The sequence below is a fragment of the Schistocerca piceifrons genome, chromosome 2 (genome assembly GCF_021461385.2).
Source record: "Schistocerca piceifrons isolate TAMUIC-IGC-003096 chromosome 2, iqSchPice1.1, whole genome shotgun sequence".
In the NCBI taxonomy this organism is placed as follows: Eukaryota; Metazoa; Arthropoda; class Insecta; order Orthoptera; family Acrididae; genus Schistocerca; species Schistocerca piceifrons.
This window is the reverse complement of record NC_060139.1, coordinates 945,711-1,017,079: the sequence shown is the minus strand read 5'-3', so window position 1 is coordinate 1,017,079 and position 71,369 is coordinate 945,711. Positions and strand designations below refer to the sequence as shown.

The window sequence follows — 71,369 nt, the reverse complement described above, 5'->3', positions numbered from 1 at the left end:
TTGCCACTATTTAAGTTCCAACATACGTATTACGCCCGGAGTTACGTCGTTTCTATCAAGAATTTCTGTAATCGGTCAAAAACCTACTCAGATGAACTGCAAACGAAGTCTGTGACAAGCACCAGACGTTACCTTTCTTATAATATCAACCACCTAAAATGTAGAAAGGTGTAACTGTCGATCAAAAATTCCTTTGTAGCACTTTTGTGTTCTTTTTAAGTTGTTAATACGTACTTAATCTGAACGGTTGGGGTAAAATTAGCTAATACCCCATCCTTCCCCTTTTCTTTCTCTCCACAAACACTATTTACGTTATGGGACTGTTGATACTTCGAAACGAAGAAAAAATTGTTTAACCAAGTTAAACTTCAGACAGTACACATAATTTTAATATCTATAATACTGCACTGTCGTATAGCCAGACTGATAAGATTACTCTGCAGGTAAACTCATAAAATGTTCCAAAGGCTAACAGGGAACACACACATCACGGCTTCGCTACGAATGAATCTTCGGAAATGGACTTACGTGTCTGCCACAGTCACGTCTCAACAGGCCGCACTTGCCCAACGGACTGCAGACCTAACTGTGACTTATGGAGTGGGACCACCTTGTGCCCAGTTAACCAATTCTTCGCCGATTTCCTCTATATTAAGACTTATAATTGAAAATTATTATTTACGTTCAGAAAGTAAGGAGGGCAGTTTAGGAATTACAGGGATCACTGCGGTAGTAAGGTTTACAGTCACCGAACAGACATACTAGCGTATTTTTTGTAGATAAAACATTTGTGTTTGTACGATTTTCACGTGGTGTGGGTAACGTCTTCAGACATTTATAGTACCAAACATTCTACTTCACTCTGAGAGTGAGATAATAGTGAAAAGTAGCAGATGTAACTTTTTATACCTAATATTGTGCTCGTTAGAACTAGAACCTGCGTGACAGTAACTTTTGTATTTAGCAGTAACTGCCACTAAAAATAAATAGATCGGCCTATAGACGCAAGAGCTTCACAACTTGAAAAAATATCAGTCACTTCCCGTTCTAAATAATGTCATTGCTCTTTGACATTTCCGAAAGACGGTTATACTTTACAACCCCGCCGGCCGAGGTGGCCGAGCGGTTCTAGGCGTTCAGTTCGGAACCCAGCGACTGCTACGGTCGCAGGTTCGAATCCTGCTTCGGGCATGGATGTGTATGTTGTCCTTAGGTTAGTTAGCTTTAAGTAGTTCTAAGTTCTAGGGAACTGATGATCACAGCTGTGAAGTCCCATAGTGCTCAGAGCCATTTGAACCATTTCTGAACCTACGACCCTAGATAGTAAAATCGCGCAAAATAGCGTAGCATTTTCTCTTGTAGACTAGAACAGAGAGTCCCTTTAAGTGAAAATCAAGTTGAACAATTAGTATTCCTCTGTTTTCCTTACAAAAAACCATTGTCGCGATAAATCGTTTTCTGAGCTTCGTGGAGACCTTGGAAACTGATAGTGTTGGAAACGCAAGGCACCTTACAGAAACAAGATGTCAATACAGTTTTTTATGTTTATACAATAGTGCTGGTTCCCTATTACCATGTACTCGTAATGAAGATTAGTGTTTAAGATTTCATCGTCGACAAGAATATGAGAAACCAAGCCCAAGTCAGATAGACCATGAAAGGCGAAGATTATGTCCTTTCCAAAGGAACCATCCATCCGATATCCACCATAAACGATTCAGGTACAGCTACATCAGGATATATAAATTGAAATGGCCACATGGAGATTTGATTTTCGATACTTCGACATGAGAGTGTACTGCTTCAGCATTGCAGAACCCGTTCCGGCATTAGGTGTTATCATGAAAACTTACGTAGAAAACTGAAAGGTGCCTGATAATCGCCTCTTTCACATCGAAAAATGATATTTTACTTTCTGTGAAAAGTAGTATTTATTTTAGTACTATGTTTGAGATCTTGCACTAACCAATTCCCATATATATCGATACAGGCACTTTCGCAAACCCTTTACTAAGTCACTGCATCAGTATTAAGTCTTTGGCATGTCTGTTGGCACTCAGCCATTAGCACTCGCTGGCGGTTTGCAAGCTATGTGGCTCCTTCGTTCTAACCGGGTTTACCATTACAGTACGATACTTTTGAGTGCTACGTCTAGTCTGGTTCCGGTCGTAAGTTGGACAGCTTCTTTCGATGTCACATTCTATTCTGATGAACTCAGCTTTGGGTGTTGTTGAAGAGCCATTACTACGAACAAGGCGTCTGGTGAGGTCAATCCAGTTTGTATTCAGTGCTGAAGTAAAGATTTCCATGCGAAGCAAGCTGGCGTTTTCTACTAGTAACGTTCCGCGCGCTAGTATTCGGTCGTGTGTTTACGCGCAGTGGAAAAGGTCCGATGAAGTCATAATTGTTTGCAACCTGGCTACTGCATCATTTCATTCCGAACCGTCTTAAATTTTTCGATGGTAAATTTTCATGAAGCTTAAGATAACTGTTTCTACTGAAGATTCTGGATTACATTTACGGTGAAGTTATCCAGGTTTGTAAGGAGAAATACCAGTTGGATTATCATTACGAAGTTACAAACTGTGCTAGATGTTATAAGGTCAGTATAATGAGAGACGTAGCCAAAATTGGTCAAAAATGTTAAAAAACATTATTGCCACCAGATAGTTCTGTAAGATGTTAGAAATATTGTCTCCAATTTTCACAGATTAATTCGAACTACAAATGATAAAAAAGCAGTCTTGTTTCAATCACTGCGAAGCGCCACGCCCACTTTTCTTGACTACACTCTTCTTGTTTGCCATGTTTTACTGCTTCCTGCTGGCATAAAAGCATCGGAAGAGTATACAACGCTGTGGATCTTCTTACGTCGTGTTATCTTTGCCTTCCGCTAGATATCTTTGGCAGATGTGGTGCTGAAATGTAAACATTTCAATTCTGCTGATATTGCGAGAATTACGACTGTGTTCAAACTTTTTTTGTATGATTTACCGTTTAAAATGCCAAGATATAGCGGTAAAGTGTTTAAGAAAGTGGTTAAAGCTCGCCATTTACATGTGAATAAACAGTTTCTACAACTGAGTCAGCCGGCCGGGGTGGTCAAACGGTTAAAGGCGCTACAGTCTGGAACCGCTCGACCGCTACGGTCGCAGGTTCGAATCCTGCCTCGGGCATGGATTTGTACGATGTCCTTAGGTTAGTTGGGTTTAAGTAGTTCTAAATTCTAGGGGACTGATGACCTTAGAAGTTAAGTCCCATAGTGTTCAGAGCCATTTGAGCCAGCCAACTGAGTCAACATAATTCAGCGGAAGATAATTGTGAAGGCTAAGACGACGAGCAGTTCACAGAACAAACTTGGAACTGGTGTAGAGTTTCAGTCCACTAAAGACGAAGTGAATAGTGATTTTACGATAATTGATTTAGAAATTGTGTGTTCCTTTATTAGAATTTGGGTGCATGTAGTAACTGTGGCAGTAAATCTTTAAGATTGTATGTCACGAATGACAGTGATGGTATTGTGTGTAATATGCACTTGTTTTTTGACAGCCGTGAAACTGACATTCAATTCAGAACATCAGCTGCTAAGAATTTGGTGTATGAAGCCAGCATAAGATTCTGGTATGGGTTGAGATGTGTTGGTGTTGGAAGGGAAGGTAGCAGTTTGTCTTGTGCAATAATGAATATGTTATCTGCGTCTGCCTCGATACTCAACGCTAGACAATCATCTTCTGAACGCCTTGGAAACAGAATGCAATAGCAGTATGTCAGTAGCAGTGAAAGAGGCAGTTTTATCTAACAAAGACATTCAGACAGAAGTAAATGACCCTTTGCCTTCTACAGATGTATGTGTTTCATGTGACAGCAAATGGATGAAAAGGGGCCATACCTCGCTACATGGTGTTTCATCATTTGACACAGGAAAAGTGTTGGATTTGCAGGTGATGTCCAAATATTGCTCTATTTGCTGACAGAGGAAGACGTTAGACAATAAGGAAGAAGACAGATACAAGGGCAAATAAAACATAAAATAATTTGCAAGCAAGAATTGTGATGGTTCTTGTGGCGGCATGGAGCCATCAGGAATGAAATTAATATTTCATCGGAGCGAAATGAGGCATGGAGTTAGATATGTGAAATATCGTGGTGATGGAGACTCGAGGGCTTTCAAATGTGTTGTAGAGAGCAAGGCACATAGAAATGGATGCAACGTTGAAACTTTAGAGTGTGTGGGGCATATTCAGAAGAGGATGACCGGGAGACTTGTGAAACTGAAATGAGAATAAAAATGTGTAAAACTCAAAGATGGATAGCCACTGGGTGGGCCACAACCCCTGACTGACAAAGAGATCCACAATTTGCAAATATATTACGGCAAAGCAATGAGGCAAATCACTGGCGATTTGAAGGCAATGCAGAAGGCGGTGTGGGCAATATTTTTTCACAAGTTGCCAACTGAGTAGAAGCCAGTACATAATTGGTTGATACATTCTGGTGCAAATATAGGCTGGCAAAAGCAGAAAACAAAACCTATTCAAGTAACACAGTCTTCCGGAAGCAGTCTCAAACAACATAAAGCCAACATCCAGTTTCTAGCTCATCCATACTTGTTAAAGAAATGTACCAATGGTGGAATACAAAACCCGAATGAAAGCTTCAACAGTCTCATTTGGAAGAGATGCCCAAAAACAACGTTTAGCTCATCTACTATTGTTAAAATTGCCACATATGTTGCATGTCTGGCGTTTAGTGACGGTAACATTGGAAGAATAAGGACCCTTACTGGACTAGGATTTGTTGCAAAGTTGCTTCACCTAGAAGCTATTGAAGAAGATACATAGTGCGCGTTTTGCACGTTCTGATCTGTCTGTGAAGGATATAGCCAAAAGGGCAAGCCAGGAACATCAAACAAAAAGGAAACAGGCACACGAAGAGCAAGGAAACCGAATGTATGGTTATGGTCAGCATTAAGGTGCTGGTTTATGATGTAAATCATTATAAAATCTTTTACATGCATTTCCCAGAACTTTCATTTTCAGTGAGTAAGGAACATTTTCCCCTGAACCATTGGAGATAGAAAACTGAAATTTTCTGCAGACTTTGTTCATAGTATAACGCAGCTTGCTGTGGTACAAGTGTTTTTCTGTCAAAATTATTTACTTTTCTCTGAAACGGAAATTGCTTTGTTTCATAAGCATAATTTTTTTAAATAAACTGTAAGAGCTCTGAAACTGATATTAAAAAACTGTTCCACATGTTTGCTTTTCTGATTAGTAAGAATTACCTACCACTGTATGAAAGTTGTAAGTCAAGTAATTTTTGTGAAAATGTTCCTTGTGTGACAGCATGTGTTCCGAAAATTTCCAACAATGCCAATGTAGCCCATAACATAATTACCTCACGTGCAAAAATTGGTTGTCCTATCTTTCAGACACCAAAAACTGTGTTAGATTATGTGAACGCGTCCATTTTGTCCTACGTCCTCCCTAAACCAGTGATACAATATCTTGCGAGCTTATGTGGTATTATGGCGAATCGACAATTATCTGTGATATCACATTTCACGCTAATTACTATTGAGAGAGGCCCACGCTGAGGGTCAAAAATACAAAGGATCAAAAATTGTTTGTGATATCACATAGCATACAAAGTACATATGAGATCATTATTATTTTCAGCCATAAATAATTACCTATGTAATCGCCCCACGCTGGGCACTCAAATTTAGTGAATTGAGAATTCTTCTCTGTTTTCTGCGATGAGATTACATGAAAGTGACTCATGAGATTATCCCACGTTGGAAGCTAACAACTGACATCATTAATTAAATGAAATCAAACAGAAAAGATTATGAGGTTAGGTAATTGAAAAGCGAATGAAACAGACTGTTTAGATGAGTGCGTTTATTTCAGTAACTTTTTCACACAAAACAGAAATTACAAAAGTCAGCGCCGATTTGACTGGGCGAGGAGACGACTGTTATTAATGGGAAAGAAAGGGGAAAAGTCATCTCAACATTCTTCGTGGTCATTCGTGGTGTCCTCTTACTTCCGCCCTGTCTCACTGACTGTCTTCTTCACTGCTCGTCCATCTCTCAGCTTAACGACTCCTCAAGCATTTTCCACGTCTCGGCAGCACCATGGGCAGACTAAATTTACAGTGCCGCCGAATGACTGATCGCCGTTGCATGACCACTCCTCTCCACCCAGGGCGAAAATTTCCTGTCTTCCGTGGAATGGTATGAGAGTCGGGAACTGGCGTCTTTCCCACGATTTCACGGCCAAGGCAGTTCCCAGCGTTAGCCGCTCGTTGTTTCGATGTTTTCTGCATACTTACGTTGTTCCTGACGCACCCACACAACACTTCCTTGTAACGGCTCTCTCTGCATGAGTCCTGGACAGTCTTAAATTTGTATTTCGTCTGAGAACCTGCTGGCGTTCGCGGTTATAATGGAACATCCTTACTGTCCAGAAAACTTTTTTTATCAGGCTTATTTCTTTCTCTGTTCTTAAGTTGCACACGCCTCCCTGTGCGAATTCTTGACGCTTTTGCGTCTGCAGGGCTCCTGGGATTGTCGCCACGTACTTTCCTTCTAAGGCAGGTAAAATGGCTGACGCCAGGGCAGAAAAATTAACATGCCTTCATGTACCTATTCTTGACGCTGTTTTTCCCTCCCGTTGCAGGAGTTCATCAATTTTTCTGCACGCTTCTCATTGTCCGCCAGGCTCTTCGCAAGGTGTCCAATCTTAAGCGAGGCGAGGGCATCCCCCCACCTACCGTTGTGTAGTTGCAGAGTGACTCCAGTGTCGGCGTCTTGGGCGTTCGCCACACGGGGTTTGGTCGGCTTTCTCCTGGGCTGCTGTCGGTGTGTCGGCGAAGGTGGTCTATGGTGAGCTATCACAGAGTACTTGCCTTATTTAAATGTGGCACGGCAATGAGCCGCCATCTGGAGCTCAAATACGCCATTCACAGCCAGTTTATAAGTCCTACTTAACTGCAGAGTAGGCACTGAGAATCATAAATAATAATCCACAGGAGCGCATACATGCTAATTGGATTTCTGAATAAAGTAAGACCATGTATGACGTGTTGTTGGACGTTGAAATGAGACTTGGGATTGCCTTGCTTCACAGTTCTACTACGCTAATATGTCTCATAGAAATTTGACCACTTATTAAACGATCCTCCAGTCTGAATCCATACGGGTACACACCCTACCAGGAGAGAGCCCCATTGCACAAACGGACGCCATAAGCGGAGAGCTTACACTGATATTGAAAATAATCTGTTGCTTTTATGAAACTATTTATTCTCCTAATGAACACTAGTGGACCTTTAAACCAGCAACTTATTAACTCGGTATATTTAAATCAATAAGTACCAGTGAAAGTGAAAGGAGGAAATGCTTCCTGCATAGGCCTAGAACTAGGGAAAGGAGTAAGACGAGGGTGCTGGCTGTGTTTCACCCTTGTCAGTCTATACTTAGACTGCCCGTTAGATGACAGGAGAGTAAACACTGGAGGAAGAATAACATGGTGTTTGACGTTTGCAGGCTACATGATCCTCCTAGTAAAAGGTAAATGAGAATTACAAGGCATAGTGGATACCTTTGACTCTAACTTAGGAAAGATTTATGGAAAGAAAATCAATAAAAATAATGGCACTAGGATAAAATAAAGAGGTAAAGAGGATTCTGAGCAGAAAAGTATTAGAACATGTGCAGAGCTTTAAATATCTGGGAAGCAAGATAGAAATCGTCTGGAAGAGTAGCACGGAAATTATAAACAGAATAGCAATGGCGAGAGAGCCGTTTAAAGAACAGGAAAATTTGCTGCAGCAATATGGACAAAGATTTGAGTGAAAGACCAATAAAATGTTTCCTATGGACTGTGCTCCTGTATGGTTCTAAGATATGGACCGCTGAGGGAGGAAACAGAGCAACGTTGGAGGCTTCTGAAATGTGGACATGGAGGAAGGTGGAAAGAGTACGATGGATGGATTCAGTGAAAAACAAAGATGTAGTATGAAGATTGGGAGAGCAAAGACAATTACTGGGTGTAATAAACAGAAGGAAACGGGAATGAAAATATATTAAGAAAGAAGGAGGGTCCTATAAAAAACAGTCTTACAAGGAAAGCGGACACGACGGAGGAAGCGGTTTCAGATCCTGGATGGCAGCACGTGCAGCGAAGTTAAAAAGAAAGCAACGTATTACAGGAAATGGGAGACACAGAGGACCTACTTACATAGCAGAATACGGCTGGTTATCATATACAATATTTCGAAATGCAGGTCCATTCTCTCCGTGGCACTGAATTTATATAAGTGTGCTGTGTGTGACTGTTTTCCTTGTATATTCAAATCAAATAGCGTTGCTAACATTGTTCTAGTGGGCCTTAAATATTTATATTTTATTTTTGATTGAGATATTAGAGCTTATTTATCACTACCTGCAATAACAGTAGTAAGTTCCTTTCAAACACACAGCAAGCTTACGATGTATGCATAATTATAAAGTAACAATAAGCGTTTACTTAATATGAACCCTCAGGTGGATTATGTAAGTCGTTTATAGTGTGGATTCACATCGCCACGGCGTCTTCAATGGACGGAGATAAGAAACGCATGTTTTCTGTGACTGTACGCGTTGCCACAAGCCGGATCTCCCGTATCTCGATATCTTTGAGGAAGGTCCGGCAATACAAAGTTTTACTGTTCTCACACCCTGCGCTTTATCTCAAGTATTTTCCAGTCACATGGAGCGCAAAACGGATTACTGCGTAGGCGATACTTCGTAGCTCTACGGCAGACGTTCTTATCTTCCCTCATTACCAAAATCGATTGTACTGTGAATGATCCGTTACGCAGTTCTCTACCTGCGCTTGCTATAATGGTAGAAAAACTATATGATACCCAAGTAAATAAAATTTGTAGTGGATGAGTAATTCTATATGTACGAGTAAATGAAGTGCCAGGGTAATTGATGAAGAAGTTCAAAACAGTTTTGATTCTTTTAGTGAAAAGAGGGACAATAGCAACAAGGAAGTAAAGCCCATCTACATTAATTTACGTCTGTAGAGAGATTTTCTGGGTTGGAGGATATACATAGAATAGAAACCTGTTGTGACTTTGTTGAAGGAACCACTTGGACAGCCTCCTGAAATGAATTAGACATTCAGTGGAAAACCAAAGTAAGAATGGTAGAGCTGATTCATGAAAGTGGAGGAGGTGGGCCTCAGGATCAAATACCTGTTGTCATGAGTGGGAGAAGTAGGTCATTTTTAGAAAAAATCCAGACAGCAAGTACCCCTGCCTAAAAAGTATTTCAGGCAGTCTGAAATATTCTGAAATAATCACTTACAAGAGAGATTCTAATACGCCAAATGACACACATATTACATGTCGTAGAGAAAAAGAAACTATTGAAAAATGTGGCATGGATCACATCACAGTAATACGAATCCTTCATGAAAACATACAATAAATAAAAAATAAAATACAGAAATTAGGAGATCAGCTCCAAACTTTCAGTTGTGCAGTAGTTTTTGTTACTGAGCAGAGGTGTAGAGACACAGAAATCCAACATACAGTAGCATCACTGTAAGAAATGACAGACTCCTACGGTAGGACTACTTCAAAGGGTGAATGGCATCCATTTATATCGTAAAAGCGACACAGTTGGAAACAGGACTTGACCTTAGAACAGTAAGTGAAGATAAAATTTGAAATATCAGCTACTGAATTTACAGTGCTTGACATCACCAAGAATTCAATTATTTCGTGTGTGTATCGATCACCCAGATAAATGCCAAGTAAAGAATCAACAAAATTTTGCGTGGAAACATAAACACAAATACCATAAATAAAACTAGTACATCCTCATAAATATTCTTCAGGTTTTGGCATGTCTCTGTTGGTCAATAGCGTGAAAAGAGTTACTACAATTTCTGCATCGTAATTCGACGATATGGCCACAGATACGTGTCGACATGACAAAGTGTGGTGTCGCGGTAGACGATCTTGGACTGTCCAGCCTTTCTGCCAAGTAATAACAGTAAAATCGGGTACCGAAAAAATCCCCAAATAGGTGGTCTACAAACGACATTTATCAGAAATCAAAATACAGGATTTCTCAAGAGAACTAGCAAACCAAACTTGGTAAGTAGTGTGCAGAGAAACCAATGTAGATGCGAAATTCTCTAAATTCTCAACATTATTTAAAATGAACTTTGAAAAAGACATTTCCAGAAGCACCTGCATCAGTACCTATAATCAGTGTCAACAAATGGATAACAGTGGGTAGCTTCCAAAGGCTTCAGTTCTTCAGTTCCAAGACAAAGAGTCGTAATGAGCTAGAGTTCTTAAATTTCTGTCGGAGCTACAGAAATATTAATCAGAAAGACGATTAATTCCTCCTAAAAGTCGTTTAAGAAAAAAATAATATACAGTGTGGAGAATAACTACAACTTAGCGTGAGAAGTCACTAAAAACGAAACAGGGAGAGATGAACAAAGGCAAAACTACATGCTAGTAAAATGGAGGACAAAGTAATAATTGGTCCACGCCACCTAGAAAAGTATGTGAAATAGCATTTTTGAAGCACTGCCAAGATCTATAGAAAAAATTCAGAGAAAACTATTAGTCAGTTTCTCTGTTGTCACCATTCTCAAAAATAATAGAATCAGTTGTGACAGATAGAACAACAAATACTTGAATAAATACAAACTTCTAAGTAAATCACAGTTTGATTTTCGAGTGGTAGAAACATAGAACCAGCCATAGTAGAATTAAGAAAGTGGCACTTGATGCTCTTCATAAAGATGAGTGTGTCACAGGCATATTTTTAGATCTTTCTAAAGCTCTGAAGCTTTTGATATTGTTGAAGATAAGAATAGAAATTTTCGAAATGTGGTGCTACAGAAGAATGCTGAAGAGTAGATGGGTAGATCACGTAACTAATGAGGAGGTATTGAATAGAATTGTGGAGAAGAGAAGTTTGTGGCACAACTTGACAAGAAGAAGGGACCAGTTGGTAGGACATGTTCTGAGGTATCAAGAGATCACAAATTTAGCATTGGAGGGCAGCGTGGAGGGTAAAAATCGTAGAGGGAGACCAAGAGATGAATACAGTAAGCAGATTCAGAAGGGTGTAGGTTGCAGTAAGTACTGGGAGATGGAGAAGCTTGCACAGGATAGAGTGGCATGGAGAGCTGCATCAAACCAGTCTCAGGACTGAAGACCACAACAACAACAACAAGATTTTTCTAAATACACTGGAAGCATTAGGAAGAAGAGACATAACTGACAGACCTAACAGATAGGGCACAAAGAACTGGGATAACACATTCCTCAAATACGCTAAAACCTCTAGTGAAACACTTATCGAAACCATTATACATTAATATATCAGTCCCTCAGTGTAGCACGTTAGGGTCATGCTGTTCCTGTTATATATCAATGATTTTCCAATAGTGTTAGTCTCGGGGAAAAAATCTCTTTGCTGATGATAGCTGTATTACAGTATCTGACAAAACGGAAGGACTTCTTGCAGAAAAAAAAAAGATAATATACTCAAGGTAGTTTGCAGTTTGTCAGTATGGAATAAAGTGTCATGTAACGTGAAGAAAAAAATGCCTTGAGTTTCAATTTGAAGATGGAAAATGACACAGTTAAATTAAATGTGGTTGGCACCTCTATAGAATGCACAACAAACACAAAATTCTAGGACCGAATATTGATTCTCGTTGAAATGGCACGGACACACAAGATTCTTGCAAAGAGAGTATCATCAGCATGCTATGACTTTAGAGTACTGTCATCAGTGTCTAACAGCCAGTGTCTGGTACTTACTACTGACATATACACTCAGTTCTTAGCTATAGAATACGGAATTCTTAATGGGGAACAAATACATAAAATGTGAACAAAGTTTTCAAACTACAACGAAGAGCCATAAGAATAATAAACAAAAATAGTAGTCGAGGTCATTGTAAAGTTCTTCTCGAAACATTGGGGATCTTAAGTATACTATGTGAGTACATTTACCATTCAGCTGTATACATCAAAAATAATATTGATAATTACAAACAACTCAGTTCATGAGCATGGAAGAGAGCAGGACTGAACGAAGAAAAAATAATGGAAAAACTACAAACAGAATTTTCTACCAAGGAATAAAGCTCTACGAGCAATTTCCGAAGGAGGTTAAAGAGATTGCTAAAAAACTAATAAAAATTGCACAAAAAGTACGTGTTAGGCAATTCATCTATAAATTTTGAGGACTGTGTAGATAAAACAGAATAGAGATTTGGTAAAAAATGAACACATACAAATAATAATGATAATAAAACAAATCAGTTAAAATAGCAGCATGGCACTATGTTTTTTCTCTAATTTTTTTCTTTTCTGTGAAAGCATACTCCCAAAGCTATGCAATGCATAATACCTTATCCTCTTTCTGAGCTCAAATCTCACTCGTTATAGAGGGATGGCGACTCAGTTTTTCAGGCTAGGAAATGGGAAGCTGTGGTACACAAAATGGAAACCACACATCGTTCGTGCAGTTCTGTGTGTGTGTGTGTGTGTGCTATGAAAGAATTTGTGTATAGTGTGTGCAGTAATTGGGAGTGAGAAACGAATGAACAGTGTGGCAATAGCTTTTTACATTATTGGATAACGTTTTTGTAAGAGAGTATAGAACACTACTTTTAAACCAGATGAGGTTGCAGTGTTCTAAACAGACTGGCCTTATATTCGGGAGGGTGGGGACTTCATTCAACCATTTAGTTTACATTTATGTACTTGGTGTCGCTAAATTAGTTCAGGAAAATGCCGGGGTAGTTCCTGCTATAAGGCCACTGCCGACTTGCCTGTCCCATTCTTGTCACCCTACACCTTTAAGTATATAAATGCCTATATGTACGAGTAAGTTACTTTTGTTGGCTTTACAGCGTAGTCCCAAGGCATGTCCAACACCCTTGCATAAGCGATCTACAGATGAACAAAACTACTACTACTATTAATAATATAACTACTGCACAGCCAGCAGTTCCAACTAAGCTTCTCGCGATTAGGAATCTAGTATCCTAATATCTCGTTCCGTGTTACTTTCTACACAATTAAACTATTGTAATTGCAACACATGCAGAGGAGAAAAAAACTGTATATGTTCAACTCCGAGAGCTTCATCGCAAATTTAATTTATTTAACGCGACATGAGTACTAAAGTATTAAGCAAGAATCGTAACAGACCAAACTGTTCAACAAAAATGTTTTCAGCAGTATTAGAGACAATTTAATCAGGTAACATGACGAATGGATAGAGAGGGAAATAGTCTAGTTTATATACGCCTGTAGCTTACAAGTGCCACCGCCTATAACGTATATATTGAGGTGGCGCAATGGTAGCACAGTGGAATCACATTTAGTTCAGTGGTTCAGTTTTAGGTTTTCCGTGGGTTTTCTATTGCTGCTTAAGGGGAACATTGGTATGATTCCTTTGAAAGGGTCGTAGGCGACTTTCTTCCCCAGTCCGAGCATGTGCTCCTTCTATAATGACTTTGTTGGTGGCGGGCATCAAAGCATAATCCTTCTTATAGGTTGACTCTTACACGGAAGATTACAGCAAACCATCCACTTTTTACAATGCTATTTATTTATTTAAGCAGCGTCGTTACCGCTTCAAAAATGATTCAAATGGCTCTGAGCGCTATGGAACACAACTGAGGTCATCAGTCCCCTGGAACTTAGAACTACGTAAACCTCAGAACATCACACACATCCATGCCCGAGGCAGGATTCGAACCTGCGACCGTAGCGGTCGTTACCGGTTTCGAACCGATAGGTTCATCTTCAGACGGCTGCTTCACGTTTTACATTACATTTCGTGTTTTCTGTCCCCACCTGACGAAGCTTCCTATTGGGTGGTGATGCCCTACAACCAAAACAAGATGTGAGACAACGTCTTTTTAATTGTAATTGTGCCTCACGACGATTTTAAGTGATGTAAACAAGTTGTTATTATTAACTGGAAGATGTTACGGTTACTTACAATGAAGAATCTGCGCCATTGGAACGTAATGGCGAGGATTGTTCATTGTAAGTAACCATTTAATAATAAAAATTCGTTTACATCTCTTAAAATCGTCGTGAGGCACAATTACAATTAAAAAGACGTTGTCTCACATCTTGTTTTGGTTGTAGGGCATCACCACCCAAAGGAAGATTCGTCAAGTGGGGAAACAAAACACGAAATGTAATGTAAAACATTAACTAGCCGTTAAAGATAATATTTTTGACTGCTACGTTAGAAGCTAAGTTACCTTCTTTTGGCTGCTTCAGCGATTGAATTTTGTAGAATATAGAAGCAGGATTTTGGAGGTTATCCTTAGTTTTACAACCTACTTTTCATTTATTTGATGAAATATTGCCTCAACGCATTGCACTACAGACTCATGTTAAATTATACAATTTCTTTTTGCGTTCGTGACCACTGTGAATGTGTAACCAAATGTAGCTTTACTGTCTATTTTGAAAGGTATATTTCTGCATCTTCATTTTCTGCCATTGTGCGTAAATTATAGTTTTTGTTGTAGAAATGATAATAATTTGTGGTTATTAATAATTGTGGAGATGAAATGTATTGAAATTTAGGGGGTTAAAGTCGTTTTGGGAGATATTTTCAGTGTTTACTGTTTGGTTTTCAGAGTTATCTCTCTTACTCGTGTATCGTAGCATCAACTGAAATATGAAATATAGTCGTAATGATTTGTGCAATTTTACTGACTCAGGTCACATGTTTGTATTTAACATAGTTTAGGCTGAGAGTAAGCCAAGTTGGGATGCACTTTCGTTTGCAGTGGTCTCTTAGAATTTGTAAACATATGAGTCATAGTCATGAAGTTGAAACTTCCTAGCAGATTAAAACTATATGTGAGACCAGGGCTCGAAGCTGGGAATTTTGCTCCGATAATTCAGTGGATAGAGTACTTGCTCGCAAAAGTTCAGCGGCTCGCGGCCCGGCCCGGCACACAGTTTTAATCTGATAGGAAGTTTCATACCAGAGTGGAAATTCATTCTGGGAAAGTCCCCTAGCCTGGGGCTAACCATGTATCCAAAACATACTTTCTTCCAGGAATGCTAGTCCTGCAAGGTGTTCAGATTATCTTCTGTGAAGTGTGGAAGGTAGGAGATGAGGTGCTGATAGGAGTAAAGCTATGAGATCGGGCCGTCAGTCGCACTTGGATAGCTCCATTGGTAGACCACGTGCTCGCATGACGGCAAAGGTCCCAGGTTCGGGTCCCGGTCAGGGGTACAGTTTCAATCACCCACGAAGTTCCAAATGAGCACACGCTGCCCTGCAGACTCAAACTTCGTACTGGAGTCACAAATTACCAATCGTCACTTCGAAATAAAAGGACTGCAGGCATGTCCCTGAGTACAAAGGTAAAAGTAATTAACTAAATTTACGTTTTCGAGATGATAACTGAAACTGTATGACTACTCCCTCGAAGCACATGATGTAACTGGTCTGACAGACCGTTGTGGGCTACCTATTTGACGTTTACTGCGGCCATATTTAACTAAATGTGCCTGCCTAAGTGCAGATGGTTCCTGTTGTAAATTTTGCAACAGTCAGCGTGCAAAGATCTCTTGGATGTGTCTCCACTGCAAAATTTAACGCCCATGCAAAAAAAAAAATCATAAACATTGGCACACAGCTACGTCTTTCTTTGAATTTATGGAGGCTCTGCCGCCTAAAAAAAAGAAATAACTTTAATCTGGTTCCATTGTCTCAGAATCTTCGTACAAGAATGACTAACGTCGACATTTGCCGTGAATTTATGCCTCTTAAATGATAGATTTTTGGCTACCGTCCAAAACGTACGTCAGATGTCGGCCATGATCAAGCTGTGGCTGCAATTTTGACGTTGTTGTCTGCATTGTCTGTCACTGCAGATAGAAATACAGAGTTGTTTGATGACGCCTTTTGAAAAGTTCAAACGTAAGCACCATTTTGTGTCACTATATGACATGTACACTCTTTTGTTCTATATCCAAAGTGATTCCCTGTCATAACCCAGCCGCATATTAACCGGGAGAATAATGGCTGCCTGTATTTCTATGTAGAAGCCCTGATGTTGTTGTGGTGGTCTTCAGTCCTGAGACTGGTTTGATGCAGCTCTCCATGCTACTCTATCCTGTGCAAGCTTCTTCATCTCCCAGTACCTACTGCAACCTACATCCTTCTGAATCTGCTTAGTGTATTCATCTCTTGGTCTCCCTCTACGATTTTTACCCTCCACGCTGCCCTCCAATACTAAATTGCTGATCCCTTAATGCCTCAGTACATGTCCTACCAACCGATTCGTTTTTCTAGTCAAGTTGTGCCACAAACTCAATTTCTCCCCAATTCTATTCAATACCTCCTCATTAGTTATGTGATCTACCCATCTAATCTTCAACATTCTCATGTAGCACCACATTTCGAAAGCTTCTATTCTCTTCTTGTCCAAACTATTTATCGTCCATGTTTCACTTCCATAAATGGCTACACTCCATACAAATACTTTCAGAAACGACTTCCTGACACTTAAATCTACACTCGATTGATTGGCGACTCCATGGAGTGTCCTGTGCACCACGACCATATAATGGGTATACTTGGAAGGAGAGACAGCATTGGTCGTATTTTTTGTTTTATTAAACGCAAAATCGATTTTCGGTCGCTGAGTGACCATCTTCAGTGCTGTAATACATGCCTACCAATTTAAATTATGTATTACAGCACTGAAGATGGTCACTCAGCGACCGAAAATCGATTTTGCGTTTAATAAAACAAAAAATACGACCAATGCTGTCTCTCCTTCCATCTATACTCGATGTTAACAAAATTTCTCTTCTTCAGAAACGCTTTCCTTGCCATTGCCAGTCTACATTTTATATCCTCTCTATTTCTACCTGCCGGCTCGTGTGGCCGAGCGGTTGTAGGCGCTTCAGTCTGGAACCGCGCGACCGCTACGGTCGGAGGTTCGAATCCTGCCTCGGGCATGGATGTGTGTGATGTCCTGAGGTTAGTTAGTCTGAAGTAGGTCTAAGTTCTAGGGGACTGATGACCTCAGATGTTAAGTCCCATAGTGTTCATAGCCATTTGAATTTTACTTCGACCATCATTAGTTATTTTGCTCCCCAAACAGCAAAACTCATTTACTACTTTAAGTGTCTCATTTTGTAATCTAATCACCCGACTTAATTCGACTACTTTCCATTATCCTCGTTTTGCTTTTGCTGATGTTCATCTTATATCCTCCTTTCAAGACACTATCCATTCCGTTCAACTGCTCTTCCAAGTTCTTTGCTTTCTCTGACAGAATTGCAATCTAATCGGCGAACCTCACAGTTTATATTTCTTCTTCATGGATTTTAATACCTACTCCGAATTTTTCTTTCGTTTCCTTTACTGCTTGCTCAATATACAGATTGAATAATATAAGGGGCAGGCTACAACCCTGTCTCACTCCCTTCCCAACCACTGCTTCCCTTTCATGGCCCTCGACTCTTATAACTGCCATTTGGTTTCTGTACAAATTGTAAATACCCTTTCGCTCCCTGTATTTTACACCTGCCACCTTCAGAATTTGAAAGAGAGTATGCCAGTCAACATTGTTGAAAGCTTTCTCTAAGTCTACAAATGCTAGAAACGTAGGTTTGCCTTTTCTTGATCTAGCTTCTAAGATAAGTCGTTGGGTTAGTATTGCCTCACGTGTTCCAATATTTCTACGGAATCCAAACTGATGTTCCCCGAGGTCGGCTTCTACCAGTTTTTCCATTCGTCTGTAAAGAATTCACGTTAGTATTTTGCAGCCGTGACTTATTAAACTGATAGTTCGGTAATTGTCACATCTGTCAACACCTGCTTTCTTTGGGACTGGAATTATTATATTCTTCTTGAAGTCTGAGACGACCTAATCTCTCATTATTCCTATGACCCATACACGAAATATACGATGGTGGCAGCAAAGTGGTCGCAAAGTCTTCGATAAATGCAGAATCTCTATTTAGGATTTCGGGAGAACTGTCACCTTCCTTCCAAGGATTTCCACCGCACTCGCATTACAAAGATTGACGGTTCAAATACGTGTCAGCCCACCGATATGTAGATTTTCCATGATTTCCCTAAAACGCTCAAGGCGAAGGCCAGGAAGGATTTCTTTAAAGGGGCACCGCGAATTTCTTCCTCATCCTTGAAACATTCCGTGGGTGTATGTGATGTGGTAGTGTCTGTGTTCTTCGGAAGTGCGATGCAATGTTCGTTCGGACACGCATGCAGGGCACTATAGCGACTACTGCCGTTATGAAATTCAGAAAATGCATTCGCATTTGCGAATATGGAGATCCATCAACTGTATAACAGAATGACAACAGTGAAAATTTCCACCCGACCGGGTCTCGACCCCCCCCCCCCCCCACCTCCCGCTATGCTTATTACAAACGGTCCGCTACCAGTTGTCTTTTATCTCATTTTGGTCGTTATTTTTCGTTGCATTTGTCCGGAACGGACGTCTCACGACACCTGTGCAGACTCATCGTTGTTCCGTTCACTCAGTTTTATTATTACAAAGAGCAGCTAAACCTGTGAGCGGACACGCTGAGCTACCGTGCCGGCGTCATCAGAACGCTATCGAAGCACAACTCACAGCCACACCCAAACCTCCACATATCATCAAGCATGTGTCTACAGCCTGCACTTGTACATTCAAAATGTACGTGTATTTCCCTACATGGAAGACATGTGTGCATGTCCGAGTGAACTTTGCACCGTACCTCTGGACAACATAGGCACTGCAGTATCGTATTTGTTCACCGACACCGGGCTGGCGACTTTCAGTTACAATGTGTCCCCTGTACGGGAATATACTCAATTAACGTACGGGTACAGGTGCTAGACACGTGTTTGACGACATACGGAAGCTCTGGACTGGTCGTAAGCCGTGCTCGAGTAGCCTTACGGCGCCAACTCGCGATAATCCAGAATTCCCAGTTCGAGTCCCGGAACGGCACAAATTTTCACTCCTATCATCCTACTATACAGCTGAAGTTGTCTGTATCCACCAATTCGAATACATGTCATGTATTCCGAGCGTGCGCTTCCCCTCTTATGACCACGATGACGATGGGACGTTGAATTTTCCTTGCTTCCAAAGAGTCCCATTTAAGTTCGATAAGCATTTCTGTTACACATTCAAATAGGCTGTTGCGGTGTTAGCAGGGCGTATCTCAAAGTCGTTAGATGTTTGTTGTCGCAGCTATCCGATAAGGAGTTCAAAAGCTGGGTCGATTCTCTACAGTTGATCGCACTAGCATCCTTCATTTCCCAGAAACTCATCTTAATAAATCTAAATACACAGTTATCACATTCTCTAAGTACCTAAACGATGTTCCGTGTTGAAGACGTCTATTACTGTTTGGATATTGCTGCTTTCTTCCTGCCGGCCGAAGTGGCCATGCGGTTAAAGGCGCTGCAGTCTGGAACCGCAAGACCGCTACGGTCGCAGGTTCGAATCCTGGCTCGGACATGGATGTTTGTGATGTCCTTAGGTTAGTTAGGTTTAACTAGTTTTAAGTTCTAGGGGACTAATGACCTCAGCAGTTGAGTCCCATAGTGCTCAGAGCCATTTGAACCATTTTGCTTTCTTCCTCTTTGGTACTGCACTGTCACGCAGTAAATACCCAACAGTTCGTAGAAACCAACATCACTCATATATCAGTAATGTTAGGAAGATTCAAACGAATGAGAGGCAATAAAACTCTAGACATTCGTCGTGGAAGTCATATATGATATTAACTTATGCACTCTGTGCACAGTGTTTTATTTGCTATTTGTCTGCTTCATTAGGGTTGCCATATGGGACCTCGTCGGGAAACTCTGAGATGGGTGCTTATAAGAGATGTAAAAGGTTTATGTAATATAACTACTTTCTATTGGAACACAATTACATGGAACTTGTTGCAACAGAAGCAGTTGGTACACCATATTTTTCAGGAGATTTCACCTTTTTCAGCAAGTCAGTCTTCCCTTTACAGTGTTTATAAAACGCCATGAAAGTCAGCTTGTATTTATATTCGCATTGTGAGATTGATTTCACAGTCCCTAGCAGCAGTCGATTTATTTCATCAGCCCACTGGGCCAACATCAGCGAAAATACTCTTTCCACGTTGGCGACGAGTGCAGAAATAGGAAACGAAAACTTGCATAGTTTCAGCGGTCGGCATTTGAGTTCAGGATTTTCGGTTTCCTTAAGAAAGTAAATCGTCTTTCTTTCACGCAGTGTTTAGACTTCTTTTCTTCCGAGCCACGCTTAGTGTCCAAAAGGCTCTTCAGGTACATATATTCTGAAAACAATTTTCACCTGAATCTTCACACCATTTTCAGTAAGGTTTATGATAGTGTTTTCAGTCATCACCCACTCTGCAGTTTCAGACAGCGTCATCCAATCAAATACTTGATATGTTGTAAAAGAAATACAGTAATCAATCCTATGGTGTATAAAGCCATTGACTCTTCCTCAAATTTCTAAATAAAATAAATTATTTATTGGTTAAGTTTCTCATTCTTTAATTTGTTCAGATTCGTTTTTGTTTGCATGCCAATAAAACTGGCAGTTTTCCTTTCATTCAGATACCTTTGAGTGTCGACTACTATGTTGCGTATTTCAGTTATCGAGACTTCATTCTTCTCCACGCTTTTCATATATGCTTTCAAACATAGATAAGTCTGACTGCACGAACATGAAGTTAATTTCACTGATCGCACCACTGTACAAAATCTGAAATTATTTCAGGTGACCTGCTTCGGCGTCAAAAAATTGTTTTAATGGAATCCAAAGCTTAAGGATTCTCTCAAGTGCGGGGATTTAAGACAGCCATCTTGTTTTTGAGTGAGATGAAGAGCCTGTGTTACCTCCACGAGTCACTGAGATAAAAAAGCTACATATGTCACACAACTCTTCCGATGCGTACGTCCTTTCTTGAAAATAGACCTCTGTTTTGTGAAATCATCCGAAAAGTGACACTTTCTCTGTACATCCTTAGGTATTTTCGTAAGCGATGATAAGTTTGTTAGACGGTAAACAGTCGTCAATAATAATTTAGTCATCGAAGTACACGTCACTATTCAGTTCCCGCCATATACACCCGCAGTAAACACTTCAGACATTACTCACTTGCACTCGTTGTTCGTATTACGTTTAGATATAATCGTCTTATCAGATCGCTATTGAACTGAGAACTGCGCGATTCTTCCTCGTGGCGCTCCTTAAATAGTTCCAGCTGGAGAAGTACTTTCTCGAATCACAGCTCTGGATTCGGAGGGTGCTGGCACTGACGATACAGGTGAAACGTCCCTTTGAAAAATTATACATGACTGTGCTTAAACTGACACACAATATTTTTTTAGCGCAACGCAATCTGACTTTCAGTAATCCCTATAAGAGAATGGCCCTGACTAAATTAACCTATACATTTCACAAATCACTTACCTCATAAAAATCTTCGTTACTCAAACTACTGCCAGCTAAATAAAAGATTCAAGCTACGGAAGGCACTAACTACTGATAGGCATAGTTAGCGAATGAAGGATTTTAATAGAGAACAAACAATGTATTTACCTTAATAGTCATAATATATAGAGCAGTTCATGACATCCATTCTTACAAATGTACTGTTTCTGATGGACACACCTCCAGATTATCCATTCTCAAAAATCCGCCATCTCACTTCCCCACATCCACCACTGCTGGCGGCTCACCTCCAACTGCGCAACGCTACGCGCCGTTAACAGCCAACAGCCCAACACTACAATAGCCAATATTACAACAATGCCACCCAGCCACAGACTTCACACAGCACAGCCAGTGATTTTCATACAGAGCACTAGATGGCGGTGGCGTTACCGATATAAGAACCTAAACAGCCTACTTACACAAGATATGCAACATCTGTGGATGACCGTGTCAACATAAACTTGTTGACATAAATAAAACTAACTGAGGCTGCATTCACATTTTACACTAACGGACGGTGTTACTCGAGGACTTGAGCTAAGCTCGTAGCCATATTTTGAAAAATCGGGACAAAATTGGGTCTGAAACTGCTGTGAAATCCAGACCAATTGCTGTTTATAGGCGTCGATAAATATCAACGGGGACAGCTGAAAATGCCTGCTCCGACCGGGACTCGAATCAGGGATCTTCCGCTTACATGGCAGACGCTCTATCCGACATTTTTTTTTTATCTCTTTTTGTTCTTTACAGTTAGTTGCATTTGTTCGGGGTGGACGTCCCATGACACCTATTCAGGTTCATCGTTCATCTGTTCACTCAGTGTTTTTGTTACACAGAGCAGCTAAACCTCTCACTGAACGCACTGTGCTACCGTGCCGGCTGAACTGAGCCATCGGGGACCACAGAGGGTATTGCGTGTGCAGGGGATTATCTCTGGCGTGTCCGAAAGAACACATACCATGCGTGATGTTGCAGCACTCGAAGAATGAAATTACAATGAAATCCAGACCATTAGCTGTTTACAGCCGTTGATAAATATCAACGGGGACAGTTGAAAATGTGTGCCCCGATCGGGACTCGAACCCGGGATGTCTTCGACGGCTCAGTTGGATAGAGCATTTGCCATATAAGCAGGAGATCCCAGGTTCGAGTGCCGGTCGGAGCACACATGTCCGAAAGAACGGATACATTCATTTAAATTGGGTCTTGTCGGGACAAGAAGATCCATAAACGGTGATGGTCCCGACGTATCATGACGGATGGCAACCCTATGCTAGGTGTGATAACAAGTTGGGATTAACGTATGGACACCCACGCTGTTCCTTAGACACTTCACATGAACGTACAGCCCGCCGCCCGCTCTGTGTTCCATGCTGCAAGTTTGCGCTACGCGCGATTATAACCGTCCTGTGACGTCACTCCCTCCCCTCTCCGAGGCCCCCACCCCACCCCACCAAGCGGCCGGCCGCAGGCGAGGCTCGATATATCAACAGACGCTGGAAACCGCACGTTGACTCTCATGCAGAGATAGTGAAGGTGAGTGTTCATTTCTATTCGATACTGCGCTGTTAGTATTCGCTATTATTTGTGTTGTAGTAACTCGTAGTTTAAAGTGCGAATTCTATGCTGTGAGTGTACTTCGTTGTCAAGGACATAGAACTGTAAACACTTGCCACTCTCTGCATTCTCTTGTAACATAGTCGGCTATTGGAAATAAGAACACAACAATTAAAACCAAGGATAGGAACAGTCCAAGATACTATTACATCTTTATCATGACTTCAGCGTATAACAGCATATTTTAAGATTTAACAACTAATCACTAAACTCCAATGTCTATTTGCGGAATAAATTTTAATTTCTAAATCTCAAAGATACACTGCCGCGAAGTATTAGTTTAAAATGAATTTGCTTTAATAGCTCTACGTACTGATTTCTTGTGGTTCCTTTTCTGCCAGATGTTCATGTCTGACATCCTTCACCCTTGAGAACAACTAGAACATTCTTGTTAAGAAGTATAATTCAGTCTTTCAAGCAGACTAGACACGTGTGATTACATTAATTTTTTTTTCGAACTTCACGGCTGTCTCTCGTGCCATCAGTCGTTATGCCTAACTTCCTTTCATTTTAATCGTGATATTTCTTTCCTAAACTGTTTACGCATTTTCGAACTTTTTTTCCCCAGCTGCAGGATCGTGCTAGTTGAACCGTTATAAAGTTTTCAGATTACTTGTCGCGTAAAAATGTCTAGTAAGCAAGAGTTTTTAATGAATTTGCCTCCTTTTTACAGTGGTTTCAGAAAAACATAATGAGAATTAGAAGTTCGCGAGGTCATCACCCTCTCAGCAAGCACAGAAATATTCGTTTTGTAAATAAAAACCGCCTTTTTAAGATGCATTGTATTTTATTTCACCCAGATGCGTTTCGCCTTTTACTTTAAGGCCCTTCAGTCCGACAGTTCTTCGCGTTTTTGGCTGCCATCTGCTTTTCCTCTCGTCTGGTCACACGCTGCAGGTCACACTGTAACTTGACTTACGAAACGAATTTTTTCCTTCACAATTTTCTTGTTGTTTGCCCCTATGGCTGCTAGTTCACTATACGAGTATGTCTCATCCTGAGCCCCACCTCATCCAGAGACATTTACTGATCTTACAGTAGTTGTATCTTTAAATCAAAGTTTTCGATCAAATGTCTGCAACTAGTGACAGAAGACTAATAGAGACAAACAATAGGAAAATTGTGAAGAAAAAAAATTCGGAAGTGCGAACTACAGCATGTGACCAGATGAGAGGAAACGCAAATGTCAACCAAAAACGCGAAGAACTATCCCATTGAAGATGCCTTGAAGTAAAAGCCGAAACGCACCCGGGAGAAATACATTGCAAGAAAAAGCGGTTTTTATTTACAAAACAAATATAATGAGAAATATCCGTCTGTAATTGAAAGAACTCCATATTAATGGGATATTACATTTTACTCAGAGTGTAATTTAATGAACACATTTTTAAGCAGTTACTACTGTACTGGCAAACTGTGCATTTGCTTTAGAAAATCGTATTTTTCAGAATTCGAACATCAAATAACACAAACGAATTAATGATAGGCATTTCTGTTCTTACGTTTGTTGATGTGTTTGTGTTCTCGCTGTCGAGCTCTATCTCTTATATATTGTATCCTTTTTGTTGATAATAATTATAAACACTTAACTGCGCCATCTTCAGCCCATTAAATTCCTAGTCTCTTCATTAGGAATATTACTCAGTGTGGTCGTAAAAACTGTTACGTCGCGCGGACTGGCCGAGCAGTTTGAGGCGCCGTGTCACGGACTGCGCGGCCCCTCACGCCGGAGGTTCGAGTCCTCCCTTGGGCATGGGCGTGTGTGTTGCTCTTAGCATAGGTTACTTCAAATAGTGCGTAAGTCTAGGGACCGATGACCTTAGCAGTTTGGTCCCATAGGAATGCACCCGCATTTTGAACATTTTGTAAAAACTATTATACAAGTTTGGTTTTCCGTGGAATGAAAATTAGACACTAGAAGTAGTATATGAGTTTTGTAGAATGTGCAGCAAAATAACTGAAGTAGGGAAGATATAATACGAAGAGTGCCAATAGCAAGAAAAGTTTTCTGAAAAATAATCATGTTGAGGTTGAAGCTCTTTTGCCTGCGTTTGCTTTAACAATACATATGTTTTTGAATAGGGTCCGCCTTTCTGAAGAAGTTGTATCTGTTAACATTCGACTATAAAGTCGAGTGTTAAGACGCCTTTAATGAAAGTAATGGGATGTAACCTTATGAGGAAGTGAGACATGGTTTGTAAACAGATAAGAAGATAATACAGGATGGAGCAGAGGAAATACTTGTTTTTCAATACTGAATGATTGAAACCTGGTTTTATTAAAAAAATCTTGCAATCAGTAACAGCACTTTTATTGCCGCTTTAAATCTACATGCCTTAAATACGTCCAGAAAATAATGTCGTTGAGATAACGTCCTTCTTGCTGGACACAAATCTGGATCCTCTTCTGAAAGTTACGCACGGCACTCTCCAACGTTTCATTGGGCACAGCTTCAGTTTCCTGACGGACAGAGATCTTGGGGTCATCCATTGTGCGGGGCTTCTTCACGTACATTCTTGGTTTCAAGTAGCCCCACGCAAATAATTCACAGATAGATAGATCTGACGAGCGGAGGGGGGGGGGGGGGGTTGCTTCGTTGGTTGGTCCCATCAGGAGGAGGGGAAGGAAACCGGCCGTGCACTTTCAAAGGAACCATCGGGGCGTTTTCCTGAAGCGATTTAGGGAAATCACAGAAAATCTAAATCAGGATGCCCGGAGGCGAATTTGAAACGTTGTCCTCCAGAATTCCAGTCAGATGAGACTAGGGGCAAAGGAACATCACCTTGTCGTGAAATTTCCTGGGAACATTTGTCGAACCACTTCCATGGATGATCTCGCCATGAGAGCTGTACCAGCATCCTGTTCTAACAACATTTCTGTCATATTCAGTAGACCTCTTTCAAATTCTGGTCGAAGGAAGTTGCTTAGCATTTCGACGTAGCGCGCTTATGTCACAGTAGCTGCGGTTCCTCCCTCTTGAAAAAAGTAAGGTCCTACAATCCCTGTGTCGGAGATAACGCACAACTGTTGCGTTTGAGCTGTGGACAAGTTTTTGGTATAGTTCCTGTGAGCTCCCGGACACCCAGTACCGACAGTTCTGTACATTGACATACAACCATCCAGATGCAAACGGGCTTCATCAAACACGAATACTGGGACATCTGCAATTCCTAACAGTAGCTTCCATGCGTCCATTACGCCACAAAACCCTTTGCACTGTTCAAAATCCGTTTCACTTAACTGATGGACAGTCGCTATTTTGTACAGATGATATCTGAATCACCATTTAAGTTGTAATATTCAGCGATAGAGCCTATCGCCTAGCAGATCGTTTCGGACTAGCTAGGAATGCCGTTCTCAGTCTGTCTACGTTTTCCGGAATTTGAACTGAACGGGGAAGGCAATGTGGTTTCTTTTTCATCGCAGAACCAGTACTTCTAAAGGCTGCAATCCATCAGAGTATAGTGAAACTGCATCTCGACAACCGACATAAAGCTGTCGACAGAAAGACATTGTTTCTAAATAATTGCTCGACCGCGAACACACAATGCTCTACTCTCCAACGCTCCGTAGGGCTTGAAGCTCCATTGTCTCAACTGTCTGCCAGCGGTCGGTCACGTTCAGTACCCCGCGGAGTACCAGCGGATTAAGAAACGTGCGTTTCCTCTGCTCCGTCCTGCAGGAGCTTCTGAGACGTCGAGCTACAGTAGAATGCAGAACGTTGTGTAGGCATTTCGAATAATTAAATGGTACTGAATCGAACTGGGTCGAAAAGAAATTTCTACGACAACTTGAGCAAAAGAAGGGCTCAGTTGACAGGACACATACTCAGGTATCACTGAATACTTCGGTAATGAGTTAGTAAAAACTGTAGTGGACCACCAAGGGTTGACTACTGTAACCATGTCCAAATGGATGTAGGTTGCAGTTGTTATGCAGAGATGGAAAATGAAAAAGAGTCCCTAGGCTGGAGATCATCGTCAAACCAGTCCGTGGACTGAAGACCACAAGATGACAGATTTTACGAGGAAATATGTACCAATTCTGCAAAAATTACGATTACATGGCAAAAATAAAATTGACACTTTATTTTTGCATTTTTGTTGACTGTTGCGTTGTAGTATTTAGCTTATGTTCAGACAACATAACGAACAGGATCGCTACGTAACACTGAGCTAGAAGCAGTTGTAAAACATGCATACAGTGAAGGTTCGACTTGTGATTGTGCAGTGGGATAGGCAGCCTGTGTGGCGCGTGACGTGAGCGTCCGAATATCTCTGCGCTGATGTTCTGCATTGCTGGACACTGGCGCGTGGGTTGCAGCGTCGATCCCCGCTGACCACATCAAATCTTCCTCTGGGAAAGAGGTTTGGGTGGGGTGTGAATAGCACTGCATGACAAAATGGGAAGTTGGTGGATGAAATAAGCAGCGGAACGTCCACCCAAGCCCTGATAGCTGGAAAAGGGAGGGCGGGGAAAACAAATCTTACAGCAGCTGAAAGTCCAAGTATTAGCTGCAGACCCCATTTCGACCTGGGATACACTTGTGTCAGCTCTTAGCGCCGTTCTCCTGTTTCAGAGTATTGCTCATTGGAAAAATATTCACCTCCTGAGGCCCACACAATTAATTTAATCTGCTATCTATCAGCTATGAGGGATGAAATAGTGAAGGCAGCAGACGATCAAGTGGGTAAAAAGACGAGGGCTACTAGAAATCCTTGGGTAACAGAAGAAATATTGAATTTAATTGATGAAAGGAAAAAATATAAAAATGCAGTAAGTGAAGCAGGCAAAAAGGAATACAAACGTCTCAAAAATAAGATCGACAGGGAGAGCAAAATGGCTAAGCAGGGATGGCTAGAGGACAAATGTAAGGATGTGGAGGCTTATTTCACTAGGTGTAAGATAGATACAGCCTACAGGAAAATTAAAGAGTGGAGAAAAGAGAGCCACTTGTATGAATAGCAAAGGCTCAGATGGAAACCCACTTCTAAGCAAAGAAGGGAAAGCAGAAAGATGGAAGGAGTATATAGAGAGTCTATACAAGGGCGATGTACTTGAGGACAATATTATGGAAATGGAAGAGGATGTAGATGAAGATGAAATGGGAGATACGATACTGCGTGAAGAGTTTGACAGAGCACTGAAAGACCTGAGTCGAAACAAGGCCCCAGGAGTAGACAACATTCCATTAGAAGTAATGACGGCCTTGGGAGAGCCAGTTCAGACAAAATTTACCATCTAGTGAGCAAGATGTATGAGACAGGTGAAATGCCCTCAGACTTCAAGAAGAATATAATAATTCCAATCTCAAAGAAAGCAGATGTTGACAGATGTGAAAATTACCAAACTACCAGTTTAATAAGTCACAACTGCAAAATATTAACGCGAATTATTTACAGACGAATGGAAAAACTGGTAGAAGCCGACCTCGGGGAAGATCAGTTTTGATTCCGTAGAAGTGTTGGAACACGTGAGGCAATACTGACCTTACGACTTATCTTAGAAGAAAGATTAAGGAAAGGCAAACCTACAATACTAGCATTTTTAGACTTAGAGAAAGCTTTTGACAATGTTGACTGGAATACTCTCTTTCAAATTCTGAAGGTAGCAGTGGTAAAATACATGGAGCGAAAGGCTATTTACAATTTGTACAGAAACCAGATGGCAGTTATAAGAGTCGAGGATCATGAAAGGGAAGCAGTGGTTGGGAAGGGAGTGAGACAAGGTTGTAGCCTCTCCACGATGTTATTCAATCTGTATATTGAGCAAGCAGTGCAGGAAACAAAAGAAAAATTCGGAGTAGGTATTAAAATCCATGGAGAAGAAATAAAAACTTTGAGGTTCGCCGATTAGATTGCAATTCCGTCAGAGAAAGCAAAGAACTTGGAAGAGCAGTTGAACGGAATGGATAGTGTCTTGAAAGGAGGATATAAGATTAACATCAACAAAAGCAAAACGAGGATAATGGAATGTAGTGGAATTAAGTCGGATGATGCTGAGGGAATTAGATTAGGAAATGAGACACTTAAAGTAGTAAAGGAGTTTTGTTATTTGGGGAGCAAAATAACTGATGATGGTCGAAGTAGAGAGGATATAAAATGTAGACTGTCAATGGCAAGGAAAGCGTTTCTGAAGAAGAGGAATTTGCTAAGATCGAGTATAGATTTAAGTGTCAGGAAGTCGTTTCTGAAAGTATTTGTATGGTGTGTAGCCATGTATGGAAGTGAAACAAGGACGATAAACAGTTTGGACAAGAAGAGAATAGAAGCTTTCGAAATGTGGTGCTACCAAATAATGCTGAAGATTAGATGGGTAGATCACATAACTAATGATGAGGTATTGAATAGAATTGGGGAGAAGAGGAGTTTGTGACACAACTATACAAGAAGAAGGGACCAGTTGGTAGGACATGTTCTGAGGCATCAAGGGATCACAAATTTAGCATTGGAGAAATCGTAGAGGGAGACCAAGAGATGAATACCCTAAGCAGATTCAGAAGGATGTAGGTTGCAGTAAGTACTAGGAGATGAAGAAGCTTACACAGGATAGAGTAGCATGGAAACCTGTATCAAACCAGTCTCAGGACTGAAGACCACAACAACATCAACAACAACAACAACAATCTATAATGCTTACACTCGCGCGTTTGTATCCACACACACACACACACACACACACACACACACACACACACACACAAACACACACACACACACACACACACACACACACACACACACACACACACACACGCACACATTACACGGTTCAGTCACATTAATGTGACCACGCGTCAAAAGCCTGAGTAACCACGTTTTGCAGCGCCCACGCGTAGGAAGTGTGTTAGGGAGGTTATGGGAGGTACCAGACAAGGATATGGAGTCATGCCGACTCCATTGCTGTAGACAGATGCCCTGAGTTTCTCGGGTCCCTCAGTTTCCGCATTGCGACTGCACTGGTTTCCGCGTCCCCCTGACATGCTTTATATACCCTCCACTCCTAGTGGTACAACTCCCCGCCTATGAGTGGTTATTGCACATTGACGTCGAACATAGGCGATGACGACATTAATGTGAATGGACTGGGTAAATATAAACAGTAAAGTGTGGAAGAATGTATGCGTGTAAGACATATATATTTCGTTTCTGGGGCCACTTCGAGATAACGTAAATGTGTTAGTTGCATTCTGCTTCTTACTTTCAGTCAGATTTTAGGGCGTCTTTAGGTCACTGGACTCACAGTTAGGGGGAGTGTGTCAGTGTGTGGTTGTTATGTTGACGAGTTGTGCAACAGATTGATATTACAAGTAACCTTTGGCTCCTGCAAAAAACAGTTTCCACCGCACACTACTACTGAAGTCAGACAGACGCTCCTAACATACCAAAAAGAAATGCCTGAAAAACTTTCAGCAATAAATATCTTCTGGGGTCGTCTGCTGTAAGGGAAAGACACAAAAAAATATTCTATTTTCTTACGTAATTAGTGGGATACTTGGTTACTGGAGTATTGCTAGTTAGTGTAAGAAAAACGTTAAACAAACGGAAATTATTATTTATTGCAAAATTTAAGAAAAATCAAATGAAACATTTATTTATAAACTGATACACAAATTTCCAGATTGTTTTCGGAATAGGTGGTTACCTCTTACTGATAGGAATCCTGTTAATGACATTTATATACAAAGTGTGGGAAAGCTCTTTTCTTTCAGAATGTTATTTACTCAGCAGACTGGCTGAGAGCCGCACCTACTCAACCTGAATAATTATCTGATTGAATTTTTCTAAGTACGGTCAAGGCTGTCGCATGAGAAATGTAATTGAGTGACGTGAATGAAGTACGTTATTTCTAATGGAGGAAAGATGGGGCTCGCCTACGCTGTAGCGCACAATACAGTGAACTGCGCCGACTGCTGCCTGCGTCGCTCGCAGCTGAAAAATAACAAAACTATCTCTTTCTATCTGGATTGACCTTCGCCAGTCGAACTCTCACTATGCCTTGATGAAGTCAAGGACTCCTATCTGCCCCTAGTCTAACTATTGGCGTGGTACACCAGTCAGATAACCAGTCCACCACGATGCCACTCAATGTTCGCTCACAGGCGCTAATTAATACTCTGTCTGTGTTCACACCGCACATTAAGTGTCACCACCAACAGAGTGAACAAACGTTTAATCACGAGCGACTCAATATAGAGTATCACTCCAATTCGCTAGCGACAGAGGTGCTCTCAGTGCAGTACTGAGTAGAGACTTTGTTCCTCGCTCTCTGAGTACACACACGAGCCCACTCGCTCTGACTACGTGTTCCCACTACAAGAGTGTCACTGGAACGAGTTCCCTCCACACAAAAAGCGAAAGGGTATATCATCTGCTGTCTTTTTTCTCACTCCTCCAGCTCATTGCATCAGAAATAGTCCACTAATCAGCATTACTCTTACAAATTGGAGAATGGCTAACCCGACCAATGTGGAAATATATAGCATCTGCGTTAGGCGTTTACTGTCCACTTATGAGCACTCTGAAACTGTGCACTAGGTCCATCAAAAATATGCATATGCTGAGGCTCTCCGAAACAATACAGCGGGTTTTGCTTTTAAGGTGAGTGTGCAGGCCATTATCCCTTTTCTCTGGCAAAAAACTGTTTTGGTCCGTGGGCGGTCGGCCGGTCGGCGCAGCTGCGTGCTAACCCACCCTCCTACGGGCTTTCCAGTGGGGTGGTTGCGTCTGCCGAGCAAAATCTCCTGTGGCCATCGTGTCTTGCATGTTTGTGTACGCTAGCCTCGACTTTTTAATCTCGGTGCGCACTTGCGATTTATTTATTAGAATTGCATATTGATTAAATGGAAATATATAAAATTGACTCTACCCTATCGATTTTGGGCTCGAATGAAACGTCTTGATACGCAGAATACGATGGTGAGGTCTGAGTATATAAGAAATGAAGGTCAGGAGACCACGCCACGTTACAAGTGGCGTTCAAATCCCCCCACTCCCAACCCTGTCCATCCAGGATTAGGTCAGTCAGTAAAGACAAATGCCAGAATGATTAGCTTGACATACTCAATTTCCTTCACTGTTCAAGTCTTATCAGAGCTTCTACTGTTTTGTCTATAACCTAGTCGCCGATGCGTCAATAATCCACAGTATTTCTACTTTTTTCCTGAGGGCAGTCTCCTATAGTATCTAACCTCTCAAAAATTCCAAATTAGCAATGCCTTTGTCGTACTTCCAAGCAGTCATATCTGACTGAAAAGAAGCAGTCTCTACATGAACACAATCCTACAACAGTGCTCCTTGCTGGGTGGAGAATGAACAATACGTTAAACAAAATTTTACTTTTGCAGAGGGAAGAATGGCTGTTGAGTGGTGGACGGTGGTGTCGGGCCTGGTGGTGGGCGCCGCGCTGGTGCTGGCCGTGTGGTGGCGCCGCTACTCCACCAGGTTCGCCCGTCAGGGAGTGCCCTACGTGCCCCCGCTCCCCCTGGTGGGCAACATGCTGGACGTGGTGCTGGCCAGGAGGTCAATGCACGATGTCATCATCGAGCTCTACAACAAGTTCGAGCCTCACGCCTACGGTGGGGGCTACTCGTTCGCAGTGTCCATGGTCATGATCAGGGATCCAGAAATCATCCGCGCCGTTACAGTCAAGGATTTCGACCACTTTACTGATCATGCTGACTTTATAAACAGCGAGAAAGTCAACCCTATCCAACAGCGGATGCTCATCATATTGAAAGGTAAGATTATTCATCAGTTTATCTAACAACTACTCAGTTGCGTCTATGTTGTAATTTGTCAGTAGTAGGTACGCTGAAGCTAAATTTTTGATGATAATTTAATAGGACTGCTGCTGAAGCCTCTCCATCAATGTCGCAAGAATACAATGCGTGTTTATTTCTGATTGAAGAGGCAATAGATGTTTAATTATATTATAACTTTTGATTTCATCAGTCCCATCTGGAAGAAAACAAGATGGTCACTTACAATATTTGCTGAAAACCTAAGATGGTGGACCAGGGGATGCTGGCACAGCTCTGTGAAGTCAGTATTCCAGATAGCTGACCTACAGCTACTGGAGCAGTCATATAATGTCAGAATGCAAGATGGCAGAACTTGGGACACTGGCGCAGCCTGTCTGGTGTTCAGATTCTCGTCTAACTGGTGCAGCCTCAATGCTTGGTTGGTTACTTGTGCTAACTGTAAGTATAGAATTCAGTCCGAGGTTTCAAATGGTGGGAATTTCAAGAAACTTTGATTTTTCCCTACCACTACAGTTTACTTGCCCATGTTTAAAATATTGCGAAATCAGCTGTCATAAAATCAAACAGTTGTTCCATCCGTCTGATTCTACAGTTTAAACAACTTAACCCTACCAATTTACCTCTTGTTGAAAACCCATTAAAATTTCTGCTAAGTTTAAAATGTGAAAATTCAAAATTCACTTGTCCTAAGTTTAAAATGGCGATAAATTAAAAAATCCACCTATTCTAAGTTTAAGGTGATGGATTGCTCATTGGTTGTCACACTTAGAGCACTCGGCCTAACTTTAAAACTATATCCACTGTGTGATCAAAAGTATTCGGACACCCACAAAAACATATGTTTTTCATATTAGTTGCATTGCGCTGCCTCCTACTGCCAGGTACTCCGTATCACCGACCTCAGTAGTCATCAGACATCGTGAGAGAGCGGAATGGGGCGCTCCGCAGAACTCACGGACTTCGAACGTGGTCAGCTGATTGGGAGTCACTTGTGTCATACGTCTGCACACGAGATTTCCACACTCCTAAACATCCCTAGGTCCACTGTTTCCGATGTGACAGTGAAGTGGGAACGTGAAGGGACAAAGCGTACAGGCAGACCTCGTCTGTTGACTGACTGAGACCGCAGGCATTTGAAGAGGGACGTAAGGTGTGATAGGCAGACATCTATCCAGACCATCACACAGGAATTCCAAATTGCATCAGGCTCCACTGCAAGTACTATGACAGTTAGACGGGAGGTGAGAAAAGTAGGATTTCATGGTTGAGAGGCTCCTCATAAGCCACACATCACGCCGGTAAATGTCAAACGACGACTCGCTTGGTGTAAGGAGCGTAAACATTGGACGACTGAATAGTAGAAAAACGATGTGTGGAGTGACGAATCACGGTACACAATGTGGCGATCCAATGGCAGGGTGTGGATATGGCAAATGCCCAGTTACTTCATCTGCTAGCCTGAGTTTTGCCAACAGTAAAATTCGGAGGCAGTGGTGTTATGGTGTGGTCGTGTTTCTCATGGAGGGAGCTTGCACCCCTTGTTGTTTTGCGTGCCACTATCACAGCACAGGCTTACATTGATGTTTCAATCACCTTCTTGCTTCCCACTGTGGAACAGCCATTTGGCGACGCTTGCATCTTTCAACACGATCGAGCACCTGGTCATAATGCACCGCCTATGATGGAGTGGTTACACGACAATACCATCCCTGTAATGGACTGGCCTGCACAGAGTCCTGACCTGAATCACATAGAACACCTCTGGGATGGTTTGGAACATCGACGTCATGCCAGGCCTCACTGACCGACATCGATACCTCTCCTCAGTGCAGCACTCCCTGAAGAATGGGCTGCCATTCCCCAAGAAACCTTCCAGCACCTGATTGAACGTGTGCCTGCGAGAGCGGAGGCTATCAGAAAGGTGAAGGGTGGGCCAACCCCATATTGAATTCCAGGATTGCTGATAGAGGGCGCCAGGTACTTCTAAGACATTTTCAGCCAGGTGTTTGGATACTTTTGATCACATAATGTAGCTCATTGATGCAACCCTGTATGGTTGTCAAACACTCATGCTGTATGTTGTACGATAGGAATAGGAGAAATATGCACTTAACTCTCCAATGCATTTAAACACAGTGGCCTCCATGCCACAGTGAACCATACTGCAGAAAGATATCAGCCATCTGCAAGCCATCACTACAACATGCAGTATCGAGCTTGAGAGAGCCGCTGCTTCGAACCGACGGCTTCCTGGAGCCACTACCACTGCCCTACGATGCATCCGTTCAGGCTGAATTCTGATACCCAACTCAGTGCCACTCCATGGTACTTTGTATGACGTCATACAGCGTTTGTGCACTCAGCTGACAGGCAAGAGCCTGCCTGCTCTGTCGTATCTGTACCTGCTGTTTGAAATGCAGGTAGACATCTATTGAACACTACAGGTTGTGCGGCGTTTCCACAGCAAGCTGTTGTGCTGCATGACCGTACCAAACTGTACGCCAGACCTCCACAACTGAAGCCATTGTTTACCCCCAAGGCTGCAGCCTCTGCCCCATGGTCTCATTTCTGGCCATATTCACTCAGTACTGCACTGTCAGAGTGTCGATCTCAGGTGTGTTGGGTCATGCGAAACATTCCAACGTGGCACCCCACCTAACAGGCGCTACAGTTCTAAGGCTCTGATCACGTCTCAGTTTTAGAACTGAGCAGCACCACAATATGTCATTGGATTTCCAGGCCAGGCACTGAGACAAAAGCCGACACAATTTCGCTCACTGCGCCACAGAGCATTGCTGTTAAAGCTGTAATTAATGTTGCCTAAAGCCCGAACTTTCCTGTACGTTAAGAATGACGTGATGTTCACTACTAACTCCTCAATCCAACCATAAACCTAGTTTGATATACAGTATTTTATTCACATAGTGACAGCTCTGAGTCGTATTGCACAGTTAACCAACCTGGACGCTGTTATCTACTGCCTTCTGCGTCTCATAGACGAACAGGGTGAGCTGAGTTCCACACATTGTTTACTGAAGGCATGCTGATATTTTGTCTCTAGAAAGGGCGTAACACGTGTTACAAAATTTCACAACCGATTATTGTTAACGATATAGACCTTTAGTTGTTTGAATCACGTAACACAAGTCTTTGGTAGGTTTTGCTGAGTTATATAGCACTAAGTGTTTACGAAATTGCAGTCAGATTCTAGTGGGCAGTTCCGTATTTTTCGGTCATTCCAATGGAATTCACAGTAACCTCGAAGATTCAGAGAAAGGATCCAGAATGAAATGTATTTCTTGGAGAGCAGTCTGAGTAGGGATAGGAGAAGCTGCGGGGCAGTGAGAAACAGCTCCTTAACGTAATTTGCGATTACAGTCCTGCTAAGGGAATGAAGAGCTGATCATTATGAAGCACCATCAGAGCTCTGCCACCTTCAGACAGACAAAAACTGACTCAAACTCGATTACTTACTATTACTACTGTTGTTGTCATTCTTTCATTCATTTCTTACAGGCCGTCCTCGGACCACGTTATTTCAGTTGTCTTGTTTTTACGTGTTCCGGTGTTCGCCCAGAGCTCCCGCTTTCTTTCTCTGTGTTGCTGCTTCCTCTCCTGCGTCCAAGCACTTCCTGTTTTTAGTTTTGGCTTTTCTTGGTAACCCTGCCACGCCATAAGTTTCTTCTTCATTGGGACACGCTCCAAGATGTAATCATGGGCGATCCCCACCTCTTTAAGACCTCTGTGAACCGGGCCCATTTTGTTTTCTTCCCCTGAAAGTAGGTGATCATACGATTGGTGAGTCTTCCAGGGCTCATTCGGGTCAAATGTCCATAAAACATAATCCTTCTTTTCCCGATTGTGTCGGTTATCTTCTCTACGCGGGAATACAGTTCATGGTTATGACGTCTTCTATATTCGCTACTCTCTTTAATGGGACCTAAGATCTGTCTCAAAATCTTCCTTTCCTTGGCCTCCAGTTTTTCGATTAGGCCTTCTTTGTTCATTACTAGGCATTCAGAAGCGAACAAGACCTCCGAGTGGATAACACTGCAGTAATGCCTTAACTTCGCATCGAGCGATACTGATCTTTCGTTGTAGATGTTTTTGGTTAAATGGAATGCCTTTTCCATTTTGTTCATGTGTGATATGAACACTTCTTTCTCTGATAAGGTGGCTGTTATCCATTCTCCGAGATATTTGAACTTTTCAACTCGCTTAATTTTGCCTTCATCCACTATAAGCTCCCTTGGTGGTGAATTTATGTTTTTTATAATATCGGTTTTCTCAAGTGAAATTTGGAGGCCAGTTTCTGTGCTGTCTCTCTGCTGTTTCAATGGAATCAGAAAAAATTTCAAGAGCATCTGCAAAAACGAGACAACAATTTCATGATTTTGTTGCTTGTAACCCAGCCTGACACCATTTTTAATTGCTTGGTTTTCCAGTTCTTTGCGCCGCTCACGAATCACCTTCTGGAGGGCACAGTTGAAGAGCAGAGATGAGAGCCCATCTCCTTGCCACACTCCAGTCTTTATTTCAAACCTTCTGATCTTTCTCCTCTAAATTTCACTTTTGAGATTGTGTTGGTTGATGTTTGCTGGATTATCGCTTTAGTCTTCCTGTCTAGGCCACGTTCTTCTAGAGTTCTGATCAGGGTTTCACGATCAATCGAGTCGTATGCCTTTTTGAAATCCACAAACGTGACAACAAAATTTTTATTCCTGAGCTTCAGGTACGAAAGTATGGATTTGAGATTCATTATCTGTTCGACACATGATAAAACCTTCCTGAATCCTCATTGGCACTCTCCCAGCTGTGGGTGTAGCTGTTCTTCTGTTCTCGTTTTCAGAGGTTTCTACAGAATCTTACCACGATAGTTATTTACGTCTGTTCTGTCGCCTTTCTTATGAAGAGAATCAATTAGATCAGAACTCCAGCCATGTGGGAGTCTTTCAGTTTCCCAAATTTGGCTGATGATTCCTGTTAGTTTATCTACTACCTTGTTGTTCTTGTTGTGGTCTTCAGTCCAAAGACTGGTTTGATGCAGCTCTCCATGCTGCTCTATCCTGTGCAAGCTTCTTTATCTCCCAGTACCTACTGCAACCTACATCCTTCTGAGTCTGTTTAGTGTATTCATCTCTTAATCGCCCTCTACGTTTTTTACCCTCCGCACTGCCCCCCAATACTAAATTGGTGATCCTTTGATACCTCAGAATATGTCCCACCAACCCATCCCTACTTCTAGTCAAGTTGTGCCACAAACTCCTCTTCTCCCCAATTCTGTTCAATACCTCCTCATTAGTTACGTGATCTACCCATCTAATCTTCAGCATTCTTCTGTAGCACCACATTTCGAAAACTTCTATTCTCTTTTTGTCTAAACTACTTACCGTCCACGTTTCACTTCCATACATGGCTACACTCCATACAGAAAAGACTTCCTGACATTTAAATCTATACTCGATGTTAACAAATTTCTCTTCTTTAGAAACGCTTTCCCTGCAATTGCCAGTCTACATTTTATATCCAAGCGTCTCATTTCCTAATCTAATACCCTCAGCATCACCCGATTTAATTCGACTACATTCCATTACCCTCGTTTTGCTTTTGTTGATGTTCATCATATATTCTCCTTTCAAGACACTGTCCATTCCGTTCAACTGCTCTGCCAGCTCCTTTGCTGTCCCTTACAGAATTACAATGTCATGGTAAACCTCAAAGTTTTAATTTCTTCCCCATGGATTTTAATTCCTACTCCGAGTTTTCCTTTTGTTCCCTTTACTGCTTGCTCAAAATACAGATTGAATAACATCAGGGATAGGCTACAACCCTGTCTCACTCCCTTCCCAACCACTGCTTCCCTTTCATGCCCCTCGACTCTTATAACTGCCATCTCGTTTCTGTACAGTTTGTAAATAGCCTTTCGCTCCCTGTATTTTACCCTTGCCACCTTCAGAATTTGAAAGAGTCGTAGGGTCAGTATTGCCTCACGTGGTCCAACATTTCTACGGAATCCAAACTGATCTTCCCCGAGGTCAGCTTCTACCAGTTTTTCCACTCGTCTGTAAAGAATTCGCGTTAGTATTTTGTAGCTGTGGCTTATTAAACTGATAGTTCGGCAATTTTCACATCTGTCAACCCGTGCTTTCTTTGGGATTGGAATTATTATATTATTCTTGAAGTCTGAAGGTATTTCGCCTGTCTCATACATCTTGCTCACCAGTTAGTAGAATTTTGTCAGGGCTGGCTCTCCCATGGCTGTCAATAGTTCTAATGGAATGTTGTCTACTCCCGGGGCCTTTTTTCGACTTAGGTCTTTCAGTGCTACTGCCTTATCTCTTGCATACTTTGAAACCTCAGCAATTATAGAATCTTCTCCTGGTGTTATTATTATTATTATTATTCTTTGTATGTTTCACTTATTATATTTCGCTCAGCAGAACAGCTCCTTTATTATGGCGAGGAATCGCCTGATACATTTGAGCAGCAGCAGAAATCAACTCGGCATGCATACAGACTAGCTGATATACCTGAACAGGAAACAGAATTGTTTCCAGACTTCATGCTTTCTATGTATCTAATGCCTGCAACAATCATTGAGGCAGTAGCATCACGGAATGCTTCCAATATACTGGACCAAAAACCAAGTCAGCATGCAGAATTGTTTCCTGAATTTGAGTTTGCACCATCAGCACTACCTACAAAACACATCAAACTGCTACCATTGCGTAATGCACCTATCAGTCTTATTTTATTCGATGTAACATAAAAGTTGGCTGTGAGTGACAGTAAATGTTTCTATAGCCTTTCTATCTTGGATTTTAAATATAGTGGACACCTAGGATTCTATACTGAACACTGAGATACTTCTAGAGTGATGTGGAAACCAATTAGGACGTACGAAATATGACAACTGCGAAGGCTGTACACATTAAGTAATGTTTGTGAGCTGTAAATAGATCCAAAAACTTTTAAACTTATTAACATTACAGTAAATCTACCCTGTAGGATACGACTGTGTTAGAGCTAAGAGGTCTTCTGTAGCAGCACCAGACATTGAGAAAGTTAAGATTTAGCATCGATTAATAGTCTCAATACGAGCATGATTGGCATGTGAAAGACACAGAACTTGTGTCAAACTATAATGCAGGCATTTTGTGAATATTATAATGGTGTTATGGGGAAATATGCTACAATTTTCACTGTATTGTGAGATGTTTTGTTACAATTTTTGCGGTGACTCTTATTCGATATACTGAATCTCCTGATTTAAAAGATAGTTTTCTTTTCATCTAATTTCTAATGCAGTGACAACATTAAACTTATTACTGTAATGCAGGGCAATTTTTTACAGTTTTGGTGAAACATATGGTGGGGGGGGGGGGGGAGGATTTGCTATACTTTTATCTGCACCATAGGACAGTTTTTTATAATTCACGATTTAACAATTTCAAATTTTAGGGAAGGCTTGCAACATATGAGGTTTGCAGGGAACATGATGTTAATTTAAAATTTAACCCATTTCATGATACCTCTGTGAGTATATTTGAAAACAGTTTTCCTAAGGAAACAGTGAAATATAATTCTAAGAAACCATGTAAAAAGCCATGGCTTACTAAAGGGTTAAACATACTTTGTAAACAGAAAATGCAAATGTATGTTATAGCTAGGAGGACTAATGATCCTGAAACAGTGAGACATTATAAAAACTACAGCACAGTATTAAGAAAAGTTATTAAAAAGGACAGAAGTAAGCGCATTGTGTGCAGATTTGCACATCTGATAATAAAATTAAAGCAATTTACAATATTGTTAAAAGGGAAAAAGGGCAACTGAGAGCACAGGAAGACTGTATTTCTATCAAACTCAATGAAAAGTTTGTTAACAAGATATCAAAAATAGAAAACATTTTTAATAATCACTTTTGAAGTGTTGTGGACGAAATAGGATCCAGCTCCTCATTAGGAATTCAAGGCAGTATATGGAAGGGGCAGTACCTATGTTTGATAAAATTGAAACTCAACCTACCTCTCCTACTGAAACCAGAGAAATAATAAATTCACTTAAAAATGAAAGCTCACATGGAGTCGATGGCATTTCCAACAGAGTACTAAAAGCTTGTTCTCAACAAACAAGTAGTATTCTCAGCCACATATGTAGTAACTCACTGAAACAGAGCATTTTTCCAGATAGACTGGGAAACGATTTTGTTAAACCATTGCAAAAAAAAGGCGATAGATCTGATGCTAACAACTACCACCCAATCTAACTTCTGATAGCTTTATCCAAAATTCTTGAGAAAGTAATGTATTCAAAAGTAGCATCACACACTTGTAAAAATGAAGTACTAAAAAGTTTCAGTTTCGTTTTCAGAAAAGATTTTCAACAGAAAATGGTATATACACTTTCACTGATCAAATATTAAATGCATTGAATAACTGAACATCTCCCATTGAGATATTTTGTAATCTCTCAAAGGCTTTTGATAGTGTGAATCATGAAGTTCTTCTAGATAAGCTTAAGTATTGTGGTACAAGTGGGACAGTGCACAAATGGTTTAATTCATACATAACTGGAAGAATACAGAAGGTTGAAATTAACAGTACAGATAGTCTGCAAAAACCAGCAGAGTCATCTAACTAGGGAGGTGACAAGAATGGTCTCCTACAGGTTTCAGTCTTGGGTCCCTTATTTTTCTTAATATATATTAATGACTTTCCACTATATATTCATGAAGATGCAAAGCTAATTCTTTTTGCTGATGATACAAGTATAGTAATCACACCCAACAAGCAAGAATCAGCTGAGGAAATTGTAAATAATGCCTTTCAGAAAATTATGAAGTGGTCCTCTGCAAATGGACTCTCACTAAATTTTGAGAAAACACAGTTTATACACCTCTGTACAATAAATCACATGACACCTTTGATAAATATAGACTACGAACATAAGTCTGTTGCTAAGGCAGAATACTCAAAATTTCTCTGTGTGTGCATTGATGAGAAATTGAATTGGAAGAAACACATTGATGATCTGCTGAAATGGTTAGGTTTAGCTACTTATGCTATTAGGGGTATTGCAAATTTTGGTGATAAACATGTCAGTAAATCAGCCTACTATGCCTGTTTTCATTCACTGCTTTCATATAGCATAATATTTTGGATCAATTCGTCATTAAGAGAGACAGTAGTCCTTGCACAAAAGCGTGTAATCAGAATAATAGGTGGAGCCCAGCCAAGATCACCTTGCAAACATTTATTTAATGAATTCGGGATATTCACAGTACTTTCGCAATACATATATTCACTTACGAAATTTGTCATTAATATCAGCGAAGTGCATAGCTACAACACTAGAAGAAAGGATGATCTTCACTATTCCAGATTAAATCTCACTTTGGCACAGAAAGGGGTGAATTATGCTGCCAAAAAATCTATGGTCATTTGCCAAATAGTATTAAAAGTCTGACAGATAGCCAACCAACATTTAAAAGCAAATTAAAAGAATTTCTGAATGACAACTCCTATTCAATAGAGACATTCTTAGATATGAAGCAGTAACAGTAAAAAAATAAAAAGACAAAAAACAACAAAGCATCAGAAGACTCAATAACGGCCGAACTATGTAAGCAGGTGGGAGAAAAGACTGTAAGCAAGTTGATGGAAATCCTAAAAACCTGACTGACTGAAACATTACCTAGTGACTGGACGCCTTGATTCATCCCTCACACAAGAAAGGGCACTTGACTGACATCAATAATTACCAAGGAATCTCTTTGGTACCTGTCACATACAACATTTTCTCCAAGACCTTACTAAACAGAGCCGAACCTCAACTGGACCGAGAGCTAGGGGACTACCAGGCAGGGTTTAGAAAAGGACGCTCTTGTACTCAACAGATACTGAACCTGAAGTCAGTGCTACGATAAATAAAAATGGCTAGTAAGAAGTATGTCGTCATCTTCGTTGACTTCAAGAAGGCATACGACTCAGTTGATAGACCTATTCTCATGAACATCCTACAAGAACAAGGGCTATATGAGAAGACAGACAGTCTTAACCAACAGACTTTAAGCAACACCAGGTCACGAATGAAGTTCAGAGGAACCCTCTGAGAAAGTTTTGAAATCAAATCGAGAGTAAGACAGGGAGATGGTCTTTTCCCTCTCCTCTTCAACTGTTCCCTGGAAAAGGTAATAAGAGAGTGGCGGAAAGACAAAGCTCAAGAGGGGATTCCAAATGATATCTCTCTGTGATCTAAGTACAAAAGCCTCACTGTTGATTGCCTGGCATTTGCAGATGACCTAGCACTTCTGTCAGATTCAATAGAAATGTCAGTGAAACAACTCAGCGTTCTCAGACAGCAAGCAGCAAAGGTTGGGCTTCATGTATCACTTGACAAAACCCAGTACATCACGAACATAGGTGAATCTCCTAGTACACTGCATCTAGACCAGGGAGGGATCAAGAAAACCATCAGGTTCAAGTACTTGGGAGAATGACTGGAACCTAATCTATCTAAAGGAACAACACTATCAACTCGAGTGAACAAGCTAGAGTTGGCACACAAGCTGACTAAGAATACTTATAATAAAAAATCTCTCCTGTAACACTAAACTGAAGCACTACCACCAGTCATCCATCCTGAAGCCTCATATGCTTCAGAATGCTTATTACTCAATAGGTATGGACTTAATGATAAGCTCGAAATCCAGGAGAGAAAGATAATGAGGAAGATACTGGGGCCAGTCAAGGAAAGCGACATTTATAAAAGGCGATCGAACCGAGAGGTCTGCGAGTACTGTGAAAGGATCACAGATGTGGCTAGGGAAAGAGATCTAGCATTTTATGGACACGTTTACAGGATGTATCGTGACAGATTGATCAACCAGCTTCTCTGTTACTGGCAAAAGAGGACGATGGAAGTAGAGAAAGATCTCCAGGAACTGGGGATAACAGAAGGAAACTTGAAGGATCCGACAATACTCAGGAAGAAGCTTAGACAAAAGAGGTTCGAAGACAGAGTACCGAGACAGAAGACTGGTGCCCTCTGGACACCGGAGAGGAAGGTACAACACAGCCAGAGGAAGCGTTACTACTGGGCACTCCAAACGCGGTAGTTTAATCTCGTGGTCCTTAGTTGGCGTATACGAAATAAGAAGAAAAAAATAAAAAATAAAAAAAATAATTATTTTGTGGTATTAAAATTTATGTTAAAGTGATACATTTCACATCATTACGAAATGTCGTATTCCTGATCCATGGAACAATGGTTAATGTATGTGTCACTGTGACCCATGATAATTTGCAACAATTTTGCTGTTGCACAGCATATTTTGTTTAGTTGCGCTGTAACATGTGCGCATATGATGAAGTTATATATAGTCTCCACTGATCAACTCATGATTTGGTCGATTTCTCACCCTATTGCAGCTCATATAAAATATTCAAACTACAAACTTCATCTAAAATATTTCAGAGTAGCTTCCATAAAGTCAAACTCCACATGTGCTTGAATAACTTTTAAGTTCGAGAACTGTTGACAAGATTTCACTACATTCGACTACACTTCAGTGTCCTGTAACCTAGCAGGCTTTTAGAATTTTTCGATTTATTTCAAATCTGCACACACAGTCATTTCACATCACATCTCCTGACACTCACTATCATCACACTGGCATTAATCAGAAAATGATTTAAAAGTCCTATGGAATCATGTAAGCTCACAAGTAGAAGTCTCACTTCCCTATCAAGAGATTAAGGACGTGAAAACGTTTCACATATCCTCATACTTTCTGATTCCTGAACTGTCACCAGTTGTTTAGAAATCCGCTGGAAATGTGAGTTGTCTTATGTATGACGCAAAATACGTACAGTTCCATTGAATGATCGCTTAAAAATCACTTAAAACGCTATGTTAGTCTGTGTTGAGGTCACTTTATGTTTGCCGGAACAATGATTGGAGTTTAACGTTTGCTCTGCTTTCAGACAAATTTCCATTATACCAAGACATACCCACAGCAGAAATCAATGTATAATACTGTCAAATTTCCTGGAACACTGAAACTCTGTACCAGACCGGGATTGAAAGCCTGGTCCTTTGCCTTTCATTGGCAAGTGCTCTGCCATCTGAGCTTCCTGAACATGGTGCAAAGCCTTACTTCGAACAGTACCTCATCTCCTACCTTCCAATCTTCACATTAGTTTTCCTGTGAAATTTGCCTGACTTGCACTCAAGGATGAAAGGATATTTTGGAGATATGAGTAAGCCACTTCCTGGAGGGTCTTTGCAGAGAGAATATTCACTCTGTAGAGGAGTGTGCACTAATATGTTACTTTCCAGTAGATTAAAACTGTATGCCACAATGGAACTCTAATGCGGGACCTTTGCGTTTTGGGGCAAGTGACGAAAGCAGAACAGAACTGTGAGAGCGGGTGATGAGTTGGGCTTTGGTAGCTCAGTTGCTAGGGCATTTGTCCATGATAGGCAAAGGGTTAGTATCCCAGAATGGCACAGAGTTTTAATGTTCAAGAATTTTCATATCAGTGCACACTTCACTGCAGAGCGAAAATTCATTCTGGAAATATTACCAGAGCTGTGGCTAAGCCATATTTCCGTACTATGATTTCGCCCAGAAGTGCTTATCCTGCAAGTTTCGCAGGAGAAATCCTGTGAAGTTTGCAAGGTAGGACACAAGTAAAGCCTTGAGAATGAGTTGTGAGCTGTGTTCAGGTAGCTCAGCCGGTAGAGCACATGCGCATGCAAGGCAAAGTATAACAACGACAACAGCTACTACTACTAGTACTACTGCTACTTCTATTACTATTACTATAGCTAGTTGGGAACCTACTTGAGTCTATAATATGAGTATGCTGCTACTACCTTACTGAGTTCACTCTGGGATCTACTTTTTGAGTGTATGGAATGAGTATGGTGCTGCAAGGCTATTTACAATTTGTACAGAAACCAATTGGCAGTTATAAGAGTCGAGGGGCATGAAAGGGAAGCAGTGGTTGGGAAAGGAGTGAGACAGGGTTGTAGCCTCTCCCCGATGTTATTCAATCTGTATATTGAGCAAGCAGTGAAGGAAACAAAAGAAAAATTCGGAGTAGGTATTAAAATTCATGGAGAAGAAGTAAAAACTTTGAGGTTCGCCGATGACATTGTAATTCTGTCAGAGACAGCAAAGGACTTGGAAGAGCAGTTGATCGGAATGGACAGTGTGTTGAAAGGAGGATATAAGATGAACATCAACAAAAGCAAAACGAGGATAATGGAATGTAGTCAAATTAAGTCGGGTGATGCTGAGGGAATTAGATTAGGAAATGAGGCACTTAAAGTAGTAAAGGAATTTTGCTATTTAGGGAGTAAAATAACCGATGATGGTCGAAGTAGAGAGGATATAAAATGTAGACTGGCAATGGCAAGGAAAGCGTTTCTGAAGAAGAGAAATTTGTTAACATCGAGTATAGATTTAAGTGTCAGGAAGTCGTTTCTGAAAGTATTTGTATGGAGTGTAGCCATGTATGGAAGTGAAACAAGGACGATAACTAGTTTGGACAAGAAGAGAATAGAAGCTTTCGAAATATGGTGCTACAGAAGAATGCTGAAGATAAGGTGGGTAGATCACGTAACTAATGAGGAGGTATTGAATAGGATTGGGGGGAAGAGAAGTTTGTGGCACAACTTGACTAGAAGAAGGGATCGGTTGGTTGGACATGTTTTGAGGCATCAAGGGATCACAAATTTAGCATTGGAGGGCAGCATGGAGGGTAAAAATCGTAGAGGGAGACCAAGAGATGAATACACTAAGCAGATTCAGAAGGATGTAGGTTGCAGTAGGTACTGGGAGATGAAGAAGCTTGCACAGGATAGAGTAGCATGGAGAGCTGCATCAAACCAGTCTCAGGACTGAAGACCACAACAACAACAACAACAACATGGTGCTACAGCAGTTACTACTACACTACAAACTACTCCACTATATGTCTTTCAGAACTATAATAGCACGTTGTCACACATAATTACAGTTGACTGTGTATCAGGCTCAAATCGTGCTAGAGTGTCGAACACTGCCGATTAAAATACAATTGTTACTGATGAATTAGCCTAATAGCCTAATCTTTTATTTTAATGACTGTTACACCCAATAGATAACAAATGATCGGTTTTAACTGCTGTGGGTGCTGTTTCAGTCGAATTTCAGTGCCTTGTAATATTATAGTCAAGGAATAGGGCATTTTCAGAAAATAAGGTCATGTAAGTTTGCACTAAGTAAGATAATATATTATCTTCAAGCACAATAAGAGGCAGTCACCACATTTGTCACACACATCTACTCACTTCTAATCTCAATATAGATTCAGTAACTGAAATATCATTTACACACTATCATAATGATCTGACCCACAGTGCAATCCATTGGCTGGCTTGGTAGACATGAATGTTGTAATCACGTCCTGGTATTTATTTATTTAATAGTATAGCTAGGGGCCCCCGTCGGTCAGACCATTCGCCACGTGCCGCTCTTTCAATTTGACGGCACTTCGGCGACCTGCAGTCGATGACGATGATAGGATGATGATGAGGGCAGCACAACACCCAGTCACTGGGCGGAGAAAATTCCCCAACCGAGCCGGGAATCGAACACGGGCCCAGAGGAATGACAATCCGTCACGTTGACATTCAGCTGCCGAGGGTGGTAAAAACATTTAACTGAGGGGCATCCCACGGCAATGGGAAAATGGCTCTGAGCGCTATGGGACTTAACATCTGTGGTCATCAGTCCCCTAGAACTTAGAACTACTTAAACCTAACTAACCTAAGGACATCACACACATCCATGCCCGATGCAGTGGAAACATACTCACCCGTTACGAGATTTCTAGCACAGCTCCTCTAGATTATTTGCCTACCCTCGGCCCTTGCGAACAAAATATGGTCATATCTGAGTGATCTCTTACACGTGCCTCGAGGAGCATTCATGTCGATGTCTTGGTCATCAAACTCATATGATCTGAACATCTACATGATTACTCAACAATTCACAATTAAATACCTGGCAGAGGGTTCATCGAACCACCTTTAAGCTACTTTTCTATCTTTCCGCTCTTGAACAGTGTGCCGGAAAAACGAACACTAAAATATTTCCGTGTGAGCTCTGATGTCATTATATTATGACCGTTTCTCCCTAAGAAGGTGGGAGCCAGTAAAACATTTTCAAACTGTGTGGAGGAAGTTGGTGATTGAAATTTCATGAGAAGCTCCTGTGGCAATGAAGAACTGCCTTTGCTTTAATGACTGCCACCCCAATTCGTGTACCATCTTCATGGCACTCTCTCCCTTATTTGTCGATAATATAAAACGAGCTGCCCATCTTTGAACCATTTAGATGTCCTCCGTCAATCCTATCTGATGTGCATCCCACACCGCACATTAGTACTCCATTAGAGGGTGGACAAGTGTGGTCTAAGCAGTCTCTTTAGTACACCTATTACATATTCTAAGTGGTCTCTCAATGACTCGCAGTCTTTGATTTGCTTTCCCCACAACATTATCTTTGCGGCCATTCCAAATTATTAAGTAATTCATATTGTTATCCCTAAGTATTTAGTTGAGTTTACAACCTTTAGATTTGTGTGGTTTATCGTGCATGTGAAATTTAGCTGATTCCTTTTAGTTCTCATGTGAATGACTTCACACTTTTCGCTATTTAGAGTTAATTGCCACATTTTACTCCATAGAGGTACCTGGCTTTTATCATTTTGAAATGGGTTTTGATCATCTGATTATAGCACAACATATTATCGGACGTCAGCTGTACATTCGCAGTATACAGGAGTAGTGTGTAAACATGTGATGCCAGATACCTCTGAATGGACTTTCGATCTGGCGACGATCGTAAACGTACCTGGGGAGTGCAGTGTAAGTGGTAACAGCAGACTTCTCCATTATGACCATCCATAGCCTTAACCAGCTAAAAACTTCCTACACAAGCACCTTGATAAAGGAAGCATATCTGCGTTCAGTAGTAAAGATTTATAAATCCTGTTGAAACATCCCATCTCTATGACCGACAGTTAACTCAAAACATATCCTCTGCAACATTTCCGAATGGGTATACTGCTCTACCATTTATCTCTGATCCCAAACCTGCAACGTTTGCGCTCATTCGTCTTGTATGTAGTTAGACTTGTCTAGAATTATCCAGAGAGCTCTTGGGTACAAGACATGCAAGTTACTTCTGTCAGGCTCCAAACTGCGATCTTAGGTGCGATATTTCGACTAATGACATAATTTTCTTCTGAAAGTGCTGTGGCCTGTGGTTTTACATGTGTCACTAGAAGTTCGTATTTCAAAATCACATATACATACATACTGTAAAAGCATCAGTGTGCACTTGCGAGGAGTCTTGATTTCTCCTGTATGTGAGATGTAAATTTTTTGCTGTTGTGTTGCATATGTTTATGGACTGCCAAATTAAAACAAGGCAGATAGAAAAAAGTTAACTGTTTATTATTTCAAAAGCAATCACCGTAACTGGTAATACATTTAGCCCACTATGAAACGAGGTGATCAGTGACTTCATGCAAAAGTATTTTTGACTGCCTATAGAACCATGATTGTGTCCAGGAATGCCCCTCCTCTTCGTCTGAAACCAATCGATGGCCACAAATGTCTCTCTTCAGGGCTCCAAAAATATGGAAATGCATCAGGAGAGATCAGGACTATGGAGGACGTGTAAGGGTTTCCAAACGAAACTTCTGCGGCATAGTCAGAACAGTCTTGGCAACACTTAAACTTAGGAATAGACACCACAAGGGACCTGGAAGGCATGTTGGCGGCGCCAGTGAGCTGGGAAGTCTGACAACCATGCAGGCTGCACCAGTGTCCACAGGTCCGCCAACTTGGATTGTGTCGTCATAGAACTGCAGCGGTATGAGCTGACCTAGCATCTTAGATTTTAAACAAGTAGGACATATGCCAATATTGCGTTTTCTAATTTACCACCAATTTACACTTAGGACAAGCATCATGCTTCCTCAGTGAAATCATAGGAGTGGGGAAACTCAGTTTTTGGAGTGTCCCAACAACTTTTCAATTTCCGGCCATTTTACACATAGGATAAATTATGTGTGTCAGAGATGTTGGGAAGGGGGAAAATCTTGTTACTATGCTTGATGTCATTGATGACATCATATGGGGAATGAGGATGGGGAGGGAAAGGGAGGAAATCTGCCTGGCAAGAATGTAGACTTCACCAGCACATAAACAGCTACACTACCTACGCATAATATGTATCTGCCTTATGAATAAGAATAATAGTAAAATAATTTTATTTACGCCTTTCCTTAGGAAAAGAGTGGCATGATGTACGGACCACACTGAGCCCAGCATTCACTTCAATGAAGATGAAAAACATGTTCGTGTTGATGACTGAAATCGGACAGCAGATGGTCGACTATCTATGGAAAGAAACTGCTGTATACAAAGGTGAGCAATGGGCACTTATATTTTGAAAACACTGCTTTCACTTTCTGAACTTTGGTACATTTCGGCAACATTCTTTAGATATCATACGTATTTTAGTCGAATATTGACAGTCTAAGACTGATTACTCCATTTAGATTAAAATTAAATATCAGATTGCCACCACTGCCGAATACAATTTTTGAACATTTCTTTCTACTTCTTCTCTACACAGTATTGCTAACGTGATCGTAAATGGATCAGGATGTAAAGACAAAGCTTTCGAGAAGTTGATGTATCGAAAAGAAACAGCGGTTTCGTAACATGTTATACTCGAAGCGAGATATTAGGAGGTGCGATGCACTTTTTATATGTTTATCCAAAATTCCAAGAGAAAGTATACCGCGTTTGTAAAACTTGTTACTTTTCTTTTCATTTTTTCCGATAGTTGAAGCTGCCCTTCATTTATTTCTGCTACGAAGTATTCTTTCATCTGTATGTACCATTCTTTGTAAGTTTCTGAGCATATTTCGTTTTGTTGTTCTCTAAAACCGTTCTCATGAATTGTCAGCTGCATTACCAGTAAGAAGTTCTGAAAAACTTCCAACACGGCTTTCGCTCCAGTGTTCCCTTGGTCATGGCCCTGGCAATATTTCATCCTTCGTCCATCGTCAAACACCGTCAGTTTTCAGTTACAGTAATGGAGGACACCTACTTTTGCAAAAGTCTAAATACTTTCTTGATCCTTATTTCCAAACATGTTTCACCATCCCAGTGCTAGCATCAGTGAATCTTAATTTCACATCTGAAGTTTTGAAATTAGTTAAAACTCCAATAGAAATAGTAATAACAGTAAGACTTAGTTTTCAGATAAAAGCATTCCTGTTGTTATTCAAATATGTATTCAGATACGAATAAAGATGACCTTGAACATATCGAAACCTGTTTAGGTAAAGAACCCAGAAGAATTTTAGGGCAAAAACAGTCAGATATTGTTTCTAACACTGTTTTTGCAAGGACGTTATGTAGAAATCTCCCGAAACAAAAGAATAATTACCGAATTTCTTACTTATATAGCACATGGAGGGGCACGTACTAATATTTGCAATTAAAGTTATTGTAAAAAAAACGCACGTAAACGTATTAACGATCTTCATTTTCTGGGAGGAGAGGGCAGTTCATATCCACTGTCATTTCTCAACAAGATTCAAATAGACCCCGAGGATAGTTGGCAATGTCGACTTTGCCCAGGGTCCACACACATCGACGGATTAAGGCACATTACAGAGAAAGAGAAATTAACCTGTTACAGAATATTCTTCATTCATTTTAACATACCTGTCGACTACCTTAGAGAAACGTTCCGGGGAAATTTCAACAGGTTGTTGAATCATTTATTTAGCTTTAAGTAAGTACATAAATCATACCTCCTTCTATATGTTGGTATATATTGCCTATCTCAAAGGTCCCATTGCAGTCGCTCATAAGTCTGAAGCAACATGCGTTACGTAAACTAGAACCAGATGCTACTGTTGGACACTGGAGAGTTTCCGTTGTTGTACTCTTCCAATCAAACCAAAACCTGAAATTTGAAGAGAACTGAGTACAAACATTTTCTTTTACATCGTTTTCTTTCATCTTCTTCCAGTAAGGATGACGTTCTGACAGTGGAGACGAAGGACTTTTTCACTCGCATTACCAACGACGTAATAGCGACGTCAGCATTTGGTGTCAAAGTGGACTCGCTGTCGGACCCAGAGAACCTGTTCTACTGCATGGGCCGGGAGCTGACCAACATTCGCGTGACTGCTGCTATTGGCTATATGCTGTTCCCGTCGCTCATGGTGGTGAGTACAGCACACGAAATTAAAGAGTTTTTCTAATTTCTCTGAATAATCGTAACCTCTGTTTTAACGATTGTTTTACTTTTCCCGTTCGCGACAGTTGCTGGGCATACCGTTCGTCAGTACGAAAGCGATAGAGTACTTTAAATCTGTCGTGTGGGAGACCATTGAGACGAGAGAGAAGCAGGGAATAGTTCGACCCGACATGCTCCACCTGCTGATGCAGGCACGACGCGGCGAACTGGCGGCGGACGAAGGAGAGAAGGACGGGGCGGCTGGACACAAGGCCAGGCGTAAGTCTGTTCACTGGGGACTTGCCATTTTCCGCATTAGTTACTAACGCCGTATTCTAGTGCATTGGCTGCAGTTCTTTACGACCATAATTAGCTTTCTCGTAAGAAGGTGAAGTGGTTTAGGCAATGTTTCGTATCAGGATCGAAATTACAGCAACAGATACAGTGTATCGCGTCAGGAATAGTACTCCCCCGTACCATCACTAACTGTAAACTCACGTCTTGGAGGTACTACACCCACGCGAGACGTTCCATCTACTAAGTTCATTTTTCTTCTGACGATGGAGAGAGTTAAAATGAGTTTCTCCTGAGTCGTCGTTCTTTCGACTGGTCTGATGCGGCCGGCAACGGATTCCCCTCCTGTTCCAACCTCTCCATCTCAGAGTAGCTGCTGCAATCCACGCCCTCAATTATTTGCTGCATGTAGTCCACTCTATTGCTTCCTCTACAGCTTTCACCCTCTACACCTCCCTCTAGTAGTATGGAAGTTACTTCCTGGTGTCTCGGATGTCCTGTCATCCTCTCCCTGCCGCTCTTCAGTGTTTTCCATGTAATGTAGTGCTCACCGATTCTGCGGAGAGATTCCTCATATCTTACCTTATCAGCCTATCTGATTTTCAACTGTCGTCTGTAGGAGACGTCGCAATGAATGAATTTTCACCCTGCAGTGGAGTGTGCGCTGATATGAAAATTCCTGGCAGATTAAAACTGTGTGCCGAACCGAGACTCGAACTCGGGACCTTTGCCTTTCGCGGGCAAGTGCTTTACCATCTCAACTACCCAAACACGAATCACAGCTCGTCCTCACAGCTTTACTTCTGCCAGTGCCTCGTCTAGTCTCCTACCTACTCCGCTGCAGAGTGAAAATCTGATTCTGGAAACATCCCCGAAGCTGTGGCTAACCCATGTCTCTACAATATCCTGTTCGCAAGAGAGCTTCTGTAAAGCCGCTGATGTTCCACTTGTCGCAGCCATCGTGGATTTTCCGTTGCCCAATAGTGCATATTATGCCGGTTTACGTTACCGCTGTTGGCAAAAATAGAACGCTTGCAAAAAAATCTGCTATCGTACCGTAATTTCTCTTGTGCCCAGTGACAGAACTGTACACGACGTTCAAAGTCGTCGCCATGCAATTCCTGGTGCATATAAATACGGTACGGGTGCAATCGATGTTGATGTAGCATTCTCAACACCGACATTTTTGACATTCCAAATTCTCGCGCAATTTGTCTGCTACTGATGTGCGGATTAGCCGCGACAACAGCTAAAACACCTACTTGGGCATCATCATTTGTTGAAGGTCCTGGTTGACGTTTCACATGTGGCTGAACACTTCCTGTTTCCTTAAATAACGTAACTATCCGGCGTACGGTCCGGACACTTGGATGATGTCGTCCAGGATACCGAGCAGCATACATACCACACGCCCGTTGGGCATTTTGATCACAATAACAATACGTCACCTTGATATCGACCTTTTCCGCAATTGGTAAACGGTCCATTTTAACACAGGTAATGTATCACGAAGCAAATACCGTCCGCACTGGCGGAATGTTACGTGATACCACGTACTTATACGTTTGTGACTATTACAGCGGCAACTATCACAAAGCGAAAAAAGTGGTCCAACTAAAACATTCATATCTCTTTCCGTACTACACGAATATGTAATAAAAATGGGGGTTCCTATTTAAAAAAACAAACAACGCAATTTTTATCAGTCTGACCTATAGCAGCGCCATCTAGCGGGCCAACCATAGCGCCATCTGGTTTCCCCCTTCAAGCTAGATGAGTTTCGTTCTTTGTAGTTTTTTCGTTTGACGCTTATTTTGTGAGATATTTGGGCCGGTCAGGATCAATGGACCGCCCTGTATACAGAGTTGTGTACAGGACGCTCGGTCCGCGAATTCTACTCGCACTTACCGGTTTTTTCCCCTTTTACATTGGCGTTTTGCTGCCACTCTCGGTACAACTAGGTAATCCAGATACCGGCAGAGCAGAATTTTCTGTTTTTTCACAATTTATGTGTTCTTTAGAATAGTGCTTACCTTCTCTGCATGATGGCAGGCCTCACCGACGAAGATGTGGCAGCCCAGGCGATGATATTCTTCTTCGCCGGCTTCGACACCGTGTCTACGGTGTTGACCTTCTGCAGCTACCTGCTGGCAGCTCACGAGGACGTCCAACAGCGGCTGCAGAGGGAGGTGGACGAGCTGATGCAGAAGAGTGGGGGGCAGCCCAGCTACGAGCAGGTCATGGGCTGCCAGTACCTCGACATGGTGCTCTCTGGTAAGCTGGAACCCTCCTCACTGGAATGGGTATCGACTGCATTGTCGGGAGTACGCTCTCTCACTGGCTGTCTTTATATTGGTGCTGTTTCGTGTCCTACGTACGTTACTGAAAGGAAGAAAAATTGATTATGTTTATCCAAACTGTAATAACGGTTAAAGCAGCTACACAAGGGAGTCCCATACGATCAGTCTCCATTGTAGGGTTTGACAGTGATCCGCATGGATAGCCGGGTGTGTTAAAGCGCTACTTTCAGGACATGGGAGTGGGTCGGCTACGATTTAAACTCCTTAAAACAATAGTCCTGCCCTAACGAACCCAAAGTAGTCCACTTAGAATAATATTAGATAAAAGAACATCATATTAGCTTCAAAACACGTCAAACAAATTATCTCTGCCTCCAAGCAGAAAGCGAATCACACTCAAACCCCTGGCATTTAAAACAAGCAACTAAAATCACACTCATACAAGATTACTTCAAGGAAAGGCGTAAAACGATACACTAGAGTTACAACCATTAAACGTCCTTGATAGACGCAGGACGATCTGACTGACTGACCATACATTGGTGCATCGATTGTGTGATACACAGGGCTTTCTGAAACAGACTAAACACTAAGATTGAGAAATAATATACAGTAAACCTTAAGGTTTCAACGGTAAACCAGAATATTGACGCCAAGAGACACCAATACGTATTACTACAGTCAAAATGGCACAACAAGTTTCGTAGCGGCGAACAACAAGATAAATTGTAGAAAGAGTTTCGTGATTGAGAATCAAACCGTAATCTGTCTCAGGTTCATCACACTTGCAACACGGAGAGAAGAAAATATGTCTCCAACGAATGACGTAAATACAATGATTTCACCTCATAACGTCCGTTTACGTCTGTCTCCAACAGTATCGGAAATGTAGATCACCGACGAGAATGCGGCAGTCCAGGCGCTGAAATTCTTCTTCGCCGACTTCGACACCGTGTCTACGGTGCTGACCTTCTGCAGTTGCCTGCTGGCACCTCACGAGGACGTCCCAACAATACGTATCAGCTGACGACCGCCAAACTTCTCCGTCCCAAAACACGCTCAATGCAGCCTGCGCCGACGCGAGTGCACGTTTTCATCGCGACGGTATTCGCCGCCGAGGTTGCCTCTCGTGTCCACCACCGGCCAGACGCTGTCTGTCACTGCCGCTCACTCCGCACATTCGCTCGGTCGATCGTGCGCGCCGCCACGCGACCCTGTCACGAGTGCGAAAGGGAACGACCTCTGGAGGAGGACCAATAGGACGAAAGCCGACACGGATCGTCTTCAACGTATCTACACACTGTTTGAAAACTCCTATACAGGGCTCTAGAGGTACAGTTTTGATAAGGAGCCCGCTTCAAGGTACCCATAAAGTAAGAAAAGGACCATGTCGCCTGTGGTGTCACCGCCAGACACCACACTTGCTAGGTGGTAGCCTTTAAATCGGCCGCGGTCCGTTAGTATACGTCGGACCCGCGTGTCGCCACTATCAGTGATTGCAGACCGAGCGCCGCCACACGGCAGGTCTAGAGAGACGTCCTAGCATTCGCCCCAGTTGTACAGTCGACTTTGCTAGCGATGGTTCACTGACAAAATACGCTCTCATTTGCCGAGACGATAGTTAGCATAGCCTTCAGCTACGTCATTTGCTACGACCTAGCAAGGCGCCATTATCATTTGCTATTTATCTTGTGATGCATGTACCGTCAGAGCGATGTTCAGCAATTATGGATTAAAGTTAAGTATTCCAGAAGCTACGTACCTTTTTTGCTAGTCTCTATTCCTTTAACTGTTCCAGACCTCACGCCAGCCTGCGTGAGCTAAAACGCGTGCCTTTCGGCTTCCTCTCATAGTGGCTTGGCTGTCTTGCCAAGTCACAACATCGCCAGTGTCTCTTGTACTTAGGACATCACATATCAGTTTCGTCCGACCACAGCAATGGTTACGAGAAATAGGTACGTTCGTAACTGGAAGGGTTTACTGTGGTACTCCAAGAAAGCACCGCACTCTCCACTTTGAAAAGACGTCTTTCGTCATGTAGGAGGGAAACCAATGATGAGTAGTTCAGACATTGTCCATCATGGACATATGTCGTCATGAAAATTGACATTCGTGAAAAACTAACTTTTCGTATAATGCAACACAAATTATACACATTATAGTCTTCCAGCGTTTGATAATGAGAGAATTTAGCCCCTTTCAACAAACTTTAAACAGTTTTGGTTTTAATTGTTTCTGTGGGTAATTAATCCGAAACTAATAAAAGGAACATAATTCGGGTTTGCGTCTTCAACCACAAAGGCGTTGGATGATTAACGCCGAATATTTAACACACTAAACCGTTAACAGAGAAATGAGACTCTGAGCCTGTTTCATACGTGGCAGTTCGGGTCTCTACAGAACCTGCTCCTGCTGGGCTGCCCCGGTGTCACCAGCGGGCTGCTGCAGAGGCCGCGCTGGCCCGTGAGGCCGCCAATCTGGGAGGAGAGAAGCAGCAGAACCACGGGGCAAATGACGCGCACGAATCTGGTTCTGGTGGCGGCGCGGCAAACCATGTGGACCTGTAATCAAGTACATGAGACGGGGAATCCGTTCCTGCATCACGTCTCTTTCCCAGCGCCCACGGATGCCGTAGACCTTGAAAAGAACCGGATCGCTCGGCGCAAAACGATACTCGCGGACCATTGGCAGCACCAGATGCTGCAGTGGGTGCAGCAAGGGTAGCAGCGTCCGGTGGCGGCGGCCACGCAGAGGTGCTGCTGGTGATGGTCCGCCTCGTGGCTGGGAGCGACAGCAGGCGTGAGGGAGTTCCAGCGGCTGTTCCTGAGTGTGGGTGGTGCGAAGCTCGGCCGTCTGTTATCTGAAAGTGCGTACAAAGCGTTCTGCTTCTCCACTGAGTGGCCGTGAAACGGAGCACTTGTTAGATGACCAATGCCATTTCGTTCACAAAACTGTTCAAAATCAAAATGGCTCTAAGCGCTGTGGGACTTAACATCTGAGGTCATCAGTCCCCTAGACTTAGAGCTACTTAAACCTAACTGAGCTAAGGACATCACACACATCCATGCCCGAGGCGGGATTCGAACCTGCTACCGTAGGAGCAGCGCGATTCCGGACTGAAGCGCCCAGAACCGCTCGGCCGCAGCGGCCGGCACTGTTCAAAATCAAGTGAAAGAACTGTGGAGTACTTCTGTCAAACCTTCTATGCAAAATGTATAGGTCAACGCTTGAATTGTGGTCCGTCATGCGGTAGAAGCCATAGGCACGGCGAATGGGAAATTGCTAAAAGAGTCTACCAATACGAGCCGACGAGTGCTCCAAAATGGTCCTGCAAAGTCATTGTACACTCGTTGCCGCGGGGATTGAATCTTACGCCAAGCTGCAAATGTCTGTGGCGGAGCGGATTGGTCTTCCGCGCATGCGGGACACTGTGGTGTCATCTGTTCAAAATGGGCGTCCGTGCCCTGCCAAGTTCGGAGCCGTAGCGTTAACTGTTTGGTGCGAACAATTCCCCGTGTCCTTGGTGGAACAATCGCAATACATCCTTCCGCAACGCATTGGGAATAAGTACACTCGATGGTCCACTGTCCTTTTCAACTAGAATCACACCATGTTGAACTGAAAGGTTATGCTGACGTGCAAAATTTCGACGCAGAATTGAATTCTGGATAATCTTCAATGCACGACGCCAAGACGTGAGAATGTAATGCAACAAAATCTTGAGATCTGTGTCTGCTTCCACGGCCTGTGCAATTCTTCTGTAGTGCCAGGGAGAAAGAGTCCAGCAATTCAGAGTGCTGCGCATCGATTTGGCAACAAGAGGCGGCAGAGGCATCGAACTCAGAGACAGGGACAATCGGAAGGCGAGGTAGGGTGTGTGCTTTGGCGTAGGTCTGTACACAATTTCATACTGATGCTGTGAAAGCAAGAAAGCCCTACGTTGGAGCACTGCGTGTAGGAAACGGCTTTTATCGATGAAACAATGACGAAAAGGGTTGTGATCTTTCGCTAAAAGGCAGGCCGTTGTGGCCGAGCGGTTCTAGGTGCCTCAGTGTGGAACCGCGCGACCGCTACGGTCGCAGGTTAGAATCCTGCCTTGGGCGTGGAGGTGTGTGATGTCTTTAGGTTATTTAGGTTTAAATAATTCTAAGTTCTAGGGGACTGATGATCTCAGATGTTAAGTCCCATAGTGCTCAGGGCCATTTTTGTCGCTAAAAATAACTTGTGACCACACAAATAGTGATGGAATTTGGTCACACCATAAACAATAGCGAGAGCCTCTTTTTCTGTTTGACAATAATTGCACTGAGTTAACAACTTTGAGGCAAAAGCAATGGGTCTGTCTTGTGCACCAACTCTGTGCGAAAGCACAGCGCTGATTCCGTAGGAAGAAGCGTCCACTGGCAAAACTGCTAGCTTGGCAGGTCAAATTGCACTAAACAACAGTCACTAAGCAAGGCATTTTTGAATTTCTGAAATGCTTCTTGGCACTCTTTGGCCCACACGGAAGACACATTTTCCCGACGCAATGGGTCGGCGATCTGTGCAGCATTGGGTGTGAACCGAATGTAGTATGTCATCTTGCCTAGTACTGACTGCAGTTCAGACACATTGCTGCGAGGAACAGAAGGGTCACGGATTGCAAGCAAATGAGATTGGAAGGGGTGCACACCCTGATTGTTTATCACATGTGTGCGCGTGTGTGAATTCCTATGGGACCAGATTGCTGAGTTCATCGTTGTCTACACTTGCACACTACTTACACTAACGTAAACTAACTTATGCTAAGAGCAACACGAACACCCATGCCCGAGGGAGGAGTCGAACCTCCGGCGGGAGGGGCCGCGCGATCCTTGACATGGCGCCCTAAGCCGCGCGGCCACTCCGTGCGGCTTTATCACATGATCTAAGCACTGAAGTTCAGAGTGAAAAGTGTCATACTTTTCGAGACGACACTCGAAAAAGGTTCCGCAAATTCCCAGTGTGTTCCTCTGGTGTACTACCTGAGACGACAATATCGTCAAGGTAGTCTGAACAAAATGGCGTCCGCCCCGACAGCTGTGTGGTCAGCGCGACCGAATGCCGCGCCAGGGGGCCCGGGTTCGAGAGAGAGAGATTGAACAAAATGGCACTTTTGCAGTCAGCTGTAGCAAGTAACGCTGGAAAATGGCGGGTGCGAAAGCACTGCCGAATGGCAAACACAAATACTTGAACACTCCTAAGTGTGAATTTACAACAAACACTTTCTGTGATTCTTCATCCAATGGAATTTGCAAGTAGGCATCACGCAAATATATCTTAAAAAAGTAACGCCTTCACCAAGCCCGTCCATGAGTACCTCAGGACGAGGTAATGCGTAATTGTCAAACTGTTTCTGGGTTGACTGTAGACTTGAAGTCAACACAAATGCGAATGCAACCAGAAGGCTTAGGCAACCAGACTAGAGGACTTGCCCATTGGCTAGCTCGAATGGGAGCAGTTACACCATAATCTTGCAATTCTTTCAATTCACTGGCTACTTGTCTCTTAAAGCAATTGGAACGGGGATGGCCTGGAAAGACTCAGGCTGTGCATTGTCATTCAATGTAGGATGCGCTGCAATGTCATTAGCTTTTCCCATTCCTTCTGAAAATAGTTGAGAAAGGTCTTGTATGCTAAGGGCAAACAAATCAAAGGCATCTAAACAGAACATGTTGTCACTGTCTCTTGATTTCAACACAGTAAAATTCACCATCATAGTGTGAGATTTCTAAGTGGCAGGCAAACTATCTTGTCCAAGCACTGGAATTTTCTGTCCGTTGTAAGCACTGAGGTGCTTGCTAGATTTCGAAAGGTGTGGTGAGCCTTACTGTTTGTATGGTAAGCAAAGTTACTGAAGCACCTGTTTCTAGCTGAAAGGTCACACGACGGCCAGCAATTCGTAATGAGACAAACAGTTTGTTAGAACGTCGTTGCACAGCAATAGGACGAGGAGGGGGCACAACCTTAGTCTTGCTTTTTCGGAACCTGTTGTAGGTTTTGAAAACACAGCGTTCATTGCATGTGCACGAGCCTGTTTTTTCTGGGAGCGGGTAAAATTGGCGTTTTTGTGCCGTTGCAAACAAATTGCTTGGACACGATCTGTTTCTCCACACTTGTAACATGTTGCGTTACGTGATGGACAATCCTGTCTTTTATGGGGAACAAAATATCTAGGGCAAGATTTCACTAAGTTCACAGGCCTGTTTACACTTCTACGTGGCTGTTCTCGGGGCTGTGTACGCGCTCGTTGTTGTGGCTGCTCGGGGCGGTCGCGAGCAAGGGCCGACTCGAACCGACAAATGGCGGCCTCGTCAGACTTGTCGGCCGTAATGGCACCCGAATCCTATTGCTGTAAGATTTGCGATACTGGGGGAAGTGATGGATCAGAGAACTTTAAGATCTGTTCCCGTATTCTGCTGTCTGGGACACATCACGGAACATTCATTATACCACCGTAAGAGTTGCCACAACTACATTTAAATTTACACTTCCTAGTCATGCACGTTAATTCTGAGTACCACTAGCGGTACGTCTGTTCGGGATTTCTCTGCAAGCGAAAGAACTGATATCTGGCTGCAGCTACTTGGACTTGCTGGTCGCAGTATTGAGTTAATGCAGCAAGTAAGAGCTGAGTTCGTCGGTAGACACGGCTGGGAACAGTTTTTGTATTAATCTGAACACTGGGGATCCCATAAGTGAAAGGAAATATTGTAACTTTACAGTACCTTGAACACACACGACGAACATGACAATGCGCTGAAGTGAGTCAGGTATTCAATCCATTCCTCTTCTGATTCCTTAAACTGCCAGAACTTTGGTATGCTGGTCGGAGACATTGTTGGGCTGGTTGGTTGGCCCGTTGTGGCTGTGCGGCCGACGCAGCTCGTGCAGCCTGTAGTTGTTGTACCGTAGTCAGTAATGTAGTAATTTGTTGGTTCTAAAAATGAAAAACTTGTGTTAGATCCATCACATTGGCCGTCTGTGTCCGATGCATGGGGACCTTTGCCTTTCGCGGGCAAGTGCCGAGTTCGAGTCTCGGTCGGGCACACAGTTTTAATCTGCCAGGAAGTTTCATATCAGCGAACACTCCGCTGCAGAGTGAAAATCTCATTCTGGAAACATTTACCACTCATTATCCCTATACATACTCTTGTATACAGTTTTACATTAATAAATTCATAAAGTTTACAAGATATATACACTGTGTACTCAAAAGTACCCGGACACAACCATAAACATACGTTTTTCATATTAGGTGCATTGTGCTGCCACCCACTGCCAGGTACTCCATATCAGCAACCTCAGAAGTCATTAGACACCGTGAGAGAGCAGAATGGGGCGCTCCGTGGAACTCACGGACTTCGAACGTGGTCAGGTGATTGGGAGTCACTTGTGTCATAGCCTTTTACGAGAGATTTCCACACTCCTAAACATTCCTAGGTACACTGTTTCCGATGTGACAGGAAAGTGGAAACATAAAGGGACACGTACAGCACAAAAGCGTACAGGTCGACCTCGTCTGTTGACTGACTAAGACCACAGACATTTGAAGAGGGACGTAATGTGTAATAGGCAGACATGCATCCAGACCATTACACCAACCTGCATCAGCATCCACTGAAAGTACTACGACAGTTAGGTGGAATGTGAGAAAACTTGCATTTCACGGTCGAACGGCTGCTCATAAGCCACGCATCACGCCGGTAAATGCCAAACGACGACTCGCTTGGTGTAAGGAGCTTAAACATTGGACGACTGAATTGTGGAAAAACGTTATGTGGAGTGACGAATCACGGTACACAATGTCGCGATCCGACGGCAGGGTGTGGGTATGACGAATGTCCGGTGAACGCCATCTGCCAGCGTGTGTTGTGCCAACAGTAAAATTCGGAGGCGGTGGTTTTACGGTGTGATCGTGTTTTCATGGAGGGGGCATGCACCCCTTGTTGTTTTGCGTGGAACTATCACACCAGAGGTCTACATTGGTGTATTAAGCACCTTCTAGCTTCCCACTGTTGAAGAGAAATTCGGGGGTGGCGACTGCATCTTTCAACACGATCGAGCGCCTGTTCATAACGCACGACCTGTGGCGGAGTGGTTACACGGCAATAACATCCCTGTAATGGACTGGTCTGCACAGAGTTCTCAGCTGAATCTTATAACACCCTTGGAATCTTTTGCAAAGCCGACTTCGTGCCAGGCCTCACCGACAGACATCGATACCTCTCCTGAGTGCAGCTCTCCGTGAAGAATGGGCTTCCATTCCCCAAGAAACCTTCCAGCATCTGATTGTACGTATGCCTACGAGAGTGGAAGTTGTCATCAAGGTTAAGAGTGGGCCTACACCATACTGAATTCCAGTATTACCGATGAAGGACGCCACGAACTTGTAAGTCATTTTCAGCCAGGTGTCGGGATACTTTTGATCACAAAGTGTATGTATTTGTCACTATTTGAAAATGTTTATCTCACTGACATCCAATCCCAGACGTCTGTCCTCCGCGACCGACGTGATTGACAGGTTGGTACTGTGAGTCGACTTCTGAAGGGTACGTGGCTAGCTCAGTCGCGCTATGCTCCCAGAGAGCGTGTGTCTACATCCAAGTACCGCGCCAGCCACAGTATTAAGCATTCACATACATCCGATGGTCTGAATACTAGTCACTACAGTAAGATACCCAAAGTGAACAAACGCAAATATCTCACCTAGTGTCCTGTCAGAATTCTTTTCGTTTCAGATCACTTGGTGCCAGTGGGACCCCTCACCCTTCGCTGTTACACTGTTCACAGAGACGCTGCGCATGTACCCGCCGCTCTCTGCTTTGGACCGACAGTGCGTGCGGCCCTACCGACTGCCGGCGACTGAGACCTGCCCGGGCATCGACCTCCGACCTGGAGACGTCATATGGCTACCCATCCGCGCCATCCATTTCGACCCGAAATACTATACGGAACCGGAGCGTTTCGACCCGGAACGCTTCAGCCCAGAGAACAAACACCTCATCAAACCCTTCACGTACTGCCCGTTTGGATCTGGACCTCTGCATTGGTAAGTATTTATCCTCATTTTCTCGTGTTATGTTGCTTTCTGTTCTGTTCTTTTCACAAGAAAGAACTCCGTTGTTCATTATATTCACGACTACAGTGGTGCGCATAATTTAAAGACGAGAGTAACTTCGCTTGATGTGTCAGTTCCAATTAACATAGCAATCACGCCGTAGTCACCGCGACTCGTGATGGTCGCCTGGATATTACAAATGGCGGGGCACGGGTGTGACCACCACGGGAGGGAGTGCATGCCCTACAACACCCTCCCACGCTGAACACAAGCCTGATGAGGAGTTTTCGTGGTGGGACGCTGCACTCCTCCACCAGGGTACTTGGCATCCGCTGGATGGTCGCTGGTGCACGTGGGCCGACTGCAGTACCCCTCCTCAAAGCATCAAACACTTTCTCGATGGGGTTTAGGTCGGTGGGATGGCCAGGCCAGTCCATTCGCCGAATACCCTATCGTTGCAAGAGTTCCTCCACCTGCGCTATTGTCGTACACTGTCATCCATCACAATGAAGTCATGGACGAATGAACCCCTGTCACAACGTAAATTAGGACGGTGCGAATGAGGTTGACCTGTGAGTGTAGCATTTCAAAGATCTGGAGGTCGGTCCGCCTATGCAAATGTGTACTTTCCCACACTACAACCCCTGTACTGCCAAAAAGCCATGACCGGCAATGCTTGACGTACGCTGATATCCTCAAGTGACGAGAGAGGTAACGCGTAATGCACCCAGGAACTTCTTCAAAAAAATCACCTGTAAGAAATAGGCACATCACCAGCATGGATCAGTAAACCTTTTCCCGTTTGTTCCGCATTTGAAAGTCTTGGTTCAGCCATCTCTCCCAGGCTATCCTCACCGTGTATTTTGGCTTGCAGTTCAACAGCGTCTTTGGAATTCTATTTGCGCAAAATCGTGTTACACGTTACTGTTTTTCGTTCCAGTATTTCATTATCTCCTCAATCAGACTGAATATCTTTAGTCCTTGTCTAACATCTTTATTTCTCTTTCAACTCTGTAATGTTTTCGGCACTATTCTAAGGAATGTGGTCCCTAAGCTCTTCAAAAAATCCTGTTGTGTTCCTAGTCACAGTTACAATTGCACAAAAGGTGCTAACAGTTTCGATGATGAGGACCATAAAGCAAATCCATCGATGCAGTAACATACAATTTTAGCTCTTACAGTAAAATAAAATTTCCCACCGATTCTTTACGAAGATCTCACATTCAAGCCCACTTTACTTTACCAGTTACATCATTTCTTCAACCAAGTTCGAAATTAGTTCAAGAACCATTCTTTTTCTGTCAGTGGAGCTTCAAATGCAACAAAGAAAAACAGAACTGTAGAGAAAAGAGTAAACTGATGATTGCATTTCTTATGGAACTTCTGTTGTTCCAGGCCAGAGGTTCGCGATGATGGAGATGAAGGTGCTGTTGGTGTACTTCCTCTCCCGCTTCAGTTTCCAGTTGGTCTCCAAGACGCCGGTGCCCCTCGAGATCAAACCTGACAGCATCTTCCTCGCTATCAAGGGCGGTTCCTGGCTTGGAGTTCGACGCAGATCCTGAACTGTTTCCACAGCGCTGGAGGAACTACCAAGAAGAGATGTGCCAACTTCGAGAAGTTGTGGTGCAACTGAAAGACAAATTTCTCCTGGAAGTCAATAACAGGAATGCCTCATGATGTACTACAGCGAAGATGAAATTAAGCGCTTCCGCTCCTTCGCACTTTGAGTATGAATTAATGAGTATTACAGCCTTAAATAACACCACACAGTGTTTCCGAAAATGTTTAGATGTCTGTAATTGTAGAATGTTCGTGCTGCTCCACTGACGTTAATGGCACTCTATACGTCCTATACGAACAGTAATCCACTGAGAAATGAAGCACATACTTCTTTAGAAGAGGGCGCTTGAAATTTCTGACTTGTTTAGTGGTGGCACTTACGGATATCATGAGGATGGTTAGGTTTTTCGCAGACACAGAAAGCAGTAAGAGGCACGGGATACACGAGATTCGTAGGATGATACTGAATACCGAACTACATATATTTTAATAGCGAAGTTACTATAGCTTATTTTCCTTCACGCACAACTATCGAGATATTTAAAGGCTGTAGTCTTGATGTCCTGCAACATCTTGATACATTAACCAAGAGGATGGTGGTAGTCTCTCTAGGACGATTGTTATCTTGTGTACAATTTTGTTGGTTCAGGTGAGATACTGTAAAGTATTTGATTAATAACTTACCCGTATGTTAACCGTGACTGTAAGCAGCAAGTTACATTTTACCGTTCATTATCTTTGGCGAAGTAGTCGCAGAAATGACTTTCTCGTCTTTTTCTATGATCCACGTCAAGTAGGTGTTCTAGGAGTTTTAACATTTTTCTGCTTGAGGATCCGTTAGGGGATATAGTATAGTGTTAGACGCTGGTTATAAAGCTGCGCTTCCGCTTTGACCTAAAACAAAAGCTGACGTAGTCAAGGAGACTTCTCGCTTGACGTAGGCACCGCGAGGAAAACATGTGATGGTTCAAAAGAAAGTATTAAGATGAAGTTCCTGTTTCTGGTCGGCAAAAAGAAACACTGCTGTGTCATGCTACGTGGAGTGATACGTTGCGTCATTTAACTACGGAAACCAGTCCTCGCCACTGTGTCCAGCCCGGTAAATAGCGATTTGTTTCGTTATGTTATCGCATCATACTTTAACAGCGGAAACAAATGCTACACACAAAACACAGGACGAGGGATAGCAGCAAGGCTAAAACAGGAACCAGGACGTTGGCTTTGCGCAGCATCCTTGCAAGCTCTTTTACAGAGAAGACAATACTGCACTGTCGCTTTATGTAGTCAGTTTATATTTTCAACTGCGGTAATGAATTAAGATTTACAGCATGTATATTTCATACCCATGTTAAAATTACGCAATAATTATAAAGTCTGCATTCAATTATCGCTCCAAGTAAATCATTCACACCAGATTATAGTTGCTAATTCTTCACATTGTCTTCAACGTGACATTTGCGTCTCTTCATATAATTCCTGTAACGTAAGGCCCCAGAACTGCTTGAAAAGGTTACCTTCCTTATGACAATAACAACGTTACTTTTGACAGTTAAGAACAAGTTATATTGGAATTTTTCCAGCTGTGAATAAACTTGTGCAGTAGTTCAATTACACTCCCTAAAACGTTTTCGAGAACCTTTAATTTTTGTTGCCTCAAAGAGGCCAAGAGGATGTTGTTGCGCAGCTGTTCTGCTGGTTGTTTGCTGCAGAACATGATCTGCGATACATCGATTGTGATGTTACTTTCAGATCTCTTGAATGTATCTACTTGCTTTAAGTGGTTTGTTGAAAGCAGAACATACTAATGGGTTAAATCGCTGTTGACATACATTTCAACAGACTCATCCTGCAAGTCATCAGTAAGTGAGGATAATTAACACTATTTGCCTGTAAGTGAAACTTTTGTCTTTTTTTCGCCGATTTAAAGATATATTGATGAATTATTTGTTGTACACTATATTTTTAATAAAATGTTTTTATAATATGTTGAACATGGATCTTTTGAACAACCCTTTACTAGTCGTATCAGTTATACAATATGTTCGCTCTTGAAGGATTACTTCTCCAAGGTTTGATATTAAGATTTACACTATATTATGGAGCACCGTTTTTCATAACGCAATGGGTGCAGAACATGTTCTTTTATTACTAAATTATGGAAGCATAACTTTCAAGATGAAGATGTTTCTGTATCAACTTTCTGATTCGCAGAAGGGAGTTCGTCGTATTCTGTAGTGGACCACAGCACATCACTGTCAGCAAGTACGCAGCCTTAGCCAGGACCTAGGAATGAGTAATAAGTAACACGCATACTGTGAAAACTGCTGTGGGATTCCAACATTCGTCATCGCCTAATAATCTGGAGAATTGAATCCAAGCACCTTCAGACAGATGAGTGTCGAAGTGCGAAGCGTCTGCCTTTATTGTGGACGCTTTAAATCTCGGAGACAGATATTTGTTCTTAATTGGATCGAGGTATGGTAAGTGCATGGAGTTGACTGCGTGACGCAGTCGTACATTACCCCCAAATAAACTACCATATAGTTGTTATATATCCAATTTATTCATTACATTTTTGGTTAACAACAACGCTTTGTAGTCTAAAGGTTGCATAGCGCTTCTGCCAAACTGTTGCTGATTCATGTAGCTATTTACGTCAAGGACATTTATCTGACATCTTATTTTCGTTTTAATATCTTAAAAGTGAAATAAAATCGGATATTTAAAGGTGACCAGGAAATTAAGACACTCATAAGGAAGGGAAAGAACAATCTACTAACATACTATTCATACTTTCAGTGTAGCTTACCGGAGTGAAAGAAGACACATACAACAAGATTTGAAGACCACAGTGCGCTACTGGGTAAGGTCCTACTGGAGGTGGTTATATTTCCACCATTGGAAGACTTGTCCTTTCAATAATTGGGGAAGTTACATTTTAAAGTGGACTTCGGGACGCGACGTATCTTGTCATTATTCACATATGTAAGTCGTAACCGTAAGTGAAAGAAGCGATAAGCGACCGAAAAGAAATCACATGACTTGCTGAGGTTTGAACAGTGAACCACTGGATTTTTTATTATCGTCTGCAAAAGTCGAATAAAAATGCTCCAAACACTAAAGAGTATGCTGTTAAGCATTTTATGTTAGGGGAGGGAGGGCGAGGGGAGAAAGCACCACTTACTTTGCCATAGACACATCACAGTTGGCTTAGTCTTGTCAGTGAAGATCTTATCTCGTCAATCGACCGAACTGGACGTCGTTCCATGACGAATGCTACACATGACTTTGCATGTTAGCAAACGAGGAATCTGGCTGTGGAGACATCGGCAAGGAGTGTGTCATGGAATAAATGAGGAACTTCCAGCCCAGGAGTAACCCACCTCCGTACAGATGGAGGGTAAATGTCGTATTGAGATGTACAGGGGGATGACAAAGATATGAGAACACCAAGGACACAAGACGTTACCGTGCCTAATAGGGCGTAGGAAAACCGTTGCCATTCGAAATAGCCTCCAGCGGTCTCGGATTGGATGAAACAGGCCATGAATGTTTTTCTTTCCGAAGTATTCCATAAAAGTTCAATGATCTCGTAACTGTAGAGGCCAGAGGATCATCTCCGTGTACACAAAACCGGTCCTGGACGATGATAACTGTGCGAACACGTACCTTGTCGTTTTGTAACAAAGCACACCATTAGACAAAAACCCTGTACCGTGGTATGCACCTGATCAGCCAGAACGGTCACGTAATGCTTGACATTATTGCGACCTTGTTGACGAGCCACGGGGCTAATCGAATACCACGATGCGATTGCCTCAATCATCACCGAACCCCTGCCACGCTTCACTCCTCGGACATAAACTCGACCACAAATTGGGATCTGTGTAATACAGGACTCATCCAACCAAATGACGTTCTTCTATTGTTCCATAGTCCAGGTTTCGTAACTTCAGCACAAAGTTTTCCTGTCATGGGCATTTTCACGACTGATGTGTGGTTTCGCGATTCGAGCGCGTCCTGCAATTCGCAGCTCATGGAGCTCCCTCCGTGTTGTGTTGATGCTGACAGGGTTCGCGAATATGACATTCAGCTATGAAGTGACTTTTTCAACAATCGTTCTCTTTACTTATCGCCTCAATCCTCTTCAGTAACCGTCCGTCGTGATGACGCTACAAACTGCACCAATGCTCCTGATCGTTATCCAAGTTTTATCTTCTTTTCTACTTTCTGGACTGCTTGGTCACCAACTGTGCTGCACAATCTGCTTCATCAATGTGAACCTTGTCCATCCGTTCAAGTTCTCTGATGCAGTTTGCTCCAGAATTAATTCCCATATGCTGTAGCACTTTCACCCTACCGATGTTGCCATCACTAAAAGTAATAACAGCATCACTGACCCCCCACTTTAGTGTCTTCATTCCAACAAAAAAATTTTTGGTAAGCGAGTCGATACAAGATTATTGAACGACTCACTGGGATTTTGAGTGTGACCATGCAGACACTTCTTCAGTAATTCAGCATTTGCCAGGTCTCTATAAATAGGTTTTATCATATCCATTAATGCTGCTGGGATGGAATGTTTATGGCTGTACGAACTGTTTGAGTACTGGACAGTAAGGTAATTGCAATATGAATCAGGTCCAGGAGGGCAAAGGTGGTGTACTGGTTTTTCATCAGTTGACAGTCTGTGGAACAAGGTACCCCATACTGCCTGCTTCAGTTTCAACAAATCCTCAGTATTATTTCTAATGGCCATCCCATAATACTGCTGTGGTTGATCAATCATTTTGTCTGTTAGCCTGCCTCTTATGGTTTTACAATCAGAAAGTTTCTTGTCTCTCAAACTTTGTTTCAACTTTCTCAACCTGGTGCCCATCCTCTTGTGGACATAACCTTTATAACACAGCAACCCACAGCCTTCTGTATAAAAAATTACCTGATTTATTAGATCTTGAAGTAATGCACATAACAATTTTAACATTTTCAACCAGTGTAGACTACATTAAAAAAAATGAAATAAAATACTTCCCGTGTGAGTTTATAAGTCAAATATATATAATTTTATTCAGAAAATTGCAACCTTGTAATGAGATAAAAATCCGAAAATATGACAAAAAAATTCCGTTCTAACTCCCCTTAAAGGGGCTCGTAGTGGGTCACCATTTGACCTGCTAGTCGAGTAGCGCAATATCCAGATTTGTGAGACATTCGAGTGTGACGGCGACCCGATGTCGGACTGACTGGGGACGTGAGGGCCAGGGGTGCTCGTCGTCGACAACGCCTCACCACTGCAATGGAGGACCACCGCCGTACAGTGCGCCAACCACATCGAAACTCCTCCTTACCTGCACCTGCCATCCGAGAACAAGTAGTGGACTCCCTGCGACATTCTTTATCAAACTCCACCATTGTTCAGAGACTAGCTGCAGACGAACTACGGAATTTCCGACCCGTCCTTAGGCTGCCGTTAACACCACAACGCAATCGGCTGCGTTTCGAGTGCTACCGAGTGTGTGGGAAGCGTGGCTGCTAATAAAGCACGTCCCACTGTACTCAGCGGCGCACCGCGGTTCCGCACTGCCTGCAACACACACCGACGACGAGTACGGAGCGCGAGCTGCGAAGAGGTCCATCCCTTTCCTGAAACGTTTCAGAGAGCCACAGCGACGTTACTCCCGGCGTCACGGTGTGAGGGTCCATCGGGCGTGACTCCAGGTCACGGGGGGCAGTGGCTGAAGGAACTGTGACGGCGCAGTGGTACGTCACGGATATTCCGCGACCCCATGTGTTACCTCTAATGTGGAAGTGTCGTGGTACCACCTTTCAATAGGAGAATTCTCATCGAAAACATGCACGTGTATCGATG

General features: G+C 42.4%; 1 protein-coding gene across 1 annotated transcript; it reads left to right on the top strand.

The window, feature by feature from the left end:
* The first annotated feature begins 32,531 nt into the window (after positions 1 to 32,531).
* Positions 32,532 to 67,449, top strand: LOC124777930 (cytochrome P450 9e2-like). The gene is made up of 8 exons (XM_047253479.1): positions 32,532 to 32,916; positions 39,381 to 39,587; positions 50,296 to 50,433; positions 52,048 to 52,256; positions 52,354 to 52,546; positions 54,614 to 54,835; positions 63,673 to 63,931; positions 65,336 to 67,449. Exons 1-8 carry the CDS (start codon positions 32,532 to 32,534, stop codon positions 65,442 to 65,444), a joined length of 1,722 nt encoding a protein of 573 aa, XP_047109435.1. The 3' UTR covers positions 65,445 to 67,449.
* The last annotated feature ends 3,920 nt before the right edge of the window (positions 67,450 to 71,369 follow it).

Bases quoted from the DNA above. Each gene is read 5' to 3' on its own strand.
- LOC124777930 (XM_047253479.1), top strand. From the start codon at position 32,532: ATGGCTGTTGAGTGGTGGACGGTGGTGTCGGGCCTGGTGGTGGGCGCC. The intron at 39,588-50,295 runs GTCAGCATGCAG...GCCTTTCCTTAG, and splicing joins TATACTGGACCAAAAACCAA to GAAAAGAGTGGCATGATGTA. The intron at 63,932-65,335 runs GTAAGTATTTAT...CTGTTGTTCCAG, and splicing joins GGATCTGGACCTCTGCATTG to GCCAGAGGTTCGCGATGATG.